Genomic DNA, 72,089 nt, shown 5'->3' on the forward strand with positions numbered 1-72,089 from the left:
AATGACAAAACTTTCAGACCCACCTCAGACGTATTGTGAGTTCTGTTCCATACCACCACAATAAAGTCAATATTAACTGAGTCACCTGAATTTTTGTTTTCTCACTGCACATAAAAGTTGTGTTTATAATGTGCTTTTGTATATTATATGTGCAGTACTATTATGTCCAAAAGAAAAGTACGTAACTTAAACATATTTTATTGCTAAAAAATGGTAACTATTTGCCAAACCTCCAGTGAATCTTAATGTTCTTGCTAGCAGAGGCTTTGGCCCAATGTTGATGGCTGCTGACTGCTCAGGGGGGTGGTTGGTCAAGGTTGGCAGCTACCTTGCAATAATGAAGAATATATTTTCACCTTTTTTCCCCCAATTTATTTATTTATTATTTATTTTGAGTTTCAAATTTTCTCCCCTTCTCTCTCCTCCCTCCCCCAAAACACCATGCATTCTGATTACCCCTTCCTGCAATCTACCTTCCTTTCTGTCACACCCCTCCCTTCCCTTATCCCCATCTTCTCTCTTTTCTTGTAGGGCAAAATAGATTTCTACACCCCATTACCTATACTTTTTATTTCCCAGTTACTTGCACAAACAATTCTCAACATTCTTTCCTAAAATTTTGAGTTGCAACTTCTCTCCCTTCCTCCGTCCCCACTCATCCCCACTAAGAAGGCAAGCAGTTCAATACAGGCTATATATGTGTAGTTTTGCAAAAGACTTCCGTAATAATCTTGTTGTGAAAGACCAACTATATTTCGCTCCAACTTATCCTGGCCCCCATTAATTCTATTCTCTCTTTTGACCTTATCCCTCCCTAAAAATGTTGACTTCTCATTACATGCCTCCCCTCATTTGTCCTCCCTTCTATCATTCCCACTCATTCCACTCATTCCCTTCTCCCCTACTTTCCTGTAGTGTAAGATAGATTTTCATACCAAACTGAGTGTGCATGTTATTCCCTCCTTAAGCCAAATATGATGGCAGGAAGCTTCACTTTTTCCCTCTCACCTCCTCCTTTTCCCCTCCATTGAAAATGCCTTTTCTTACCCCTTTCATGAGAGATAACCTGCCGCATTCCATTTCTCCCTTTCTCTTCCCAACATATTCCTCTCTCATACCTTAACTTTATTTTTTTATGTATCATTCCTTCCTATTCAACTCACCCTGTGCTCTGTGTCTATATATAATGTGTGTGCATAATCCCTCCAACTAAACAAATACTGAGAAAAGTTTCAAGAGTTACAAATATTATCTTTCCATGTAGGAATGTAAACAGTTCAGCTTTAGCAAGTCCCTTATTATTTCTCTTTCCTGTTTACCTTTTCATGCTACTCTTATTCTTGTGTTTGAAAGTCAAATTTTCTATTTAGCTCTGTTCTTTTCATCAAGAATGCTTGAAAGTCCTCTCTTTCATTGAATGACTATTTTTTCCCTTGAAGTATTATACTCAGTTTTGCTGGGTAGGTGATTCTTAGTTTTAATCCTAGTTCCTTTGACTTCTGGAATATCATATTCCAAGCCCTTCGGCTATAGGTGGAAGGATGCATTATAAGAATAAGGAAACTGAAGACAAGGGGAAGAGACCAAACACTTTTATAATTGAAAAAAACAATCCTTTTAGACAAAACTTCAAGGCATCGTATCTGAGTACAGAAAGTAACTGTTACAAGAATAAGACCAACCACTTAACCATATTCTTGCATAGGTTTGGGAGAATTTATAATACTAAGACATCACGTTGTTGGAAAATTTCTGTATTTTTAGTCCATTAAGATACAATGAAATGATTGTGGTTTCTTTTTCACCCCACACTACTGGGTAAGAAAATGATTATGGAAAAGTTTAGGTGTACAGCACACAGACACCAATGTATCTAATATCCTCATATTTCACAAAAGCAAATACCCCATTACTGTAATAAAGACTCACTATGTGACAAAAGAAAACAAATAAAATTGTTGAAAAATTGGATAGCAGTCAGGAACAAATTTGTGGTTATTTTTCAATTGTTTCTGACTCTTTGTGACTTGACTTCATGAACTTGTCCGTGGAATTTTCTTGGCAGAGTTACTGGGTCAGTTTGTCACTTTCTTCTCTAGTGTGTCCCTATTTTACAGATGAGAGACTGAGGCAAATAAGGATTATGTGACTGCCCAGGGTCACACAGCTAGTAAGTGTCTGAGGTCGGATTTGAGCTCAGATCTTCCTGGACCATTATCACATCCACTGCACCATCTAGCTGCCCCTAGAAAAATTGAGGTAAAACAACTCACCCCTCATAAGAAATAAGTTTCAAACTGATCAAGATAGGAGTTTGCATTATAACCAAATCGATAAATAAGGGGAAAATATTCATTGGAATAATGAATAGAAGAGAAATTCATCATCAAAGAAGAAATAGAGAGGATAATAAAAGATGGGCTAGAAAGTTTCAGCTGCATAAAATTTTAAGAGATTTTGCACAACCCAATCTACTAAAGCTAAGATTATATGGTAACAATTACCTGGGGATAAAAGTCTTTGTAGTAAGTCTCTATGAAAAAGGTGTCATTTCCAAGGTAAATGAACTGATTCAAATTTATAAGAAAAAGAACATTCCCTCTATTGATAAATCATGTAATTATATGAATAAACAGTTCTCAAGGAAAAGAATAGGATAATTTTAGCCATTAAAAGTATTCCAAATTACTGCAATTAGATAAATGCTTAAAACTGCTATATTCTCCTTTACACAGGCCAAGATGACCAAAAACAAAACAAAAGCAACAATAGCAGAAAAAGAAACAATTGAAATGGAAAATAATGTGTTGGAGGGACTGTAGGAAAATAGAAACATTCATCTACTATTGGGAGACCTGTGACTGGATATGACCATTCTGGAAACCAATTTGGAGTTACACACAAGATATTACTAAACATTGAATGTTCTTTGACTCTAATATAACACTGCCAGACCTACACTCAAAAGGCAGCAAAAAAAGAGGAAAAGATCCTTTACAAAATATTCATAGCCACTCTTTTTGGGATGGCTAAAAGAAATCCTCTGTAAAGTAGGAGGATGTACATCAACTGGGGAATGCCTGTGTAGTATGTATGTACATATACATATACATATATATGTGTGTATGTACATATACATACATATATGTATGTATATATAAACACACACATACATACAGACATACATACACATATATACATACATATATATGCATGTATGTATGTATATATACAAAAACATACGTCTATGTTTAGATATAGTGGAATAGTATTGTACTGCAAAAAAAGTGGAAATAGATCATTTCAAAAAGACATAGAAAGATTTATATGAACTGATGCAGAGTGAATTGAGCAGGAAGAGAAGAAGAATTTACTCTATAGACTCAATACTATAAAAATAAACAATTTAGGGAACTATTCTTAGTTGATAAAGAGTAAAAGGAGGAGAACCAGGAGAATAATTTATGTGAGAACCCTGTACAGAAAAACAACTTTGAACCACAATCAATTTAATAACCAACAATGATTTCAGTGGATGAATGTTCGTTGAATGTTAGCCTCCATCTCCCAACTTTGGCCAATGTCCAGAGTGTCCCTTTCTCATCTCTGCCTCTTGACTTCCCTGTCTTCCTTCAAGTCTCAGCTTTAAAAGTCCAGCTTCTATAGGAAGCTTTTCCTGATCCCCCTACCTTAATTCTAATATCTGTCTTTGTTTATTATTTCCAAAAGAATCTACATAAAGTTTGTTAGAATATTTTCTTCCCATTAGATTGTGAATACCTTGAGAGCAGCAACTATCTTTTCCTCTTGCATCCACAGTCCTCAGCACAGTACATGGAACATAGTAGGTACTTTAAAAATGTTTAACTGAGAGAAGGATAGATTTAGAGTATGGAATGAGTCATACATATGTATATGTATGTATGTGTGTGTGAATAATTGTGTGTGTGTATTTCTGTGTACTACCATTGAGGGAATTTGTTTTTCTTGGCCATGCATATATGATGCATTTTTTTCCTAATGGAGTAAGAGAGGAAGGTAGAGAAAACAGATTTGTTATTTTTTTAAAATAGAGGTGTAGAGGGGGAAATGGACTATTTAGATATGAAATGTTGCATTCACTTTCTTTTGTTAAGAAAACAACTGCAAGTTTAATAAATGGAACAACAATCTGTCATTTCAGAAACAATTCTAAGGGAAAAGTATTTTCTCTATAAAAATAAAATTAAACTTGTCAAAATTATTAATACTATAAATTTCAAAAAATACTTTGTTTACTTTTATAATTCAAAATGCCTCCTTGTGTTACCACCTCTTCATTTCAACCTCCCTTTTGTAACATCACACACTGAATCTCAACAAAACTACAGTAAAGCTTAGGTCATTTAATATAGCAATTTGTAAAAATAAATAAACAAAGAAATAGATAGGCAGGCAGATAAATAAATGAATAATCTCAAAACATTTCTTTGACTAGAACTGACCTTTTTAAAAAATTCTCTTTTTTGTAACATTTAAAATTTTCTCCAGTAATTACTTTTGGGGGATGGGGTGAGGAATACAATAAAATCAATTATTCTAGACCTGCAAATTTCAATACAATCAGTTTTCCAAATCATGTTGCATGTGCTTTCAATTGACGTTACTGTAATGTTAGTTTCACTTAACTCTTACTTTCTTCCAAGATACGTCTAATAAAGAGTGAGTAATTGTTTAGTGTCTTCTTCATTTTTCTTTAGGCAAGGCAATCTTGGTTAAGTGACTTGTCCAGTAACACACAACTAGTAAGTGTCAAGAGCTGTCTGAGGCTAGATTTGAGCTCAGGTCCTCCTAACTTGAGGGCTATTGCTGTCTCTGCTGTGCCACCTAGCTGCCCCTTGATTCACATATTAATAAAGTTGAAATTATAAAATATATGTATAATATATAAAACATATATATATATATATATATATAACACACATACACACACACATACACACATACACACATACATACATACATACATACATACATATATATATATATATATATATATATATATATATATATATATATATATATATATATATATATATATATATATATATATATATATATATATACACACATATTGTTCTTTGCACTCTTAGCTGTAAAACAAGGGTCCAGTGTATTCTGAGAATGTGGTTTGGGTCTGGGGAGAAATGGAACATTAGATATGATAGATCATTATTGAGTCAAAAGGCTAGTTGAACCATGAAGGAAAGTGTATAAGCATGTATATAGCAGTACTATGTACTGTGTTAAGCACTTTTCCCCCTTTTTGATAAAAATTATTTCATTTGATCCTGACAACAATTCTGCAAAGTCGGTGCTATTATTATTCACATTTTGCAGATGCAAACACAGGTTAAATGCATGACTTGCCAAGGGTCACACAGCAAGAAAGTGTCTAAGGCTGGATTTAAACTAAGATCTGCTCTACCAGTTGCCTTGAATTACACAGATAAACAAGTAACATAATGCCAGGCCTAGAGGCCTGTGTGGGCTACCCGAGTCTTCTTACCTCACCTCCGAGGTCTTCGGCTGGCCACGCCGGATGCACATATGAGAGAAAGGATGTTCCAGAGTCGAGCAAGGGTTGAGCTTTATTACAGGGTCTAGTTACAAGTGCAGGGGAGTCTTCCTTAGGAGGAAGAGGGGGAGATTTCCTAAGGAGGCTAAGCTTAAGGGATTGGAAGTAGAAGTACAAGCGGGGAGAGAGGGGGAGGGGAGAGAGAAGAGAAGAGAAGCGGAGCCTACTGTCCTCTTGGCTCCTCACGTGCTAAGAGAGCTTTCAGGCTTCCTCAATCCTACTTAACCTTCAGCCGCACAGTTTGCATCTAAATACCGTGCTGTTAGATAACAATAGTGTGCCCAGATCCGGGACGACCTCGAGGGCAGGGAGACTCCACCCATCACGTATCTCCCGGGGAGAGGCGGAAATACCCGAGCTAGCCGAGCTAGCTCAGTCTGTCCTTCTCGAATCCCCGCTGTTCATGGAGGGCCTCGTAAGATTCTAAGATTTAGAAGTCCCACTTTTACCCGCCCGAGACCGTCCACACGGAATTGAGCTTCCAATCCTCACAACATAAGAAATGTTAGAAGACTTGGTTTTATTTTGCATGTTTTGAACTTTTTGCTTTATAGTAATAGAAAATAAATTGATGCATGAAGTCCAGAGGTAGGAGACTGTTTCTAAGTTGGAGACTCAAGGAAGGCTTACTGGAAAAGGAGATATTTTAATTGTCCTTTAAATAATATGTAGGAAATAAAAAAAATTAAAATAAGATGTATGGGTCTTCAGGGAAGACTACTACCTCTGAGCTACTAAGTACTTTTTTTAGGATTGCTTTATAGCTCTGGTGTCTGCCTGCCACCTAACTTTCACCTGTGGATCCAAGAAACTGTAGCATGTGCAGAAGCCACATTCCAGTGAAAGCATATCAGCAGATCAGCTAAACCAAGTAGAGGGTAAGTGAATCTCAAACCCATTGGCAAGTTAGGAAGGTGCCTACTCCAAGCATCTAAATACATACCCCAATGTAATGGGAAGATGTCAACAATCTGTTCCAATGTGCCATGCAGGATGATGTAAGCAGGCTCTATGGAGCACGTAGAGCTTGGTTAGACTTTGACGATGTCAAGGTCCTTGCCTGCATTTTGAGCCATCAACAATCCTCTGGAGGAATGGAGTCAGAAACAGCAACAACAGCAGTCACTTATTCTTGAAGACTTAGGCATCTTATGACCTCATCACCAACACTGTCTTCCGTTTACCAAAACACAAGAAATTTTGTGGATCCACCCTTGGAGAAAGCATTGGCTTTTAATAGACTGTGTCATTGTAAGGAGAAGAGAAAGACAATACATTAGAGTGATAAAAACGATGTGTGGTGATCAGTGCTGAACTGATCATAGACTTGTGCTCTCCAAGCTAAACATTTACATTCAAAAATATCAACAGCTCCAGGCCAATTAGAGTGCTTCAAAGGTTGTTGCTAACTAGAAGGAGAAGCAAAGTCAAGGTACAGTAGGCAACAGTGAAACTGAAAAGCAGTGGGCATCTTTCAGAGATTTAGTGTATAACACTCATGTACTCATCAGGGCCCGAAAACTCACAAATTTCAAGAATGCTTTGATGAAAACAATGGGAAAATTCAGAAGCTGCTAAATGAAAAATGAGAAATCTGCAAGGTTTACCAGTAGGAGAGTTCATCCACCTCTAAGAAAGCAGAATTTAACTCCATCCAAAGTAAGGTGCAAGCAAAGTTTAGAAAGATGCAGGATTCTAAAAAAAAAGCAGATAATTCAGTTTTACATAGTCCAAAGCATCTCGAGTGTGCCTTGAAAGGAACTGATGGGGCAGAGATCTATGGTGAGCAGTAATGGAGCCACATCGATTAGTGATAAAGACGTGATCCTGGAGAGATGGGATGAACACTTCCATAGCATTCTCAACGAACTGTTATCAACTAATGCTAAAGCCATTGACTGTATACTTCATGTTGAAGTCAATCCCTCTCTAGACAAACTTCCAATGGAAGAAGAGGATTTGAATGTCATTAGGCTCCTTTCATTTGAAAAATTGAATGGTTCTGACTCTATTCCAGCAAATCTCTACAAGGAAGGGGATCCACTGCTCATATAAAAGCTGATTGAAACCTTCTTAGCTGTATGGCAAGAGGAGCTTGCTCCCAGGAGTTCAAGGATGCCTCCATTGTCCATCTCTATAAAGAAAAAGGAAATAGATTGTCCTGTGACAATTGCAAGGGTAAGAGGGGAGGGGAGAGAGTCTCTCTCTTTGTCATTGCTGGCAAGATTTTTGCCAGTCTTTCTAGAGCAGCTGATTCTTCACTTGGAAGATGGTCATCTACCAAAAGCCATTGAAGCTTCAGAAATAGCTGAGGATTGATTGATATAATGTCATAGTTTTCTACCCAACCACCCCAAAAGAAATGTCAGGAGCAGAACAGACATGTATACTCTTGATCTGGCCAAGGACTTTGATATTGTCAGTCGTGAGAGCTTGTGGAAGATGATAGCAAAACTTGATTACTCAATATTGTACACCATTTTCATAATGGCATGCTTGTGTGGGTTCTGGATAATGGACAATGCTCTCATACTTTCCCAGTCACCAGTGGAGTGAATCAGTGCTGAGTGCTTGCTTCCATGATTTTTAGCATGATGTGTGTTTTCTGTGATGGTGGAAAATAAAAATGGCATCAAGGTCAGCTACCTTCCTTATGGTAAATTACTTAACTTAAAAAGGCTACAAGCCAAGACGAAAGTGGAGAGAGAGTTGGTATGTGTCTTTTTGTTCCCAGATGATTGTGCAGTCAAGGCAGTCTCTGAGGCTGAGTTGCAATAAAGTATGGATTGATTCTCTGCCACTTGTGCTAATTTTGGACTGACATTTAACACCAAGAAAACAGAGGGTGTACATCATCAATCATTGTGCCATCCTTACATGGAACCATCAGTTACAGTGAATAGAGAAATTATGAACACTGTGGATGAATCCAAGCACCATGACAGCATACTTTCCAGAGATGTGCACATAGATGAGTATATTGACACATAACTAGGTCAGTGTTGGAGGTTCCAAAGGAAAGAATGGGAGAGAAGAGACATTAGGCCACTTACCAGATTGAAAGTGTACAGATCCATTGTGCTGCCCTTGTTGTGTGCCTGTGAAACTTCACAATATACCAGATCCAAATCAGGAAACTGAATCACTTCCATTTCAATAGTTTTAGGAAGAGTCTGAAGATCACACAGCAAGATAATGTATTAGACACTGAGGTCTTTTCTCAAGCTAAACTGCTAAACATTCACTCTATTGCAGAGAGCACAACTCAGATGGGATGACCAAATGGTTCAAATGCCAAGTATATGTCTGCTAGAAGATTATTTTATGGAGAACTCACACAGGGCAAGGGCTCACATGGAGGTCAGAAGAAGTGAAACAAGCATACTCTTGGAAAAGAGGAGCCAAGAGGAGTGAGAGCATGTACTTACTTGAGCTCCACCACAAACTCCTTCAGATACCTCTAAAAAGAGAATCTGAACAAATTCTAAAGTGGCAGAATCCACTAGGAGAGAGAGAGTGTGAGAGATTTCCAGCCCAGGAAAGCCCAGTCTATTACATGGGGCTAGGGGAGGTCAGAGTACACAGGCTGTACCAGCACAGACTTCACCATAGTAAAGCCCAGCAGGAACCGCCAGGCAGACTGAATCAGCAGGAATGTGAATTCTCAAACATATCAGCACGGGATGGGAGTCCAGCTGAACTCAGTGAGAGAAACTCAGGACCCTTGTAACAGCAGTAACTGCTCCTGAGACTATCAGACCACAGATTAAATGTTTGTAAGTCACTTACTTGAACTTCTGGGAGCCAAGATAGCAGAGTGATCTACAAGCACTTTCCTCCTCCCCTTGGTGACCTTGAAAATCCCAGAGAATACTTCCCCAGGAAAAATCCTGAAATAGTGGGATCAGCCAAAGGAGTAAACAGTCTGTCAGCTTGAGAGGCTAGGAAAATTGTCAAGGGAAGACCCTCTTGCTGTGGTTGAAGGGGAAGAGTGAAGGACCAGAGCTGTCCCAGCCAGCCCCACCGCAGCGAACAAAGAGGAGATCCTGAGCCCCAGGGTGATGGAGCCTGTAAACACCAACACCAGGATGCCAGACATGCCTTAGCAAAGCCAGGGGAATCAGGAAGATGCCCTTTCAGAGGGGAATTCACCAACAACTGAGTCTACCTGTGTTCTAGCTCAGGGGAGGAGACTTCCTGTGGCCAGACCACCCCTCTCCCACACCTTATGCAGTAAGTTTCAGGGTAACTCCATGAAAACTCAGAAAAATTTCACCTGGTCTCTGCCTTGGAACACCAGTCAGCTCAGCACCAGGTAACCTGCAGCATTCTAGTTTTTAGATGAAAGAACCAGAGGTCACATCTGGGTCAGAGTCCCTGTGCCTCAGAAGCAGAGATACAGTTTAAAAGACAGGAAAAAGGCAATCATCACGAGCAAAAACCAAACCAGAAAAAAGATCATAGAATCTTACTATGGGGACAAAGACCAAAATACAAATACAGCATTGAGACTGCACTCACATATGAAACCTCAGAAGGGAATATGAACTGGTCTCAAGGCCAAAGAGCATTTTTGGAATCACTCAAGAAAGATTTTAAAAGTCAAATTAGAGAGGTAGGAGAAAAATTGGCCAATGATTTTAAAAATATGAGAAAAGAATACACTGAAGAGAATAGCTCCTTAAAAAGGAAAATTGGGCAAATGAAAAAGGCAGCACAAAACCTAACTGGAGAAAATAACTCCTTAAAAGGAACAATTGGACAAATGGGAAAGGAGATGCAAAAGTTAGCTGAAGAAAACAATCCATTAAAAATTAGAATTGGACAAGTAGAATCTAATAACTCTAAGAGATATCAAGAATCATCCAAGCAGAATCTAAGAATGAAAAACTAGAAGAAAATGCAAAATATATCATCAGAAAAAAACAACTGACCTAGAAAATAGATCCAGGAGAGCAAATCTAAGAATCACTGGTCTACGAGAAAGCCACGATGAAAAAAAAGAGCCTGCACAATATCTTCCAAGAAATCATCAAGGGAAACTTCCCTGATGTCCTAGATCCAGAGGGCAAAATAGTCATTGCAAGAATCCACCAGTCACCTCCTGGAAAAGATCCCAAATTGAAAACAATAAGGAATATTGTTGTCAAATTCCAGACCAACCAAGTTAAGGAGAAAATAATACAATCAGCCAGAAAGAAACAATTCAAATACTGAGAACTACATTCAGGATCATATAGGACCTTACAGTTTCTACATTAAAAGTTTGGAGGGACTGGAATGTGATATTCCATAGGGAAAAGGAACTTGGATTACAATCAAGTATCAATAACCCAGAAAAATAGAGCATAATATATCAGGCAAGGAGATGGACATTCAATGAAACAAAAGATTTCCAGATCTTCCTGATGAAAAAGCCAGAGCTCAATAGAAAATTTGAGCTTCAACTATAAGTCTGAAGAGGGACATAAAAAGGTAAATGAGGAAAAACAAACAAACTTGTTATTCCATATGGGCAAACTGCTGACATCCCTATACAGGAGGATGACACTTGTTAATCTTGAGAATTATATATTTATTATGGTATTTAAAAGGGATATAAATAGATAGAGGGAGTGGGTATAAATTAGCTGATGTGATGATAAAAATGTGATTTAAGTGTGCGAAAGAATTGTAACAGGAGATGTGAAAAGGAGGAGGCAGAGAATGATAAGTTATATCACAGGAAGAGACACAAAAATATATGATAGTAGAGGGAAAGAGGGGGTGGAAATGAGCACTGTTTGAGTTTTACTATCATCTGATTTGCTTCAAGTAGGGAACAACAAATTCAGTTAAGTATAAAAATCTAACTTGCCCTATAGATAGTAGGAGGTGAAAGGAGAAAGAAAAGGGAGGGGAGGTTAAAAGGGAAGGAAGACTTAATAAGGGAAAAAGGGAAGAAATGGGAGGGAGGTGATAGAAGCGAGGTAAGACTGAAGAAGGCAGTGGTCAAAAATTAACACTCTATTGTGGAGGGAAAGGGAGAAGGGAGAACTAAAAGCATAATTTGGGGTAAACAGGATGGAGAGAAAGACACAGCAATCAGAACTGCAAATGTGAATGGGATGAATTCTCTCATAAAACAGAGCCAGATAGAAGAATGGATTAAAAAACATAATCCAACAATATGTTGTATACAAGAAACACATTTGAAACAGGGGATGCACACAAGGTAAAGGTAAAAGTTGGAGGAGAATATATTATCCTTCAGCTGATGTAAAAGAAGCAGAGGTAGCAATCCTAATGTCAGATGAAGCAAAAATAGAAATAGATCTAATCAAAAGAGATAAGGAAGAAAACTAAATCCTGCTAAAAGGCAACATAGATAATGAAGCAATATCATTAGTAAACATACATGCACCAAGTGGTATAGCATCCAAATATTTATAGGAAAAGTTAAAGGAGTTACAGGAAAAAATAGACAACAAAACTATATTAGTGGAGGACTTCAACCTCCCCCTCTCTGAACTTGATAAATATAACCTGAAAATAAATAAGAAGGAGGTTAAGGAGTTGAATAGAACACTGGATGAGGTAGATATGATAGATCTCTGGAGAAAATTAAAAGGGGATAGAAAGGAATATACTTTTTCTCAGTGGTACCCAGGACATGTACAAAAACCGACCATGTACTAGGACATAAAAACCTCACAATCCAGTGAAGAAAGGCAGAGATAGTCAATGCATCTTTCTCAGATCATAATGCAATAAAACTTATATGTAATCAAAGGCCATGGAAACATAAACCAAAAACTAATTGGAAACTAAACAATCTAATCTAAAGAAGGAGTGGGTTGCACACACACCAAAAAATCACAGAAACAATAAATAACTTCACCCTAGAGAATGACAATAATGAGACAACCTACCCAAACTTATGGGATGCTGAAAAAGTAGTTCTTAGGGGAAGTTTTATATCATTAAATGTCTGCATGAATAAAATAGAGACAGAGGAGATCAATGAATTGGGCATACAGATGAAAAAGCTAGAAAAAGAACAAATTGAAAATCCCCAAATAAATACCAAATTAGAAAAACTGAAAACCAAGAGAGAGATTAATAAAATTGAAATTAAGAAAACTATTGAACTAATAAATAAAAGTAATGGTTTTGTGAAAAAACAATAAAATGGATAAACTTTTGCCAATTTGATCAAAAAGAGAAAGAAAAAAATACCAGTATCAAAAAAGAAAAGGGTGAATTCATCTTCAATGAGGAAGAAATTAAAACAATAATTAGAAATTACTTTGCCCAACCATATGCCCATAAATTTGGCAATCCAAGTGAAATGAGTGAATATTTTTTTAAAAAAAATTATAAATTGCCCAGATTAATAGAAGAGGAATTTAAATTCTTAAATAACCCCATCTCAGAAAACAAAAAGTAATTGAACAAGTCATCAGTGAACTCCGTGGGAAAAAATCTCCAGGACCAGATGGATTTACAAGTGAATTCTATCAAACCTTTAAAAAGCAATTAAGTTCAGTACTACATAGACTACTGGGAAAACTGGCAAAGAAGGAGTCCTACTAAATTCTTTTTATGATAGAAATATGTTTCTGATGGCTAAACCAGGAAAAACCAAAACAGAGAAAGAAAATGATAGATCAATTTCTCTAATGAATACAGATGCAAACATTTTAAATAAGATATTAGCAAAAAGAATACAGCAATTTACCATGAGAATAGCACATTCTGATAAGGTAGCATTTATGCTAGGAATGTAGGGCTGTTTCAGTATTAGAACTCTCAACATTATTGATCAGATAAGCAGCAAAACTAACAGAAACCATGTGATTAAATCAATAGATGCAGAAAAAAACTTGACAAAATGCAACACTCATTTCTATTGAAAACATTGGAGAACATAGGAATAAATGAAATCTTCCTTAAAATAATAAGCAGTATCTACCCAAAACCATCAGCAAGCAATATATGCAATGGGCATAAGCTAGACAGATTTCCAATAAGATCAGGGGTAAAAAAAGGATGTCCATTATCACCACTGTTATTCAATACAGTACTAGAAATGGTACAAATAGAAGAAAAAGAAATTAAAGGAAATAGAACAGGCAAACAAGTAACTAAGTTATCACTCTTTGCAGATGATATGATGATAGACAATCCAAGAAAATCAAGTAAAAACCTTGAAACAATAAATAGCTTTGGCAAATTTGCAGGTTACCAAATAAACCCACATAAATCATTTGTATTTCTATATATTACTAACAAAGTCCACAACAAGAGACAGAAAGAGAAATCCCATTTAAAGATACAGTAGACACTATAAAATCTCTGGGAGTCTACCTGCCAAAACAAACCCAAGGACTATATGAACACAATCACACAATACTTTTCGCACAAATATAGTCAAATCTAAGAAACTGGAAAAACATCATTTACTCATGGGTGGGCCATGCTAATATAATAAAAATGACAATTCTTCCTAAATTAATTCACTTATTCAGTGCCATACCAATCAAACTATCAGAAAATTATTTTCTAGAGCTAGAAAAAATATTATCACAATTCATTTGGGAGAACCAAAGGTCCAGAATATCAAGGGAATTGATGAAAAGAAATGCTAAGGAAGGTGGCCTAGCCCTACCAGATCCCAAATTGTATTATAAAGCAGTAATCATCAACATCACGTGTTACTGGCTAAGAAATAGAGGTGTAGATCAGTGGAATAGATTAGGTGCTCAAGACACAGTAGTCAATGAATGTAAGCAGTCTACCATTTGATAAGCCCAAGAACCCCACCTTCTGGCATAAGAATTCACTGTTTGACCAAAACTACTGCTAAAACTGGATAACATTGTAGTTGAAACTAGGTATAGACTAATGCCTGACATCGTACACAAGAATAAAGTCCAAATGGATGCATGACCTAGGTATAAAGGCTGATACTATAAACAAATTAGGGGAGCTAAGAACAGCATATTTGTCAGATTTATGGAGAATGGAGAAAATTATGACCAAACAAGAGATAGAGAACATTATAAAGTGCAAAATGGATAATTCTGATTACATTAAATTGAAAAGTTTTTGCACAAACACACCCAATGCAACCGAGATTACGAGGGAAGCAGAAAACTGGGAAAGAATTTTTGTAACTAGTGTCTGTGATAAAGGCCTCATTTCTAAAATATATAGAGAAATGAGTCAAATTTACGGGAATACAAGTCATTCCCCAGTTGTTAAACTGTCAAAAGATATGGACAGGCAGTTTTCAGAGGAAGAAATTAAAGGTATCTACAGTCATATGAAAAATGCTCTAAATAATTATTGATTAGAGAGAGGAAAATCAAGACAACTCAGAGTTACCACATTACACCTATCTGATGAAATAAAAGGAAGACGATAAATATTGGAGGAGAAGTGAGAGAGTTGAAACATTAATTCATTGTAGAGCTGTGAGTTGATCCAACCGTTCTGGAGAGCAATTTGGAAGTATGCTCAAAGGGTTACAAAAACATGCATACCTTTTGACACAGCAACCCAAAGAGATTGTAAAAATGGGAAAAGTTCCCACATGTACAAAAATATTTATAGCAGCTCTCTTTGTGATGGCCAAGAACTAGAAATTGAAGGGATGCCCATCAACTGGAAAAGAGCTGAACAAGTTGTGGTGTATAAGTGTAATGGAATACTCTTGTGCTATAAGAAATGATGAACAAGAGGACTTCAGAGAGGCCTGGAAGGACTTCTATGAATGAATATTGAGTGAAATGAGCAGAACAAACAGCTACAGTGTGCAAGGACTTTTTCTGATAGACTTAGCACTTAACAACAATACAAAGACCTAAAACATTCCCAAAAGACTCTTGAGGCAAAGTGGCATCCACATACAGAGAAAAAAACTATGAAACTGGAAGGAAAAATGAAGCAGACCATTTTCTCTTTTGTTATGTATGTTTTGGTTTGGTTTTTTTTCTCATAGTTTCTCACATTCATTTTAAATCTTCTATGCAACTTGACTAATGTGAAAATGTGTTTAATAGGAATGTATGTGTAGAACCCATATAAAATTGCATACCGTCTCAGGGAGGGAAGTGGGAGAGAGAAGGAGAAAATCTAGGACTTATCAAAGTGATTGTAGAAAACTGAAAACAAACAAATTAATTTTAAAAAGAATAAAAGAAAACTGAAAACAAATAATGTAAAAAAAAAAAAGAAGAGAAACAAGGACTCTCTCAAGCCCTCCTTGGGGAGACAAGGGCACAGGTGTACCCACCATAGAACTCAAAGAGGGTTCTATGTTGTATGAGCAAAACTGAATTACAGTAGCTCACGTTGTGTTCGTCCTCCATTTTTGAAGAGAACCATAACATCAGAGAAATGATGACATGCCTTGCATTTGACTTTGTTTTAAGTGATAGAGGGCAATGCAAATCACCAGCATCACTTTCTCCTCCTGAGTCATACAGATCTAGTGACCAGATATTCATCTGGATGACTGGAGACTGCCCAGGATGCAATGGGAGACCTTGGCCTTTTAAGCTAAGACCTTTTCAGGTACTCATTTAAAGTGAGGTAAAGCCCATTCGGTGAATAACCTTTAAAAGTAGTCAGGGGGTTGGCCCCTTTAATAGAAAAGGAAAAAATAGCTCAAAAGTAATGTAAGATGAACAAATTTACAGACATTTCCTTCCCAAATGTTCAAATGAACCATTTCTGCCCAGCCTGTAATGGTGATATCATTTTGGTCCTCTTCAAATACAAAGGACATCAATCAAGTACTTGGTCCAAGTACAAAGGATATCAATCAGAACAATCAGGAAATAAATGGACAAGGAAGGGGAGGAAGGACATGCCAGGCAGGCATAGAGAATGGCAAGAAACAAGGAGGGCAAAGGAAACATTTTGGAGGAATCCAAGGTCACTGGACCTTGGAGAAAAGAAGTACCATCAAATGATCATACAAATTGAAGTATACCAAATCTCAGAGGTCATCTGCTCTAGCTCCCTTATTTGATAGAGGAGAGCATTGAGGCCCAGAGAGTTAAAGTGGTATTCAATGTTACTCATGTAGGAGAGTCAGACTGTGAAGCCATTGAGGCACAAGGAAGTTAAGTGATTTGTACAGGGTCCCATAGCTAGTAAGTTTCTTAGACTATCAATCAGTCAATCAATAAATATATATTTAGCATTTACTGTGTGCCAGGGACTGGGGATACAATGAAAGTCAGAAGACAGTTCCTGCCCTTGATAATCTTAAAAATCCAATCAGAAAGACAAGTAAATAACCATTTAAAAACCACATACAGGACAAATATGAAATAACTAAAATAGGGAAGGCATTAGAATTAAGAGGGAGTGGGATAGACTTTCTATAGTAGGTGAGATTTTAGTTGCAACCTAAGGAAGTCAGAGAATCCAAGTGGTGGAGATAAGGGAGGATGTCCCAGGAATGGAGACATCAAGAAAAAAATACCCAAAACAAAGACATTTAGTATGTTGTCCCCAGAACAGCCAGGAAACCAGTATCATTGGATGGCAGAGTATGTGGGGAAGTAGGTGTAAGAACACTGAAGAAGTAAGGGAAGGAGAGGTAGGTTATGAATGGTTTAGAATGTCAAACAGTTTGTGTGTGTGTGTGTGTGTGTGTGTGTGTGTGTGTGTGTGTGCATGTGTATTTAATCCTAGAGTTGATAGAGAATTACTGAATTAGGGTAAGATGGTTAGACTGATGCTTTAGTATTCAGTTTGATACTAAATACTAAATGATACTAAATAAAATACTAAATACTGAATAGAGGATGAAATGGATGAGAGGAAGACTTGAAGTAGGCACACTCATGAACAAGCCATTGTAATAGTCCAGGAATGAGGGAACGACAACTTGTACCCCAATAGTAGCAGAATAATATTTGCAGATATTGCAAAGGTGCCATTAGTAGGCTTTGGCAACAGATTGGATATGAAGAGTGACAGCTACTGAAAAGTCAAGGATGGCACCTAGTTAGGAAGCCTTGGGAAATGGGAGAAAGTAGTATCCTCAATGGTGACAGGGAAGTGAGGAAGGGGAGAGGGTTTAGTGTGAAAGACACTGAGTTCAAATTTGCACATGTTGAGTTGAAGATGTTTGTCTGAGGTGCACTCTCTGAAGCATAGTTTGAATACATGACAGTTCAGCTCGAGCAAGGACTTCAGTGTCTGGTACCTTATCCTGGTACCTGGTGATCCTCAGAATCTTCCTAAGACAGATCAAATGGAAGCGATTCAGGTTCTTGGCATGGCGTGGTAGACTTATCCATGTTTCACAAGCATATAACAATGAAGTCAGCACAATGGCTGTGTAGATCTTCAGTTTGGTAGTCAGTCTAATACCCCTTCTCTCCCAAACTTTTCTTCAGAGCCTCCCAAACACTGAGCTGGTGACGTTGCAGGAAATGATACTACTCGTCTATGTTTAGTACTTATGAATCTAGTTGTAACTGGACCATTGAAATAACAAAGAAAAAGGATAAAGGCAGGAAGAATCATTCCTAATATTTTAAAATAAGCAACAAATGACCTCAACCATAAGAGCATAGCATTTGAACTGAGGAGGAAAGGGGAATAAATGACTCATATCTACATACTACACCTACCATAATTTTGCCTAAGTGGAAACTTTAAATCTGCTCATCTCTCATCTCTGTCTTGGCATTGGTCATCTGCACCTCGGTGTGATTAAACCCATCTCTTCTTTTAAGATGCAAATCAAGCATCTCCTTGAATCACATGGACCTCTCCTGGCCCCTCTAACTGTGAGGAGCATCTCACTCAAACTACGTGGTATTTAAGCACTTTGCACTTATGTGCAGTTATTATCTTTGCTGGCTTTTTTATTCATTTTATTTTTAATCTCCAGGGTAAAACAAGCATTTCCATAACATACTATAATAAAGAAATGGTGATTACACATCAAACTGCCAATCTAGTATGTACAACTTGTTATTCCTTTTAAATCTATAACAAAGTAATTTTCTTCATTCCCCTAGAGAGCTACCATAAGACATATATGTGAATATATGTATGTATATGTGTGAAAAAATAGACACACACATATACATACATACATATATGTAAAACTATTCTATACACACTTCTATTTATCATTTCATTCTCTGGATACAGATAGTATCTTTCTTTGTATCACCTTAGTAGTTAATTTAGGTATTTCCCATCATCAAAATGGCTGTTACTCAGTTATTCTTACAAAAATATTGTTCTTACAACATTCTATTAGTTCTCCTCATTTCACACCTCATAATTTCATGCACATTTTTCTATTTTTCGTGGGGGCTTCCAAAAGCCACCAGGTGGTTTTTACATTTGAAGGTCATTGGAACCTATTGAATAAAGGTCAGACTAGAACAATCATTTTGATAGCTGAGTGGAGGGCTTAGCACAGTGCCTGAAACATGCTAGGCACTTAATAAATATTTATTCAATTTTAATGAACTAGGATAGGGAAAAACCTGAGAGAAGAAGAAAACTGAAGAATTTCACCAGAGTCGTGGCAGTCACAGAAGAGAAGGGAGTTAACATAAGAAATGTTGCCTTGGCAACTAGATATTGGTAAGAGAGAAATGACTGGGAGGATGGTGGTTCCCTCTACAATCAGAGTAAAGTTTAGAAGACGAGAGGGTTTGGGGAGAAAGACAATGACTTCAGTATTGGACATGTTGCATTTGAGATGTTTATGGGATATGCAGTTCCATCTGTGCAATAAGTATTTGGAAATACAAGAATGGAGGTCAAGAAAAGTTAAGGCTAGGTAAATTGACCTGAGAATTATTCATTTGGATAATTGGAACCATTGGAGGTGAGGAATCTTGGAAGATACCTATGATTAGCAGATGCAACACTGACTAAAAGCCAGTAAGGTAGACTGAGAAGAAGTAGTTATATATGTTGCAGGAAAACCATGGGAGAATAGTGCCATGGAAAACCAAAGGAAAGAAAGTATCGAGGAGAAAGAGATTAACAGTGTCAGAGACCACACAGAGGTCAAGAAGGATGAACATTCAGAAATAGTCATCAGTTCTTGATAGTTGTGTGATTATAGATATATAGCATTTGAACTATCACCTAGTCACCCTTTCCTTTCAGGCTTCAGCTGTAGCTTTTCTTTCTTTAATTCCTGTAAGTAGCCCATGATTATTCCTACTTAAAATCCCATTTTTCATGTATATTTTTCTTTCTCAATCATGTGCAAACAAAAATTATTAACATTCCACATTTAAAATTTAGAGTTTCAAATTCTCTCTCAAATCCTTAACCTCCCCCTCCTTAAGAAGACAAGCATTTTTATAGAGATGATATATGTGCAGTTATACCAAATATTTACATGATAACCATGTTGCAATAGAGGATGCAAACCAAAGAAAAACCCCACCAAGAATGATTAAAAAAGTTGTTGTAGTTTTTGAAATATGCTTCATTCTGCATTCAGACTCCATCAGTTCTTTCTTTGTGGATACTGGATAGCATTTTTCATCATAAGTCATTTGAAACTGCCTTGGGTTATTGTATTGCTAAGAATGCCTAATCATTCACAGTTGAAAAAAATGCCATATTTAAGTCACAGAAACACATAAAGATTGTCAACTTATAGCAAGGAGAAGTGATCATCTGCACCCACTGAAATACATAGCTGTGTTTAGAAAATAATGTATTCCTTAGGTTTTGAAGTCTTATACTTGCAATATTCCCATAAGCTCAAGAGCAAGGGATTTTTTGGTCAATGAAGAAATTGAGGCCCAGTGAGAAGAAATGTCTTGATGAAGATCACAAATCAATATTAATGCCAATTCTCAGAATACAATTTTGGCCATTCCATGGGTAGAGTTATGAGAGTACGTTATTGGAGACCTAGTTTTTCTTTCTTCCCAAGACTGAGCATCATCATGGTCCACAAATGTAAAGCTTCCTTAGGGCAGCCTTCATATCTTTGTTCCTCATACTATAGATAATGGGGTTTAGGGTTGGGGTGAGGATGGAATAAAATATAGCAGCTAGGCGCCCTTGAAGTGGGGAGTAGCCATTAGCAGGCCTCATGTATGTTGAACTACCAGTTCCATAAAAGAGGATTACTGTGATGAGGTGGGAGGAACAGGTGGAGAAGGCCTTGTGGCGACCTTGTGTTGACTGGATACGCAACACAGTGGCTACAATCAGGATGTAGGAGAGGACAGTAAGTACCAAGCAACTCATGATCACACAGCCACCAACAATAAAGCCAACTGTCTCATGCTTATGAGGATCAGTGCATGACAATCTGACGAGTGGTGGGAGATCACAGAAGAAATGTTCCAGCAATGGGTCACAGAAAGAGAGTGTGAAGATGTTGGCTGTGTGGAAGGAGGAGTAGAGGAGCCCACTCACCCAGGCCACACCTACCAGGGCATAGCATAGCTGTTGGGTCATGGTGGACCCATAGGTCAAGGGCTGGTATATGGCCAGACAGCGGTCATAGGCCATGGAGGTGATGAGAAAGCACTCAGTAGCTCCACAGAAGACAAAAACAAAAAGTTGAGCTGCACATGCTGGGAGAGAGATGACTTCTGAACCAGCCATGGCAGCAAAGAGGGCCCGGGGCAGTGTGGTGGAGGTGGAACACAAGTCAATGAATGATAGATACTTGAGGAAAAAGTACATGGGTGTGTGCAGATGAGAATCCAGAGTCACTGCTGTGATAACAGAGATATTTCCAAGCAGAGAGAATATGTAGATTAAAAGGAAGATAGCAGCACTAATAGTCTGCATTTCAGGAATGACTGAGAAGCCCTGGAGAATGAATGCAGAAACACTGGTGCAATTGCTCGTTTTCTGTCCTCTGAAAGGTCCATCAGCCATAGACTATCCACTGCAGCAGGTGCATTGGAAGAATTCTGGGAAAAAAAATGAAGGCCCAGGAACAACATCAGAAAGTGATATCAGCTGGAAATTTTTCCCCCCTTCTTTAAACAGCTTCCTCCCTACAATGTAGACTGTCACTGCTTGTCATGAGATTAGGATTACATCATATCACCTACCCTGCTACACATGATAGGCTTCTCCAGTAAGTAGTCATCTGGTTAGATTCCATAAGTGACAAAAGATAGCACATTTCACTTTTTAGAATTGTATCGTTTCATAATTCTTCCTTAAATCTAGCCAGAAATCTCCCTCCTATAAATGTGTGTCCAACTATTTTTCTGGGACCATACAAAAGAAATATGAAGTAGCATGGGACAGTACAAAAAATATTAATGATATTTGAAATTGGAAGATCTTAGTTTGCCTCTTGTCTTGGTCACTCATGTTAAGTTGGGCCAGTCACTTCATCTCTTGTGGGATCACTTTCCTTACTCGTAAAAGAAAGTGATATGACTAGAGAATCTAATTAACAATGATAATAATAATCCCTTCCCAGGTCTATATCCTGTAATCTTTGTTCTGCATGACAGCTCTTTGAGTACTTGAAGACAACTATTTCTTCCCCTTGACATTTGTTTGATAAGGTAAAAAAAAAGGTTCCCTCAACCAATTTTCAACAGGAAGATTTCCAGACCTCTCACTCACACTGTCAGTTTACTCTGAATTCACAGCAGCTTAACAATGTATCTCCCAGATTGCTGTGCTCAAGACAGAACATGATACATTCCTGGTGTGGTTTGACCACGACACTAAAATTAAAGAAAAAGTGAAAAAAAGTGTGCTTATTTAGAAGAGAAAAAGAGGTGGATTTCTGACCATAGTTCATTCTTTAGGCAAGTATATCTACTGTCACCTCCATATGTCATTTCCTTCAGAACCTCTATGTCTTTGTTGACCCTGTTACCTGTGTCTAGAGTATTTTCTTTCCCCTTCTTTACAGGTTGAATTCATAATCACCTTTCAAAGTCCACCTCAAACATTACAATTTCAATGATCCCCCTGCTTAGTAATGTTTAGATTTTATTTCATATTTTGTCCTTCACCTCTCTGATGAAATCATTCTCCTCTCCCATATTTGCTTTGCATTCTGTACTTCACTACATGCTTTCAACTGCCTCCTCAGTCTAGAAGTTCCCTCCTTCTCTGTGGTCTTGTCATCCTAAAACATCTCTTCCCATCTGCACCTCTTTTGCCTGTTGCTGAGTTCTTCCTGGAACAGCCATTTTGAGGAAGGGCCCAGGCTGGCTATTGCTCAATCCTCTTCTGACCTCACTTGTGACCCACCAAACATTGATACTATACCTTGTGTTGGTACCTTCCCCCACTTCTCACTTGTCAGCTACCTCCCCCTTTCTCACCATGAATAGAGTGTATGATCTTTGAGGGCAGGCACTGTATTTTCTTATATTTGTTCTCTAGCATTTGCCATAGTGCCTGGTACACAGTAAGTGCTTAATAAATGTTTCTTGGCTTGTCCAGAAACAGCAGCATGCTGTGAGTTAAAGTTCATAAAGCACATTACACCTTACATCACTTCATTATGAATACATGTACCTAGCTGTGATTATGTCTTATCTCTTCTTCTTCATCTACTCCTTCGTTGTTTTTACAAATATGTTCAGTTAGTAATAGTAGCAGAAGCAACAGTAGCAGTAGTAGTAGAGATGATGATGATGATGATGATGATGATAACTAATATTTATAGAGATTTATGGTTTACAGATTTTTTGCATATATGATTGCCATTGATACAAACACCATGTGAGGTGCATACGACTATTCTCCCAATTTTAGAGATGACTAAACTGGGGTTGTAAGAGGTTAAATGACTTTCCATGAATTACACATTGAAAACATGATCAGAACTCAGAATTCTGTCAATTACAGTGCAACACTGAAGTCATTAAATCACCTAGATTACCTATTTCCACTCTATCAAAAGAAACGAAATCTGTCATTTGGCATTGCCACCTATTTAAGCTACTTTCCTATATCTCTTTTCCCCTTTACTGCCAAACCTTAGAACGAGTTATCTTTGCTAAGCCTGGCACCTGCGTCCATAATTCTTAATTGTCCTAACTTTTTCCTTGAATCCTACCAGCCTGCAGTGCATGTTCCCCCAAATACATATGGGAGGAGTGGTCTTAAACTTATTATATGTTGGTGGTGAAGTAATATGTAGGAGATTTATGACAAAAGGGAAAATTCACATCTCTTTGTACCACATGATCTAGAAGTTCCTTCTTTCTTTGTAATGTCCTTGTACAGCACCCCTAAAGTAACAACAATAACAGTGTTGATAATGGTGGTGATAACTAACATTTCTATAGTGCTTATTATGCACAGGGGAAGCTGAGGCAAGTCTAGGTTAATTGATTTGCCCAGCATCATATAGCTAGTGTTAGAGGCCAGATTTGAACTCAAATCTACTTCATGAGAAGTTCAGTGCTCTATCAATTGTGCCCCCCAGTTGCCACCAGTTCCCCATATGTGCAGTGTTTTTGCTGGGCAGTCCACTCATTTGGACTGCTGAAATCTACTCATCTGTTAAGTGCATGTCTGGTAGTCTTTTCTGCTGCAAAGATTCATACCTCTTTAGATTTCTTATTTCCTCATATGACTATTGTTTCCACATCTGTCCTGTGATGTATGTATCCTCTCACAGCTAATGCATTGTCTCATAAGGGTCTAGTAGAATTGTTTATATGGTCAATGTTTGTATTGGGCAGGGGGCTTCGGGGTGGGATTGTAGGGGATGGAGGAGAAAGTCCTTAACAAAACACTCCATATTGAATTCAAGCCCTTCTAGATGAAATGTGTCCAGTCATTTAAAGTCTCTAGATGCCTATTTGCCAAGTCAATTACCTCTTCTCCTATTGATTTCAAATGGATTCATGCTTCATAAAAGAGTCATAGAATGTAGACACATCTTCTTTACACATTCATATCTCTTCGTAGTCAACTATATATTTTTTATTGCATTGGCTGAGCTTGGGTCAAGATGTGGCTGGGGAGGAGTCCATGTCCTGCTTTTTCACCCCATGAAGCTTTCCTTGATCCTCCTTGTTATTAATGTCCTTTCTCCTCAAATTACCTTGTACCAAACAATTAACCCTCATTTAATACTATACGCCAGGCAGTAAGTCAAGCACTGAGTCTACAAAGAAAAAAGAACAACAGTCTTTGCCTTTAAGTTACTTACATTCTAATGTATCTTTGTACATGTTGTATCCCTCTCTTGAGGTCATAGATTTTATTTTTCCTTTCTATCAATAGTGCACAATTCAGTGTCCAGCATATATTTAATATATCTGCATATATGTGTGCAATCAAAGCTGTTAATTTTTTTTTCAGTAGCCATGTGTGGCTGTGAGAATTAGATTATAAGGAAAGCTGAATCTAGATTCGAATTGTGCTCCTGGAGAAGACTAATGAGTTTCCCTTGGACAGCAAAGAAATCAAATCAGTCACTACTTAAAGAGATTACTTCAGACTATTCATTGTAAGGACAAATACTGAAGCTTAACTAAACTGAAATACTTTGGCCACATAATGAGAAGATAGGACTCAAAGGAAAAGACCCTGAGGATGGGAAAGTTTAAAAGTAAAAAGAAAAGGGAATGGCAGAGGATGGATGAGATGAACAAACAATATCTTAGTAACAAGAGCTTTAGCAGACTTTAAGAGATAGTGAAGGAATAGAAGGATCTGGTGTGCAATGCAACTGCAATATCTGTGTAGTGCATATATTTGTATATGTATATGCACACACATATATGTGTATAAATATATGTATAAATAAGTAGGTTTATTTGTGTGTTCATATATGTATATCTACATATATGGAGACTTATGCGTGTCTTTTATTAGGTGTATATGCATGTTTGTATTTATGTGTTATGCATTATGTATGCATGTATGCAGTTGAACTGAATTCATTATAATTTAAATTACTTGAGGATGTGGAATGTCTCTTTTCTAAATTTTTAATCTTCCCTAATATCTAGCTCAGACCTGTATATAATAGATTTTTAATAGAAATTGTTAGTTTTTTTGGAAAATCCCTCACTTCTGAGACAATACATTTTATTTTTAGATTTCTTGAATGTATTTTTTCTTATATTAGGTAAAATGCTATCTTAAAACGTCTACCATGGGGCTTGATACCAAGATGGCTGAGTAACAGCATGGAATTTCTACAACACTCTCCCCATGCCCAGCCAAATACCTGTAAAATATAGCTCTAAACAAATTCTAGAGTTGCAGAACTCACAGAATGATAGAGTGAACCAAATCACTAGCACAAAACAACTTGGAAGGTCACCAGGAAGTGTCTATTGCACTATACTGGGAGCAGACTGCAGTGCAGCATGGGCTGAGACAGCACAGATGGGACCTGAGCAGGCCTTGGGGGGATTGAATCTCTCACACCTGTGGCTATTTCCAGATTATCCAACCCCAAAACGCTGAGGACAAATTGGAAGGACAGTGAAAAAATCCTGTGGGACCAGCGTGAGAGAGTGGAGTGATCTGCCCCCACCCCAGGATGGCAGAGGGGGGAGGGGTGGAGGAATCCTTCACAGGCACAGCAGCAACTGTTTCTGGCACTCCAGGCCCACAGATTGTAGGGGGATCAAGCAGCTGACAGTACACTCCCCACCTGCACTGGAAGCAGAGATCTACCTTGACAAAGAGCAAAAAAGTCAACTAAATGGATAGGGAAATGAGCAAAAACAGAAAAAAGAATCAGACTATAAAGTTACTTTGGTGAGACAGAAGACCAAAACATGCATACAAAAGTCAACAAAAGTCCTCCATCCAAAATCTCCTAGAAAATTATGAACTGGTCTCAGGCCATGGAAGAACTCAAAAAGGATTTTGAAAATCAAGTAAGAGAAGTAGAGCAAAAATCAGGAAGAGAAATGAGAGCGACGCAAGAAAAATCATGAAAAATGAGTCAACTGCTTGCTAAAGGAGACTCAAAAAATGCTGAAGGAAACAACACTTTTAAAAATAGACTAATCCAAATGGGAAAAGAGATCCAAAAAGCCAATGAAAAGAAGAATGCCCTAAACAGCAGAACTGACCAGATGGGAAAGGAAGTCCAAAAGCTCAATGAAGAAAATAATTCCTTAAAGATTAGAATGGAGCAGATGGAAGCTAATGACTTTATGAAAATGCAAGAAATTATAGAACAAAAACAAGGGAATGAAAAAATAGCCAACTATGTGAAGTATTTCATTGGCAAAACAACTGACCTGTAAAATAGATGCAGGAGGGATAATTTATAAATTGTGGGACTGCCTGAAAATCATGATCAAAAATAGATCCTAGATGTCATCTTTCAAGAAATTATCAAGGAAAACTGCCGTGATATTCTAGATTCAAAGAATAAAATAAATATTGAAAGAATCCACCGATTGCCTCCTGAAAGGAATCCCAAGGGGAAAACTCCTAAGAATACTGTAGCCAAATTCCAGAGTTTCCAGGTCAAGGAGAAAATATTGCAAGCAGCCAGAAAGAAACAATTTGAATATTGTGAAAATGCAATCAGGATAACACAAGATATCAGAGGGCCTTGAATATGATATTCCAGAGGCAAAGGACCTGGGATTAAAACCAAGAATCACCTACCCAGCAACACTGAGTGCAATACTTCAGTGGAAAAAAATGACTATTCAATGAAATAGAGAGCTTTCAAGAAGTCTTGATGAAAAGACCAGAGCCGAATTGAAAATTTGACTTTCATACATAAGAATCAAGAGAAGCATGAACAGGCAAACAGGAAAGAGAAATCATAAGGGGCTTACTAAAGTTAAACGATTTACATTCCTACATGGATAGATAATATTTGCAACTCTTGAGACTTCTCTCAGTATTTGGGTAGTTGGAGGGATTATATACATATAGAGGGCACAGGAGAGTTGAATAGGAAGGGAGGATTTCTAAATAATAAAATTAAGAGATGAGAGAGCAATATGTTGGAAGGAGAAAGGGAGAAATAAAATGGGGCAAATTATCTCTTACATAGAAGAGGCAAGAAAAAACTTTTTCAATGGAAGATAAGGGAGAGGGGAAAGGGAAAAAGTGAACCTTACCCTCAACACATTTGGCTTAAGGAGGTAATAACATGCATGCTTAATTTGATAGGAAAATCTATCTTATACTATAGGAAAGTAGGGAAGAAGGAGATAAGTGGGGTCTGGGGAATGATAGAAGGAAGAGCAAATGGGAGGAGGGAGTAATTAGAAGTAAATGCTTTTGAGAAGGGAAAGAGTAAAAAAAAGAGAATAGAATAAATGGGGGGCAGGATAGGATTGGAGGGAAATATAGTTATTCTTTCCCAACATGACTTTTATGGAAGTCTTTTGCATAACTACATATGTATAACATACATTGACTTGCCTTCTCAGAGGAGATGGGTAGGGAGGGAGTAAGGGAGAGAAGTTGAAACTCAAAGTTTTAAAAACAGATACTAAAAATTGTTTTTACATGGAACTGGGAAATAAGATATACAAGTGGTGGGGTATAGAAATCGATCTTTCCCTACACGAAAATAGAGGAGATGGGGATAAAGGAAGGGAGGTCGTGATAGAAGGTAAGGCAGATGGGGGAAGGGGTAATCAGAATGTAAACTGTCTTGGGGTGGGCAGAGAGGAGAGATGGGAAGAAAATTTGGAACTCAAAATCTTGTAGAAATGAATGTTGAAAACTAAAAATAAGTAAATTATAAACACTTCTACATATTATGTCTTCCAATCAGTCTATCATTCTGTCAGCCACAAATCTGATAAAATCCCAGTCATCATCACCACCATCAATACCATCATCATCAACCACCACAACAAAGAGAAAGAGATAGAGGTCTGAGGCACACTATTAGAGAATTACATCTAAGCTGAAGTCGGTCCATTGATCACTGTTCTTCTCCTTCTGAATCCAATGAATGTATTATCATGTAACCTAACATCTCCAAATATTCTCAATGAGGATCTCTCTTGTGAAATTCTCTGTTAATCGTCTCACTGAAGCCCAAGTATTCAGTGTCCCTGGTTTTATTCCAAGGACTACAGTAAAAGCTGGAATTTACCTTGGAGTTAGTCTCCTCCTGGATTCTTAATCCTTTTTTGTCATTGACCTCTTTTCCAGTCTTGTGAAACCAATATAGACCTCAAAAAAATTTTTAAATAAATTAAATAAAATATTTGGTATAATAGAGAAAACTAGGTATAATTGGGTGTCTACGTAATTATATAAATACATGCATATGCATATATATATTTATACAATTCTATTAAATAAACATAGAATTGTGTATATAAATGTATATATGTCTACTGTATGTAGACATGCATATGGAGAGGATTCGACACAGTATATCAATATCATAGAGAAAACCAACTTTGAAAGACTTTAGAACTGATCCATGCAATTGAAAACCATGAAGATGAAGCACAACATTCACATTCCAGCAAAGAGGTGATGAACTTAATATGCAGAACAGGACATATCATTAGCTATTACAAATATGGGATTTGTTATTGTTGGATCTTTTTGATTTGTGTCGAGGCATTTTTGGTTCACTTTGATTTGGTTTTAAGTTGTTCAATGCAGGGGTAAAGGGAGGGACAGATTAATAAAAATGCTTATTTTTAATGAAAGAGAAAGGAAAGACCTTTAAGAGGCAGAGGTGAAGGAGTTTCTTCCATGTCGGGGATTGCCAATGTAAAGGTAGAAAACCTGGAAGGGGAAATCTTGAGTTTGAGGAAACAACAAGTTGGCCAGTTTGAATAGAATATAGAGTGCATGAAGTGGAAGAGACACAAGTCAAAAGTAGTTAATGTAGTCAGTCCAGCTGTCAGTACTATACTCCACCATGCCTTATGTGTATTGTAGTGGACAGTGATCAGAGGGAATGCAGGTGAAGAAGAGGAGTGGTAAGGGAAACTGAGGAAAAAGAAGAGGAATAATGAGGAGTAGAGTTAAGGGGAGAGAACATATGGGAAATGGAGAGGAGAGAAAGGGACAGAAGATATGAAAGAAAAAGTGAAGAGAAGAAGTGAGAGAAGGGAGGAGGCAGAAGGGCAGAGGAAAGGAATATAGTGGAAGGATGATGAAAGTAAGATGGGAAGGGCAAGGGAGACAGAAAGGAGGGAAAGGTTGCAAATGATGTCAAAAAGACAACTCCTAGATTATGTTTTGAACTGAACAAATTATGTGACTCAAGGAAGGGGGATTTTTGAGGGGGGATGCTGTGTTCAATTTATTGATAATGTACCCCAAAATTACTGTCTGTGGATCTTCCTTCTCTGTGAGGTTAGTGGTAATGAAAGCAACTAGGTTACCCCTTAACAAATGATTTGAGACAGAAACTGGAGCTGTTTGGAATATAAAATCAATGTAACATGATTTTTCTGCTGTTTACATCCATCCACCCAGGAAGTCACACCATGACTGATTTACCTTCTTGAATTGTAGAAAGTTAGATAGTACACTGAATAGAGTGCTGGACCTGAATCCAGAAGACCTGAGTTCAATTCCAGTCTCAGATATACACTGATCCTAGAAAATTCACTTTACATTCTGTCTGCCTCAGTTCCTTCATTTGTAAAACTGGAATAAAACCAGTGTTTTCCGTACAGGTTGTTGTGAGAATAAAATCAGGCAATATTTATAAAATACTTTGCAAACTTCAAAGTTCTATACACATAATAGTTATATGATAGTTAATTATTTATATAAATCATTATGGGACACTTTTAAGTTTGCAAAGTATTTTATAGACAGCACATTTTATGAATAATTGTGCTCAGAGTTATTATTAGTGTTAATTTTATTATCATCATCACTATAGAATGTTCTGGATAGTTATCATAATACAGCTGACATTTACAAAGAACTTCGTGGTATGCAGAATGCTTTATATACACGATATTACTTAGTCCTTATAATATTCCTCACACCCCCCCTCCCCCAAGGAGCAACGTGAGTTTCTCAAAACTTACAGGATGCTTCATAGTATCACTTCTCATGAATTTTAGATATGAGGTTCAAATTTGGATCTCTCAAAAGTAAGTGCAAGCAATTGTATCGCTGCGTCTTGGTGGCTCTTGTGAATGGGTCACCTAAATGTATAAATGGTGGCAGCATCTCACCTTGTCACCAGAAGGCTGGGTTGTGAGAAGGACCATCTAGAGAATTTGTTGCTAAGAATGGAAATTGGGAGTGAGTGCCTTCAATCAGTTCAGTTGAATTGATGAGAGGTCATAGAAAGAGAAGTCAGTGAGAGTGAGCAGGTCTTTTTTCATTTTTAAATAATAGGTGACTATTATAAGATAAATAGGATTTGGGAATATTATGAGGAATTGAGGAAGAGTGGTTTGGGGATGGTGGTCCCCAGCCATACACAGAAAGTCAGGACTCCAAGGGTCTGATTAGCTGCTGTATCTAAACCCATGAATCCCTGAAGTGATGTTCTTCCAATTGATTCATGGGGAATTTTTCTGAGCACACCTTTGGGAAAAGGTTTTTTTTAACTCTATAGTGGATCCAACCCCTAGGAATTAAGCATTTGTTAATAAGAATATCAGAAATACCTTCAGGGATCCATCCATTTCAAATTATTGGGTATGAGGACTTCAGGTTAATTTAGAGATGGCACCGATCACCCTAGTGATAGCCTCAAGGTCGTTTATATGGCCAGCCTTTAGTTTCAATTCTTAAATGGTCAGCCATTTCAATGGCATAAGAACAACAAAATAGGATATGTGAAGTTGCACTAGATTTAGAATCCCAATCATGCCTTTACCAATAAATACCTGGGAGACCTTGGAAGAATCTCTTCCCTTTTCAGGCCAATTTCCAAATTTGTGGAATAGTAGCTGAAGCACTGAATTTGGAGTGAGGAAGATCTGAGTTTGAAACCTGCCTCTTTGATTCCTAATTGTGTGGTCCTAGGCAATTTACAAATCTCTATCTGGCTCAGTTTCCTCATCTGTAAAACAGGGATAATAATATCATGTACCCCACAGAGTAGGAGTGAGGATCAAATAATATGTAAATTCTTATATGAATATTATTATTATTGCTGGTGTATCATTTCTTTGGACAATTTAATTCAATTTAAGATGCATTTATTATGCACCTACTATGTGTCAGGCACTGTGGTAAGCATTGGGACTGAAGACAAAACATTTTAAAATTTATGTTCTTTCATTTTTATTCTACTGGGGATATAAGATGTAAACAGAAAGGAAATTTGGTCCCTTCCAGTTCTCAAATCCCTTGATGAAATGATCCCATCGAGATGATAGCTCCTCTAGGTCTTAAGAGATGGGTTTTTCTTACTCGCTGTGAAGTGTCTCAACCATCACTCATTGAACAGTCCTCCGAAGAAGACGTTTTCTTCATGAAGTCAGTCAATGGCAAAGCTCCAGTAATTCTTGAATCCTGAACTCAAAGCCTTTCCAACTAGGTCAGACTTTTAAAATGTTGGCAGAACCTTCTGGAGCCCAGTATCGTATCCTCATGAAGAAATATTAGATGACTTTAGTAGGGGCCAAGAATCTTCCATTACCTACTAACAACACAAAATAGAACCACTGTTTGTTGACATCAGTCAGGTTTATAATTCTTTTCCTTGCTTCATGATTTCTCCAGAAAAAATATAGAAGGTGACATTTCTATACAGCACTTCAAGGTTTGTAAAGTAATTTGCATAGGGAATATGCTTTCGGAACTCAACAGTATTATTTTTTCCTGTATATAGCTTTCTGTGCATATTGGTTGGCTTGGTGTCTCCTCCGTTACATCGTGAGCTCTTTAAGCTCTTAGTTTACTAACTGACTGGCTCATAGGAGCGGTCTCCACAGGGATCAGCTACCCTATATTCAAGTTACTCTCTGGGTCCACATTCCTAAAAGTATCACTCGTATTCCCTCTTATGTGTTTACTCATCAATGGTCCACCAGAGGATGCAATGAACTCGTATTACAAGCATTTACTGGACTATCATAGCAGGAAAATTTACAATGGAAAATCCATCCACTCCCTATTCTAAACTCAGAACAGGATCTCCTGTCAAATACTACAAAACCAGTATGTCAGCAAGTAGTGAGATCATGCATGAAAGATCCATGTATAAAACTCATGCCCTTCCCCAGTGCTATTTTTCATTGCAGGAGACATATTAGATGAGCTCTCCTGGGTTCTTTGGAGGTCCTATTGGTTGGTCTTAGTTACTGGTTCAAATAAAAATCTTGACCAGGACCTTGCTTGGCTCTCTTTGAAAGAACAGGAATAAATATTTTCTAGGCAATTAAGTGGTGAAGTGAACAGAGCAATGGGCCTGGAGTCAAGAAGATCTGGATTCAAATTCAGCCTCAGATACTTGTGGTGTGACCCTGTTTGCTTCAGTTTCCTTATCTGTAAAACGGTCTGGAGAGGGAAATAGCAAATTACTCCAATACATGGCCAGTGACCATGTGCTTCTGCTATAAAGTATCATTGTCAGCAGGGGAGAAGAACAGGAGAGATAACTGATCATATCAGCTTATCTCTGCAGGAATCTCAAGCCACATGTCAGAAGCACAGAGCTACCCTAGAACTCAGTCTTAAAAAACCACTGTTTTCTCAATATTCTCAGTTGTGGATCTTCTCCCCCAGTAAAAATTTCAGTTTTATTTGGTACAGATGACTGAATGCATAGAGAGGATGCATAGAGTTTTTCATAGACAGATGTGACATTCCAACACTGAAAGGGGAAATCCACACTACTCACAATTTCAATTGACTCTTTTAACTGCCCCTTACTTAACTGCAAATGGACCCACTGAAGGGACAGGCTTCATCCCCCTTAACCTAAAAAAGAACAATTTCAGTTATTCAAAGTCCAAAACCTTGCAATTTCATCATTTGAACTGAGAAGTCTCTTCATCAACTACTCTACTCACCTACCTTATTTTTTCTACAATAAGTCAGGGAGTTATTATTGCTTTGGTCCTAATTTTACAGAGGAAGGGGAAACTGAGGCTGAGCTGATATACCATGTCCAAGTTGGGTGAAGTCATAAAGTGAATGAATTTAGGTCACCTGGCTCCAATTCCGCTGCTCTTTCATCTTTACCCTTCTATCCTTCAGGTATCAAAGAAACACTCTAGCTGAAAAAGAAGTGGCTTTGATGGATCTATCATCTTATCAATTTGTGTAATTTTGATTGTGCAAATAGAAACCTGTCCACTTCTTATTGTGTATGAATTTTCAACAGTGGTTCTATCCAATATACCAAAAATCATATGATTTTTAATGTCAATTATAAAGACCTTTTGTCTTTGTCTCAAAAATATTTCAACGTGCCCCCTGCCCAGCCAAAATGACCCCTCCCCCAAATATGGTTAAAAAGTACAAGTAAGCAAAGAGAGTCAAAACAATGAATACAGAAGTCAGGGGTCTCTGTTGGTCATAGGCCTGGCCAGCCACTGCTTATGCATGAGGGGATGCCAATCTTGAGGTCAGGTCTGGGACAATAGCTTTATCTCTACTAGTCATTACCAACATATACCCTGTAGCAACAAAATAGCTTGGATGTCAGGTTTTCCATCAATATGAACAAATTGGTGACTAGAGTCAAAAAGGGGGGAAAGCTCAGGGTATGAGTGCAGGGAGTCTCCTGCCCCAAGGAAAGGCAATCATGGTTTGATGAATATCTTCATGGGCAAAACCAAAGTGAATCCAAAATCAAATTCCGATGTGAGAGCCTACAATCTGATCCCTCATTTTCACCCATTCTCAGAAATGATTTGTCAGAGGTTGGATCATCTAATTAGTGGAGGAGCCGGCCTTGAAGTCACATATTGTAAGTTCATTCATGGCAGCCCACCTCAGAACTGTTGCTGTGAAGAATTTTAAGGGTCCAATGGCATACTATAATGATCTCTCTATTCAGAACTAAACATTGTTCAATAAAGTAAAGCATAGCACTCATAGCAAAACATATCATTAAAAATGTATAAATACATATATACATACACACATATACACAACTGAACCTCGGCTTATGAATTTATTTCATTTTGAGCTTCTGCTCCTCATGAGATTTGTTCATATTACAAAGCGAATTTTCCCACAGGAAATAATGTAAAGTAGTATGATTGCTACCACATTCCCAAAAATATTCATATAAAATAATTATTCATGCTTTTAAGCTAGTTTTTGTCCCTATCATGCCTGAAATATAATAACAATGATTAGTATACAACATAAACCCAAAATAAAATAAATTAAACTGCTCTTTGCCTTTTAAAAGAGTCATGACTGGTGTGTGGGAGATGAGTGGGACAAAGAGGAAGAAGGGTCTTTGCTTGGAAAAAGAGTGTTCTTCTATGAGAAAAGCTGAGAGTGTCCTGTCTTATGCTACTTTCAATTAAAGTAAGACTAACACGACAGCCTTCACTTATTTGTTGTTTTTTAGAATCACTTTCATGTTTTGATTCACTGATATTTTTTCTTTACAGTTGCTTCTGACTAGGAATTTATGTAACAACACTTCTTTTTGACTTTTTAAAAATTAATTTGTTTTCAATTTTCAGCAATCCCTTTCATGAGTTTTAAATTTTCTCCATTCCCTCCCCCTGATGTCATGCAATCTTAAATGTGTTGAAAAAAATATCGCCCTACCTGAGCATCATTCCTTCACAAGCTGTTCAAGTCCAAACATGTCGTTTGTACTGCAAATTTTTGTTCATCCTGCATGACAAATTTTGTGAAAAAGTTTTCCTCGTTCAACAAAGCATATGTAAAGCAGTTCACTACACTCATCCAGGAATGAGGGAATGAGGACTTGTGCCCCAGTAACAAGGGAGAATGGGGCATATTTGGAGATACTGCAAAGGTGCAATCTGCAGGCCTTGGCAAAAGATGGAGTATGAAGAGTGAAGACTCAAGTATGATACCTAGGTAGTGAGCTTTTGGGACTGGGAAGGTGGTATCCTCAAGGATGACAGGGAGGTGAGGAAGGGGAGAGGGTTTAAAGTGAAAGATACTGAGTTCAACTTTGGACAAGTTGAACTGAAGATGTCTGTCTACAGGGTGTTCAGACTGAGTTGTTCTATAGGCAGTTAAAAATCCAAGAGTGGAGTTCAGCAGAGAGGTTAAGGGCAGGATTATCAGACTTGAGGATCAACAGCATGTTACTGATAATGAAATCCATTGGAATTATGAGATCACCAAGTATAGCAGCACAGGGAGAAAAGAGAATGGGGCCCAATGCAGAGAGTTCTGTGGGACAGTCAAGGTTAGTGGGCATGACCTGCAGGAGGATCCAGCAAAGAAGCCTGAGAAGGAACTGTAAAGTAAAGATAAGAGAAAATGGTGGCCCACAAACCTAGCAAGAAGATAATATCAAAAAAAGAGAGGTATCAACACTGTGAAAAACTGAAGAGATGTCAAGAAGAATGAGCATTGAGAAAAGGCCATTGGATTTGGCAATTAAGGTATCAGTAGTAACTCTGGAGAGAATTGTTTCAGAATGGAAGCCAAATTTTAGGAAGCTATGAAGATATTGAGAAGAGAGCAAGTGAAGTCATGTATCATGGATAGCCTTCTCACAGAATTTTGCCATGAAGGGTAGAAGAAATACAGGATGGGTGTTACCAGGAATGAACAGCCCAAGTCAGGGTTGTTGTCCTTTCAGATTCAGGGAGACATGGGCATAGTTTTAGATAGTAGGTAAGTTGTTGGGCAGCTAGCTGGAGCAGAGGATAGAGAACTGAGCTTGGAGTCAGGAAGACCTGAGTTCAAGTCTAGCCTCAAACACTTACAAGCTGTGTGACCCTGGGTAAGTCACTTAACCCTGTTTGGCTCAGTTTCCTTATCTGTAAAATGATCTGGAGAAGGAAATGACAAACTTTCCAGTATCTTTGCCAAGAAAATCCCAAATGGGGTCCCAAAGAATCCTATACGAGTGAAATGCCTAAACAACAAGAACACAATGAAAAGCCCAACATCCTGCCTAGGACACAGCAGTCAATAAATATAATTAGCAGGCTGTAAACTTCATTAGTTTTCACTAACTTTCCTGAAGGATGAAGGAAGGTATGCCAGTCATTTCCCCATAGCTTGGATCTGGAGATTTTGACAGCCAGGGGCCAGAGAAATCATAAGGCAGAGATGTGACCTTGAAACCAGTAGTAAAGTATTGATACTCAATGCCCATCTCTTTCTTGTTGCTGTAGGACCTAGTACAAGTCACAATCAATCTCTAAGCCTCCATTCCCTCATTTGAAAATGAAAGTTTGGGTTAGATAGGCTTGGAAATAGAAACCATTTGGGGTGAGGGCGAATTGAAAGGCATCTATGGGGAGTACTGGAGAAAATTTGTCATGTCTCACCTCAGTTCAGGATTTACTACTATTGTAATGTATTATCAATGAGTCTCATCCAACCAAGAACATACAAGAATATGGATGACTTTCATTTCTTTGCTAAAAGGGAGTGGGGCACTGTTTTTAGTGAAACATAAAATTTAGAGGTGGGGGGAAAATCACCTTGTTCACCTTGGCGGAAGCCAAGCATGGCACCTGTGTCAAACAGAGTTATAATTACTCTTGCCAACCAAATACATCCTAGTTTACTCTTCACCTGGTACTGTTATGTGGGCAGGTGTATATCACATAGGTTAGGGCAATGAACCTAGATTCAAGAAGACCTGAGTTCAAATCTAGCTGCATCCACTAGCTGTGTGACCCCGGAGAAATCATTTCACGTCTGTCTGCTTCATTTCTTCATCTCTAGAATGGGGGTTATAACACCTATCTCCCAGGTTTTTAATAAAAATCAAAAGATTTGTAAAGTACTTCACTAACCTTAAATGGCTATGTGTATTCTAACTATGATTTTTAATCATTATCTTTCTAGAAGTAAATTTAATCGTGCTGTCTCCACATCAACTACACTCAACAATTCTCACCATTGGAACTACTTGAATTGCGACCCTGGGTCCCTGGATTCTGTTAAGATGAATCACTGATTTAAAGAAATATACCTTCAATTCACTTCCAGGTTATTTGCAATACTCAGCAATACCTCTCTCCCCTCTTTGTTTCCGTGATTTTCCCTTGTCTTTCTACATTATAAGTTCATTAAATGCAAGTATTGTCATGTTGTTGTTTGTATTCTAAGGGCTCAGCACAGTGCCTAACTGCTTAAATAACGAATTGGTTAATGAATTATTAACTTGTTTAATGTAATGTTTAATTGTGATTCCTTATTGAATTTTTGTGGTAAAGAATTTGAACCCAGAGATCTGATCTCATAAATGTTGCCCACCATGAAAATTATGTAAAGTTCAGAGAAGGAAAGTCCAAAGTACCTCATCACTAAAGGGAAACTGACTTCTCTTTCCTCTTCAGCATGGGAATGGTGATGTTGCAGGAAATAATAATGTTGGTCTGTGTTTAGTACTCACGAGTCTAGTTGTAACTGGACCATTGCGATAAAGAAGGAAAAGGTAAGAAGAAGGTAAGAAGAATCATACCTAATATTGGAAAATAATCAGAAAATGGACTCACTCATAAGAGCATAGCATGTGAACTGGTGGAGAAAGGAGAGAAAATGTCTCGTGTTCACATACTACAGTTACCATAATTTTGCCTAAGTGGAAACTTTAAACCTGATCATCTCCCATCTGTTTCTTTGCACTAGTCATCCACACTTCTGCCTGATTCAACCCATCTCTTAAGATGTAACTGAAGCACCATGTTGAACCACATGGACCTTTCCTGGCCCCTCCATCTGGGAGGATCATCTCTCTCAAACTACCTTGTATTTATGTAGTTGGTATTTTCATGCAGTTATTCTCTTTGCTGGCTTTCATTTTATTTTTAACTTCCAGAGTAAAAGAACATTTCCATGACATAGTATAATAAAAAATGTTGATTATACATCAAATTACAAATCTATTATGTACAACTTGCTATTCCTTTTAAATGTAATAAAGTAATTGTGTGATTTCTTTTTCATTCCCCTTAGATAGCTATCATAAGATACATGTGTATGCATATATGTACGTATGTATGTGTATATGCATGTGTAAAATCACTTCTATTTATCATTTTTGTCTCTGGATACAGACAGTTTCTTTCTTCATATGCTCTTAGTAGTTAATTTTGGTCTTTATAATAGCCATGATGACTCAGTTCCTCAAAGTTATTCTTACACCAATATTGTTATTACTGTATACGATGTTCTCTTGGTTCTGCTCTTTTCATTCTTCATTATTGCATGAACGCCTTGCTGTTTTATGTTTTTATGTTCTAAAGACCACCAGATGGTTTTTACATTTGAATGTCATTGGCTCCTATTGAGTAGAGGTCAGATGTTCCGGCGATCATTTTGATAGCAGAATGGAGGGCTTAGCACAGTGCCTGGAACGTGTTAGGCACTTAATACATATTTACTGAATTTAAATGAACTGGGATAGGGAGAAATCTGAGAGAAGAAGAGAAATGAAGAACTTCTCAGGGAAGGTCGCAGTCAGAGGATAAAAGGGAGTGAATATGAGTAATGTTGCCTTAGCAATTAGGTATTGGTAAGAGAGAATGCCAAGTAAAGGATGATGCCTAGATTACAAGTCTAGATAACTGGGAGGATGATGGTTCCCTCTACAATCAGAGTAAAGCTAGGAAGATAAGAGGGTTTGCAGGGAAAGGCAATGAGTTCAGTTCTGGACATGTTCAATTTCAGGTATTTAAGGGATAAGCAGTTCCACATATCCTATAGGCAGTGGGAAATACAAGATTGAAGGTGAAGAGAAGTTAGGGCTAAGTAAATTGACTTGAGAATCATCCATTTGGATAACTGGAACCATTGGAGCTGATGAATTTTGGATGATAGCTACGATAAGCAGGCATAACCTTGACTAAAAGCCAGTAAGGTAGACTGAGAAGGAGCAGTCAGACAGGTAGAAAGAAAACCATGGGAGGACAGTATTATGGAAACCTAATGGAAATAATTAAGGAGAAGATGGTGATTAATAGTGTCAGTGGCTGCAGAGAGGCCAGGAAGGATTAATACTCATAAATATTCAACAGTTTTTGATAGTTTTGGGGTTATAGACATATGGTATTTTAACTGAGACCTTGTCATCCATTCTTTACAGGCTTCAAGTGTATGTTTTCTTTCTTTAGTTCATGTAACTAGCCCATGATTATTCCTACTAAAAATCACTTTTGTGTTTTTTATTTCATTTATGCTTTTCTTAGTCATGTGTAAACCAAAATTTTTAACAACCCATGCCTAAAATTTAGAGTTTCAAATTCTCTCTCCCTCCATCATCTCCTCCTCCTGGATAAGGCAAAAAATTTTATAAAGATACATATGTGCAGTTATACAAAACATTTCCATATTAGCCTTGTACCAATAGAAAATACAAACCAAAAAAAGTACACAAAGAATGATAAAGTTGCTGTTGTTGCTTTTTAAGTATGCTTCAATCTGCATTCAGACTTCATCAGTTATTTAGTACTTTTCATCATCAGTCATTTGAAATTGTCTCGGCTCATTGCATTGCTGAGAAAACCTAATGATTCACAGTTGAAAAAATCCATTTTTAAGCCAAAGAAGCTTATAAAGATTGTCAACTTATAGCAAAGAGAAGTGGTCATCTGCACAGACTGAAATACATAGGTGTGCTTAGGAAATAATGTGTTCCTTAAGTTTTAAAGTCTTATCCTTACAATATTCCAATGAACTAGAGGCTGAGGGTTCTTATTTCTGTTTGAAAATGAAGAAACTGAGGCTTAGTTAAAAATCTTAATGAAGATCACAATCTATGTTAGTGACAATTCTCAGATACAACATTGGCCATTGCATGGGGAGAACTGTGAGAGCATGTTATTGGAGACCTAGTTTCTCTCTCCTCCCAAGACTGAGCATCATCATGGTCAACGAAGGTAAAGCTTCCTTAGGGCTGCCTTCATATCTTTATTCCTCATACTATAGATAATGGGGTTCAGGGTTGGGGTGAGGATAGAGTAAAATATAGCAGCTAGGCGCCCTTGAAATGGGGAGTAGCCATTAGCAGCCCTCATATACGTTGAACTACCAGTTCCATAAAAGAGGATTACTGTGATGAGGTGGGAGGAACAGGTGGAGAAGGCCTTCTGACGACCTTGTGTTGACTGGATACGCAACACAGTGGCTACAATCTGGATGTAGGAGAGGACAGTAAGTGCAAAACAGCTCATGATCACACAGCCACTAACAGCAAAGCCAATTGCCTCATGCTTGTGAGGATCAGTGCATGACAATCTGAAGAGGGGTGGGAGATCACAGAAGAAATGTTCCAGCAATGGGTCACAGAAAGATAGGGTGAAGGTATTGACTGTGTGGAAGGAGGAGAATAGGAGCCCACTAGCCCAGGCCACACCCACCAGGGCACAACAGAACTGTTGGGTCATGGTGGACCCATAGGTCAAGGGATGGTAGATGGCCAGACAACGGTCATAGGCCATAGAAGTGATGAGAAAGCACTCAGTAGCTGCACAGAAGACAAAAACATATAGTTGAGCTGCACATTCTGGGAGAGAGATGAATTCTGAGCCAGCCATGGCAGCAAAGAGGGCCCGGGGCAGTGTGGTGGAGGTGGAACACAAGTCAATGAGTGACAGATGTTTGAGGAAAAAATACATGGGTGTGTGCAGATGAGAATCCAGAGTAACTGCTGTGATTATGGAGATATTTCCAAAGAAAGAGAATATGTAGACAAAAAGAAAGAAAGCAACACTAATAGTCTGCAGTTCAGGAATGCCTGAGAAGCCCTGGAGAATGAATCCAGGAACCCTGCTGCAATTGGTCATTTTCTGTCTTCAGAATCGTCCATCAGCCCTAGGGGATTCAATGGAACAGGTGCATTAGAAGAATTCTGAGAAGACATTGAAGGCCCAGGAACAACGTCAGAAAATCTGATGATCTGGAAGGGTTTTTCCCTCCTCTTTGAACAGAGTCCTCCCTACAATATAGACCATCAGAGCTTATGAAGACCTTAGGGTTACATCATAAGACCTACCGTCCTACACATGGTAAGTTTTTGCAATAAGCAGCAATTTGGTTGGATTCTGTAAGTGATGAAAGGTAGCACGTTTCCCTTTTTAGAATTGTATGATATTTCAGAATTTTTCCTTATATGTAGCCCAAAATCTTCCTCCTATAAATGTGTATACAACTATGTTTCTGGGACTATACAATAGAAATGTGAAATAGCATGGGAGAGTACAAAGAACATTTTATTTGAAATTGCAAATCTTAGTTTGGATTTTGTCCTGACCACTCATGTTAACTTGGGACAGTCACTTCATCTCTTGTGGGATCAATTTCCTTACTTGTCAAAGAAAGTGATCTGAGTAGAGAATCTGCATAATAATAATAATCCCTTCTCAGATCTATATCCTATAATCTTGCTTCTAAATGACAGCTCTTCAAATCCTTAAAGACAGTTATTTCTTCCCCAGTGCATCCTTTGGTAAGAAAAAAAAAAACAAAAAACAAAAAACAAAAATCAAAAAACAAAACAAAACAAAACAAAAAAAACAACACGATTCATTCAACCAGTTTTCAATAGGAAGATTTCCAGATCTCTCACTCACATTGTCACCCTACTCCGAATATATTTCAGCTTGACAACGTATCTCCCAGATTGCTGTGCTCAAGATGGAAGATGATACATTCCCATTGTTCTTTGACAACGACACTCAAACTAAAGGAAAAGGAAGAGTGTACTTATGCAGAAGAGAAAAAGAGGGGAATTGCTAGCTATAGTTGGTTCATTAAGCAAGTAAATCTACTGTCACCTCCATGAGTCACTTCCAACAGAACCTCCATGTCTTTGTTTACCCTGTTACCTGTGTCTGGAATATTTTCTTTCCCTTTCTTCACGTGTTCAATTTATAATCACCCTTTAAAGTCCAACTCCAAATATCACAGTATCTATGCTCTTACTGATTCATAATATTTGCCTTTCATTTCATATTTTGTCCTTTACTTCTCTGATGAAATCATTCTCTCCCATATTTGCTTTGGATTCTGAACTTCACTACATGTTTCAGCTGCCTCCTTAGCCTAGAAGTTCCCTCATTCTCTGGGGTCTTGTCATTCAGGAACATCCCTCCACTCCTGTGACTCTTTTGCCCATTGCTGAGTTCTTCTTGGAACAGTCATTTCAAGGCAGGGAATTGCTCAATCCTCTTTTGATCCTATGTCTGGCCCTCTGAACGCTGATATTATCTCCTGTGTTGGTATCTTCCCCCCACTTCCCACTTGCCAGCAGTCTCCCCCTCTCCTGACTAGAGTGCATGATCTTTGAGGGCAGGCACTGTCTATTTCTTGTATTTGTTCTCTATCATTTACTGTAGTGACTGATACTTAGCAAGTGCTTAATAAATGTTTCTTGTTTTGTCCAGCAGCTGCAGCATGGCTCATACTCATACTGTGAGCTAAAGTTCACAAAGCACCTTACATCTTATGTAACTTTATTATGAATTCATATATTTTCTTGGAATTATGTCTCATCAATTCCTCTCCATCTATTCCTTCCCTGCTTCTTACAAATATGTTCAGGTAGCAGTAATACTAATGGTGGTAGTAGTAGTAGTAGTAGTAGTAGTAGTAGTAGTAGTAGTAGTAGTAGTAGTAGTAATAGTACTACTAACGATGATGATGATGATGATAACTCATATTTATAGAGATTTTTCTTACAGGTTTTTACATATATGATTGCCATTAATACATGCATCCTATGAGGTACATACTATTATCTCCCCCCATTTTACAGATGAGAAAACGAGTTATAATAAGTTAAATGATTTTCCATGAGTTATACAGTAAATAAATGATTAGAACTCAGACTTTTGTCAATTGAATGTACCACTCTAGCCATTTAATCACCTAGACTACCTATTTCCATTCTATTAAAAGAAAAACAAATCTGTCACTTGACTTTGCTCTCTCTTCAAGCTGCTTTCCTATATCTTTTCTCCCCTTTACTGCCAAATCCTTAGAAGGACTTGCCTTGTTAACCCTTGTACCTTTTTCCATAATTCTGAATCATCCTAACTTTTCTCTTGAATTCAAACAGCCTGGGCTGCATGCTCCCACCAATGCAGATAGGAGAAGTGGTCTTAAATTAATTGAATATTGGTAATGAAGTAGTATGTAGGAGATTTATGAGAAAAGAGGCAATTCACACCTCTTTGCATTACGTGACCTAGAAGTTCATTTTTTTCTTTGTAGAGTCCTTGTACAGCACCCCTAACATAGCAACAACAATAATGATGATGGTTGTGGTGGTAACTAATATTTATCTTGGGCTTACTATGCACTGGTGAAACTGAGGTAAATAGAGGTTAATTGATCTGCCCAGGATCAGACAGCTAGTGTCAGAGGCCATATTTGGACTCAGATCTCCTTCACTCAAAGGTCAGTGCTCTAACTACTGTGCTCCCCAGTTTCCCCCATTTCCCCATAGGTGCAGTATTTTTGCTGGATGGCCAGTCATGTTTGTACTGCCAAGATCTACTCCCCTCATAAGTGCATGCCTGGTAGTCTTTTCTGCTGTAAAGTTTCACTCTTCTTGATATTTCTTATTTTCTCATATGACCATTGAATCCACATCTATCTTCCAATGTAGGTATCTGCTCATGGCTGGATGCAGTACCTCACCAGTAGTATTGTTAATACTGTACGTGTGTTGGCCAGGGAGTTTGGGGATGTGGTTGTCAGGGATGGAGGAGAAAGTCCCTAACAAAGAAGTCAATATTTAACTCAAACTTGTCTTGCTGAAATGAGTCCAGTCATTTAAAGTCTCTAGACGCCTGTTTGCCAAGTCAATTATCTGTTCTCCTTTGGAATCAAATCGGTTCACATTTCATAAAAGGACTGCAGCATGTAGACACATGTTGTTTACACGTTCAGATCTCATCATGCACAACTACATATTTTTTATTACATTTGCTGAGCTAGGGTGGAGGTGGGGCTGGGGAGGAGACCATGTCCGGCTTTTACATCTCATGAAGCTTTCCTTGATCCTGCTTGTTATTAATCTTCTTTCTTCTCAAATTACCTTGTACCAAGCAATTAACATTCATTTAATACTATATGTCAGGCATTAACTTAAGCATAGATCTTAAAAAGAAAAAGGAAAAACAGTCTTTGTCTTTAAGTACTTACATTCTAATGAATCTTTGTACATGTTGTATCCCTCTCTTCAGATCACAGATTTTATTTTTCATTTCCATCTGCAGTGCACAGCTCAGTGTCTGGTATGTATTTAATAATCTGTATATAAGTGTATAATCAAAGTTGTGGGGGTTTTTTCAGTCACAATATATGGCTGTGAGAATTAACTATAAGAAAAGCCAAATCTACAGTTTCCAGCTGTGGTCCTGGAGAAGACGACTGAGTGTCCCTTGGCAGCAAGTAAATCAAGTCAGTCAATACATAAAGAGATTAATTCAGACTATTCAATGGAAGGACAAATACTGCTGCTTAAATACTTTGGTCACATAATCAGAAGATAAGAGTCATTGGAAAAGACCCTGATGTTGGGAAAGGTTGAAGGCTAAAGGAAAAGGGGATGGCAGAGGATGGATGAATAGTATCTTGGAAGTAACAAATATGAGTTTAGACTTCAAATGATAATGAATGGCAGAAGGATCTGTTGTGCAAGAGTTGAACATAAATGAATGACTAAAGAACAAACAACAATATCTGTGTAGCACACACACACACATATACATATGTAAGTATGCACACACATATATAACTATATGCAAATATAAAAAAAAGGTTTATTTGTGTGTGCATATATATGTGTATATACATACGTGCAGAGTTATGTATGTATGTCTTTTATTATGTGTATATACCATCCGTATGTGGAAACATTGGTTACAACAGATGGAGAAGTTTTGGATGCTGTAGATAAGTTCACTTATCGTGGTAGCGTACTTCCCAGGGATGTACACATTGACAATGAGGCTGATGCATTCATTGGCGGAGCTAGCTCAGTGTTTGGGAGGCTCTGAAGAAAGGTTTGGGAGAGAAGAGACTGACTACCAAATTGAAGATCTACAGAGCCGTTGTGCTGACCTCACTGTTATACGCTTGTGAAACATGTACAGTCTACCAGCGCCATGCCAGGAAACTAAATCACTTCCATTTAAACTGTCTTAGGAAGATTCTGAGGATCACCTGGCAGGATAAGGTACCAGACACTGAAGTCCTTGCTCGAGCTGAACTGCCAAGTATTCAAACTATGCTTCAAAGAGCGCAACTCTGATGGACTGGCCACAGCTCTTTGAATGGAAAACGTACGCTTGCCATAAAGACTATTTTATGGAGAACTTGCATGGGGCAGGCGATCACATGGGGTCCAGAAGAAACGATACAAGGACACTCTCAAGGTCTCTCTGAAGAACTTTGGATTTGACTGTGCAACATGGGAGACAATGGCACAGGACCGCTCAGCATGGCGCGCCTACATAAGGAAAGGTGCTGTGCTCTTAGAGGAAAGCAGAATTGAGACAGCACAAAGTAAATGCAGGATTCGCAAATTTGGGATATCCACCCCAAATATTCAAACGGACTATCTATGCCCAACCTGTGATAGAGCATTCTGCGCTCGTATTGTTGTGATCAGCCACAGTCGGACACACTGAAATTTCACTTTACAATGGGGATGTCATTTTGGTCCTCTGAGAAGAGGTATGTTTGTATTTATGTGCTATGAATTAGGTATGCATGTGTGCAGTTGAACTGAATTCACTATAAGTTACTTGAGGGCCTGGAGTATCTCATCTAAATTTTTAATCTTCTTAGTATCTAGCTCAGGCCTGCATATAATAGACATTTAATAAAAATTGCTAGTTTCATTGGAAAATCCCTCTCTTGTGAGATAAGACATTTTATTTTTAGACTGCTTGAAAGCATTCCTTTTTATATTGTGTTAAAAAAATCTTAAAGCTTCCACCACATTCTATCCCCTAATCAATCTAGCATTCTGCAACTCACAAATCTGATAAAATTCTAGTCATCATCATCACCATTGTCATCACCAACATCATCAACAAAAACCACACAGAACTTATGATAGATATCTGAGACACACTACTAGAGAATCATATCTAAGTTGAAGTCAGTCACTATTCTACTCTGAATCCAATGAATTCATTATCATGCAACCTAACATCTCCAAATCTTCTCAATGAGGGTATGTCTTCTGAAATTTTCTGTCCAATGCCTTATTGAAACCCAGGTATTCAGTGGGCCTGGTTTTATTCAAAGGACTACAGTAAGATCTGGAACTAACCTTGGAGATGGTCTCCTCCTGGATTCTTAATCCTTTTGTGTCATTGACCTCTTCTCCAATCTGATGATTTCGATAGATACCTCAAAAGAAATTTTTAAAACGAACATAATACAATACTACATATGACAAAAGAAACTAAGTATCAATATGTATATGTAATTTTATAAATGTTTACATATACACACATACACAATTCTAATAGTTAAATGTAAGCTGCAAGGATTTGTATATATTTCTACTACATATATACATATGTATGGAGAAGATTCTGTACAGTATATCAATATCATTAAAAAAATCAGTTCTGAAAGACTTTAGAACTGATCCATTCAACTGAAAACTGTGAAGATGAGGCAAAACATTCACATTGTGACAGAGGCTTTGAACATTAGATGCACGACAGGACATCATCAGGTATTGCTAATATGGGAATTTATTATTGCTGGACTTTGTGTGTGTGTGTGTGTGTGTGTGTGTGTGTGTTTTGGTTTCATTTGTTTTGGTTTTTAATTTGTTCAGTGCAGGAGGTAAAGGGAAGGAAAGATTAATAATTGTTTTTTAGTGAAAGAGAAAGCAAAGACCTTTAATAGATAGAGGTGAAGGAGTTTCTTCCATTTGGGGGATTGCCAATGCAAAGGTAGAAAACCTGGAAGGGGAAATCCTGAGTTTGAGAAAACAAGAAGTTGGCCAATTTGAATAGAATATAGAGTACACAAAGTGGAAGAGACACAAGTCAAAAGTTGTTAATGTAGTTAGTCCAGCTATCAATACTACAGTCCACCATGTGTGTACACAGGGTGGTAGACAGTGACTAGGCAGAATATGAGTGAAGAAGAAGTAAGAGAAAAAAGAGGGGAAAGGAGAGGAAAGATGAGGAGTGGAGATAGGGGAGTGAAGACATGGGAAATGGAGAGGAGAGAAAGGGAAAGGCAATATGAAAGGAAAGAGGGAGGGGACAAGAGGCAAGAATAAAGGAGTATGGTGGAAGGATGATGAGAGAAAATGGGAAGAGCAAGGGAGACAGAAAGGAGGGAAAGGTGACAAGTGCTGTCAAAAAGACAACTCTTAGAACATGTGTTGGAAGAAACAAATTATGTGACTCAAGAAGTGGGGCTTTGGGGAGGAGGAGAGGATACTGTGTTTAGTTTGTTGCTATGTACCAAAAATTGTTGTCTGGGGATCATCCTGCTCTGTTAGGCTAGTGGCAATGAAAGCAATTAGGATACCCCCAAACAAATTATTTGAGACAGAAACTGGAGTTAATTGGAATATAAAATCAATTTAACATGATTTTTCTGCTGTTTACATTCCTCCACACAGGAAGTCACAGCATGACTGATCTACTTTCTTGAACTGTAGACAATATCTAGCTCTATTCAGCACATGGAATAGAGTGCTGGACCTGGAGTAAGGAAGACTTGAGTTCAATTCCAGTCTCAGACACACACTGACCCTAGGCAATTCACTTTACTTCTGTCGGTTTCAGCCTCTACATCTGTAAAACTCGGATAATAATAGTATTTTCCCTACAGTGTTGGCGTGAGGATAAAATCAGACAATATTTATAAAACACTTTGCAAGCTTCAAAATATTATATAGAAAATAATTATTTGATAGTTAATTATTTATGTAAATCACTATGTAACACTTTGAATTTTTCAAAGTATTTGACAAATACTAGCTCATTTTGTGAATAATTGTGCTCAGAGCATTTATTAGTATTGTTATCATCATCATTATAGAATATTCTGGATAGCTTATAGTAATAAAGCTGACATTTACAAAGAGCTTCATGGTATACAGAGTGCCTTATATACATGATATTACTTAGTCCTTAGTCCTTATAATATTCTCTCACCCTCCAAAGAGCAAGCTGAGTCTCTCAAAACTTACGTAATGTTTCCATAGTCTCACAGCTCATGAATGTTAGATACGAAGTTCAAATTTGAATCTCTGAACTGTAAGTACAAGCAATTGTATCACTACCTCTTGGTGGCTCTTGTGAATGGGTCACCTAAATACATACCTGGTGGCAACATCCCGCCTCATCACCAGAAGACTGATTTGTGAGAAGGACAGTCTGGGGAATTCACTGCCAAGAATGGAAATTGTGATTAAGTGTCTCCAATCACTTCAGTTGAATTGATGAAGGATCATACAAAAAGAAGTCAGTGAGAGTGAACAGGTCTTTTGTTAATTTTTAATAATGTCACTATTGTAAGATAATAAGAATTGGGAATAACATGAGGAATTGGGAATGAATGAGTTAGAGGGGGTGGTCCCCAGCCATACACAGAGAGTCAAGACTCCAAGGGTCTGATTAACTCCTGGATCTAAGCCCATGAATCTCTGCAGTGATGTTCTTCCAACTGATTCATGGGAAATTTTTCTGAGCATGCCTATGGGAAATGGTTCTTTCAAGTCTGCAGTGGACCTAACTGCTGGGAATTAAACATTTGATAATTAGAATATCAGAAAATGCCTTCAGGGGTCCAATCCTTTCTGATGTGTATTGCGCATGGGGACTTCAGGTTAGTTTAGAGATGGCTCTGATCACACTAGTGATATTCTCAAGGTCATGGACATGACCAACCCTTAGTTTCCATTTTTAAAGAGTGAGCCATTTCAGTGGCACAAGAATAACAAAGAAGAATATGTGACATTGCCTAGATTTAGAATCCAAATCCTGCCTTTCCCAATTAATACTTGAGAGACCTTGGACAAATTTCTTCCCTTTTCTGGCCAATTTCTAAATTTGGGGAACAGTAACTGGAGCACTAGACTTGGAGGGAGGAAGACATGAGTTTGAATACTGCCTCATACAGTACTATGTGGTCCTAGGCAAGTTACAAATCTCTATCTGCCTCAGTTTCCTCATCTGTTAAATAGGGATAATATCTCCTACCCCACAGAGTGGTAGTGAAGGTCAAATAAGATGATATATGTAAATTCCTATATAAATATCATTGCTTTTACTGCTTTATCTTCTCTTTGGACAATTTGATTCAATTTAAGATGTATTTAGTAAGCAAAGCACCTACCATATGTCAGGCACTGGGGTAAGTACTGGGACTGAAGAGAAAACGTTTTAAAAATATTCTTTCATTTATATTCTACTCAGTTTATAAGATGTCAACAGAAAGGAAACTTGGTCCCTTCCAATTCTAAAATCCCTTGATGCAATGATCTCATCGAGATGATAGCTCTTCTGCATCTGAAGAGATGGCTTTTCTTACTTGCTGTGAAATATCTTAAACATCACTCAGTGAACAATCATCTGATGAAGACCTTTCCTGCATTAAGTCAGCCAATAGCAAAGCTCCAGTAACTCCTGAACTCTGAACTCAGAGTCCTTCCAGCTAGGTTGGATTTTTCAAAATGTGGGCTCTGTTGGCAGAAACTTTTGGAGCCTAGTGTCATATCCTCATGAGGAAATACTAGATGAGTTTAGTAGGAGCCCAAATCTTTCTTAACCTCCTAACAACACAGAATAGAAGCACTGTATAGTGACATCATTCAAACTTTCTTGAACATATTTATAATTCTTTTCATTGTTTCATGGTTTCTCCATAAAACAAATAAAAAACATAGTTAAGTGACATTTATATACAGCACTTCAACCTTTGTAAAGCAACTTGCATATGTAATGTGCCTTTGGAATACCTTTAACTCAAATTCAGCAGCTAGATTGCACAATGGTTCAAATACTGGACATAGAATTAGGGAGACCTGAGTTCATATCTGTCCTTAGACTTTAGCTGTGTGATCCTAAACAAATTACTTAACACTGTTTACCTCATCTGTAAAATTATCTGGAGAAGGAAATGGTAAACCACTCCACTATCTCTACCAAGAAAACCCCAAGTGGGTCCTAAAGAATAGGACTGAACAATCACTAAACAGTAATAAACTCAGAACTCATTATTGTTACCCCAAGTCCCTCCCCCACCTTCTCTAAATCAACACCATTCTCCAACACCAACACTGTCAAGCTGAAAACATAAAGACTATCTTGATGTCCTCACTCTCCATTATCCCCTCACCACACCCCATATCTAACCAGTTGTCAAGTATTGCAAATCTCACTTTTGCAATCTCTCTCAAATACACCATGTTCTCTCCTCTGATATGGTTCCCACCCTTCATCACCCTACAATTTGACTATTGAAATAGTTCGTGAGGTGGGGGCTCTGCCTACCACAAGTCTCTCCTCACTTCAATTCATCTTCCATTCAGCCCCCAAAGTGATTTTCCTAAAGCAGAATTCTGGTCACATCACCCCCTACTCAATAAACTTCAGTGGCTCCCTATTGGCCCCAGGATCAAATGTAAAATATTCTAGTGTTCAAAGCCTGAGAGGACATTGGTATCCCCAATGGTGACAGGAAGGTGAGGAAAGGGACAGGGTTTAATGTGAAAGTTATTGAGTTCAGCTTTGGACATGTTGAGTTGAAGATGCCTGTCTACAGGGTGTCCAGTCTGAGTTGTTTGAAAGACAATTAAATATCCAAGACTGGAGTTCAGCAGAGAGGTTAAGGGCTGGATTGTCAGATTGGAGGATCATCAAGATGTTGTTTATAATGAAATCCATTGGACTGATGACATCAACAAATGAAGCAGCACAGAGAGAAAAGGAAGAGGGCCCAAGGCAGAGAATTCTGTGGCACAGCCAAGATTAGGAGTATGACCTGGAGAAGAATTCATCAAAGAAGCCTAAGAAGTAGCTGTAAGGTAGAAAGGATAGTAGCCAGGAGAAAATGGTGGCCCAGCAATCTGGAGAGAAGAGAACATCAAAAAGAAGGGTTATCAATATTGTGAAAAACTGCAAAGAGGTCAATATGAATGAGCACTGAGAAAAGGCCATTGGATTTGGCAATTAATGAATGACTAGTAACTTTGGAGAAAGCTGTTTCAGAATAGAAACCAAATATTAAGTAGTTAAGAAGAGACTGAGAAGAGAGGAAGTGAAGTCATCTGTCATAGCTTTCTCACAGAATTTTGCCATTAAGGATAGAAGAAATATAGCATAGGCGTTAACAGGAATGGATGGCTCAAGTCAGGGTTGTTTTTGTTTCAGGATCAGGGAGACATGGACTTGTTTCTAGACATTAGGTAAGGAGTTGTTGGGGAGCAGAGGATAGAGGACTGGACTTGGAGTCAGGAAGACCTGAGTTCAATTCTGGCCTCAAACACTTGCAAGCTGTGTGACCCTGGGTAAGTCACCTAACCCTGTTTGGCTCAGTTTCCCTATCAGTAAAATGAACGGGAGAAGGAAATGATAAACCATTTCAGTATCCTTGTGAAGAAAACCCCAAAAGAGGTCACAAAGGATCCTATGAATGGAATGACTAAAAAGCAACACAACAAAAATCCCAACATCCTGCCTTGGACACAGCAGGACCTCAATAGATATAATTATTTTTATTATTATTTTATTTCTTTTCAGTGTTCTACAATCACTTCCATATAACTTAGATTTTTCCCCCTCCCTACCCTGAGAAGGCATACAATTTTATATAGGTTTTACACATACGTTCCTATTAAATACATTTTCACCTTAGTCATGTTGCATAGAAGAATTAAAATGAATGGGAAGAATCATAAGACAAATCAAAACTAATAGAAAAGAAAATAACGTGCTATATTCTGTGATCAAAATCCATAGCTCTTTCTCTGGATGTGGAAGGCATTTTGCCTTAAGAAACCATTGGGAATTTTTTAAGTCCTTGAATTGTAATGAGGATCTAAGTCTACCAGAGAAAATCCTTGCACACTGTGGTTGTTGCTGTGTATAAAGTTCTACTTGTTCTGCTCCTTTCACTCAGCATCAGTTCATATAAGTCTTTCCAGGCCTCTCTGAAGTCTTCCTGTTCATCATTTCTTACAGCATAATAGTATTCCATTACATTCATATACCACAATTTATTCAGCCATTCCCCAATTGACAGACATCCCCTTGGTTTCCAATTTTTGGTCACCACAAAGAGTGCTACTAAAAATATTTTTGAACATGTGGAATCCTTTCTCATTTTTATGATCTCTTGTGGATACAGTCTTAGAAGTGGTATTGCTGGGTCAAAGAGTATGCACATTTTTTGTAGCCCTTTGAGCATAGTTCCAAATTGCTCTCCAGAATGCCTGGATCAGCTTACAGCTCCACCAACAATGTATTAGTGTTCCAACTCTCCCACATCTTCTCCAACATTTATCATCCTGTTTTGTCATGTTAGCCGATCTGATAGGTGTGATGTGGTATCTCAGAGTTGTTTTGATTTGTATCTCTCTAATCAATAGTGATTTAGGGTGTTTTTTTCATATAACTATAGATAGCTTTAATTTCTTCCTCTAAAAACTGCCTATTTATATTCTTTGACCATTTATCAATTGGGGAATGACATATTCTTGTATATTTGACATAGTTCTCCATATATTTTAGAAATGAGGCCTTTTTCACAGACACTAGTTGCAAGAATTCTTTCCCAGTTTTCTGCTTCCCTTCTAATCTTGATTGCATTGGGTTTATTTATGCAAATACTTCTCAATTTAATGTAATTAAAATTATCCATTTAGCATTTCATAATGTTTTCTATCTTTTGTTTAGTCGAAAATTCTTCCCTTCTCCATAAATCTGATAAATACACTATTTCTTGCTCCACTAATTTGCTTAAAGTATCAGTCTTTATACCTAGATCAGGTACCCGTTTGGACTTTATTCTTGTGTCTGGTATCAGACACTGGTCTATGCCTAGTTTCTGCCCTACTGTTATCCAGTTTTCCCAGCAATTTTTGTTGGACAGTGAGTTCTTATCCCCGAAGCTGGGGTACTTGAGTTTATCAAACAGTAGATTGCTATATTCATTGACTACTGTGTCTTTGGTACCTAACCTATTCCACTCGTCTTCTTTTCTGTTTCTTAGCCAGTATCAAGTGGTTTTGACAATTGCTGCTTTATAATACAATTTGAGATCTGGTAGAGCTAGGCCACCTTCCCCCACATTTCTTTTAATTAGTTCCCTTGATATTCTGGACATTTTGTTTATCCAGATGAATTTTGATATTATTTTTTCTAATTTTACAAAATAATTATCTGATAGTTTGCTTGGCATGGCAGTGAATAAGTAAATTAATTTAGTTAGAATTGTCATTTTTATTATATTGACTCTGCCCATCCATGAGCGACTGATATTTTTCCACTTACTTAGATCTTACTTTGTGTGAAAAGTGTTTTGTAATTGTGTTCCTATAGTCTCTGTGTTTGTTTTGGAAGGTAGACTCCAAAATATTTTATAGTGTCTACAGTAGTTTTAAATGGGACTTCTCTTCCTATCTCTTGCTGTTGGATTTTGTCAGTAATATATAGATATGCAGAAGATTTCTGTGGGTTTATTTTGTAACCTGTAACGTTGCCAAAGTTGTTTATTATTATAAATAGTTTTTTACGTGTTTCTCTGGAATTCTCTAAGTATATCATCATATCACCTGTAAAAAGCGATAACTTAGTTTCTTCTTTGTCTATTCTAATTCCTTCAATTTCTTTTTCTTCTCTTATTGCTACAGCTAACATTTCTAGTACTATACTGAATAATAGTGGTGATAATGGACATCTTTATTTCACCCCTGATCTTACTGGAAATGCATCTAGCTTATCCCTACTGCATGTAATGCTTGCTGAAGGTTTTAGGTAGATACTGTTTATTATTTTATGGAAAGTTACATTTATTCCTATGCTCTCCAGTGTTTGCAATAGGTGCAGGTGTTGTATTTTGTCAAAAGCTTTTTCTGCATCTATTGAGATAATTATGTGGTTTCTGGTAGTTTTGTTGTTGATATGATCAATAATGTTAATAGTTTATCTAATATTAAACCAGCCCTGCATCCCTGGTATAAATCCTACTTGATCATTATGTGCTATTTTCGTTATTAGTTGCTGCATTCTTTTTGCTAGAATCTTATTTAAAACTTTTACATCTATATTCTTTAGAGAAATTGGTCTATAATTTTCTTTCTCTGTTTTGGTTCTCCCTGGTTTAGTTACCAAAATCATATTTACATCATAAAAAAGAATTTGGGAGGACTCTTTCTTCCCCAGTTTTCCCAAATAATCTATATAGTATTGAAATTAACTGTTTTTTAAATGTTTGATAGAATTCACTTGTGAATCCATCTGGCCCAGGAGAATTTTTCCTAGGAGTTCATTGATGGCTTTTTCAATTTCTTCTTCTGAGATGCGGTCATTTAAGTATTCAACTTTCTCATCTGGTAGTCTGGACAATTTGTATCTTTTAAAACAATCATACAACTCATTTAGATTGTCGAATTTATGGGCATACAATTGGGCAAAGTAATTTCTTGTTATTGTTTTTATTTCCTGCTCATTAGAAGTGAGTTCACCATTTTCATTTTTGATATTGTTAACTTGGTTTTCCTCCTTTTTTTAGATCAAATTGACCAAAGGTTTATCAATTTTATTGTTTTTTTCATAAAACCAACTCCTATTTTTATTTATTTGTTCAATAGCTTTCTTAATTTCAGTTTTATTAATCTCTCCTTTGGTTTTCAGTATTTCTAATTAGGTATTTATTTGGAGATTTTCAATTTATTCTTTTTTCTAGCTTTTTTCAGCTGCATGCCCAATTCATTGATCTCCTCTTTCTCTATTTTATTTATGTAGGCACTCAACGATATAAAACTTCCCCTAAGAACTGCTTTTGCAGTATCCTAAAAAATTTGGTAGGTTGTTTCATTCTGTCATGCAATACAGACTTCTATTTCTCATTTTATTCTCTGTATACAGATAATATCTTTCTTCATATGCTCTTAGTAGTTAATTTGGGTGTTTATGATAGTCAAAAGGACTGAATTCCTCAAAATTATTCTTACAACAATATTGTTATTACTGTACATAACATTCTCTTTGTTCTGCTCATTTCACTCTTCATTATTTCATGCACGTCTTTCTGTTTTATATGGTGGGCTTCCAAAGGCCACCAAATGGTTTTGACATTTGAAAGTCATTGGAGCCTATTAAATAGAGGTTAGATTTTAATCCGATCATTTTCATAGCTGAAAGGAGTGCTTAGCACAGTGCCTGGAACATGTTAGGCATTTAATAAATGTTTATTGAATTTAAATGAACTGGTATAGGAAGAAACCTGAGAGAAGAAGAGAAGTGAAGAACTTCACCAGGGTGGTGGCAGTCAAAGGAGAGAAGGGAGTGAATACAAGAAATGTTGTCTTGGCAAGTAGATAATGGGAAGTTAGAATGCCAAGTCGAGGATGATGCCTAGATTGCAAGTCTAGATGACTGGGAGTATGATGGTTCTCTCTAAAATCAGAGTAAAGTTCAGAAGATGAGAACGTTTGGGGGGAAAGACAATGAGTTCAGTTCTGGACATGTTCAATTTGCGATGTTTATGGAATATGCAGTTCCATCTGTGCAATAGGCAATTGACTGAAGGTGAAGAGAAATTAGTGCTAGGTAAATTGATGTGAGAATCATCCATTTGAATATTTGGATCCATTGGAACTGATGCATCTTGGATGATACGTATGATTAGCAGGCATAACCTTGACTGAAAGTCAGTAAGATAGACTGAGAAGGAGCAGTCAGACAGGTAGCAGGAAAACCATGGGAGGATACTGTCATGGAAACCCGAAGTGAAGAAAGTTCGAGGAGAAAGTAAAGAGGTGATTAGCAGTTTCAATTTCAGTTAGCAATTTCAGAGGCTGCAGATAAGTTGAGAATGATGAAGATTCAGAAATAGTTATTAATTAGTTCATGGGAGTTCTGGGGTTATAAATGTACAGGCCTTGAACTGTCACCTTGTCCTCCTTTCCACTACAGGCTGCAGATGTAGATTTTTTTTCCTTTAGTTCTTATAACTACCCATGATTATTTCTGCTAAAAATCCCATTTTTTCATTTATTCTTTTTTCTCAATCATGTGTAAATAAAAATGTGTTAGCATTACCTATTTAAAATTTAGAGTTTCAAATTCTTTCTCCCCCTCCATCACCTCCCACTCCTTGAGAAGGCAAACAGCTTTATATAGTATATGCCCAGTTATACAAAACATTTTTACATTAGCCATTTTGCAACAGAAAATGCAAACCCCCCCAAAAAAAACCCTCCAAGAATGATGAAGAAAGTTTATGATTTTTAAGTGTGCTTCAATTTGCATTCAGATTTCATCAGTTCCTTCTTTGTAGATACTGGATAATATTTTTCAGCATAAGTCATTGGAAATTGTCTCAGGTTTTTGTATTGTTGAGAATAGCTAGTTAATCATTCACGGCTGAGAAAAATCCCATTTTTTAAGTCACAAAAACTCAAAAAGATTGTCAGCTTATAGCTAGGAGAAGTGGACATCTGCATAGCCTGAAATACATAACTGTGCTTAGGAAACAATGTGTTCCTTACATTTAGAAGTCTTATGCTTACAATATTCCCATGAGTTAGAGAGTGAGGGTTCTTATTTCCATTTGACAAATTAAGAAACTGAGGCCCAGGGAGAAGAAACATCTTGATGAAGATCACAAAGCTATATTGGTGGCAATTCTCAGATACAACACTGGCCATTCCAAGGGGAGAACTACTAGAGCATATTATTGGAGACCTAGTTTCTCTCTACTTCCAAGACTCTGAGCATCATCATGGTCCACGAATGCAAAGCTTCCTTAGGGCTGCCTTCATATCTTTGTTCCTCATACTATAGATAATGGGGTTCAGGGTTGGTGTGAGGATGGAGTAAAATACAGCAGCTAGGCGCCCTTGAAGTGGAGAGTAGCCATTAGCAGGCCTCATGTAGGCTGAACTACCTGTTCCATAAAAGAGGATTACTGTGATGAGGTGGGAGGAACAGGTGGAGAAGGCCTTCTGGCGACCTTGTGCTGACTTGATATGGAACACGGTGATGACAATCAGGACATAGGAGAGGACAGTAAGTACAAAGCAGCTCATGATCACACAGCCACTAACAATAAAGCCAGCTGCCTCATGTTTGTGAGGATCAGTGCAAGACAATCTGAAGAGTGGTGGGATATCACAGAAGAAATGCTCTACCATGGGGCCACAAAAAGACAGGGTGAAGGTATTGGCTGTGTGGAAGGAGGAGTAGAGGAGCCCACTCACCCAGGCCACACCCGCCAGGGCACAGCAGAACTGCTGCGTCATGGTGGACCCATAGGTTAAGGGCTGGTAGATTGCCAGACAGCGGTCATAGGCCATGGAGGTGATGAGGAAGCACTCAGTAGCTGTACAGAAAACAAAAACAAAAAGTTGAGCTGCACATGCTGGGAAAGAGATGAATTCTGAGCGTTCCAGGGCAGCAAAGAGGGCCTGGGGCAGTGTGGTAGACGTGGAACACAAATCCGTGAATGATAGATGCTTGAGGAAAAAGTACATGGGTGTGTGCAGATGAGAATCCAGAGTCACTGCTGTGATGATAGAGATATTTCCAAGAAGAGAGAATATGTAGATGAAAAGGAAGATAGCAGCACTAATAGTCTGCAGTTCAGGAATGACTGAGAAGCCCTGGAGAATGAATCCAGGAATCGTAGTGCAATTGGTCATTTTCTGTTCCTGAAAAGTCCATCAACCATAGGGGATCTGCTAGAACAGGTTCATTGGAAGAATTCTGGGGAGGAAATAAAGACCCAGGAACAACCTCAGAAAATCATATAGCTGGAAGGTTTTTCCCCTCCCCTTTAAATAGAGTCCTCCCTTCAAAGTAGACTGTCAGAGCTTCTGAAGAGCTTATGGCTACATCATATTATCTACTGTCCTATACATGGTAGGCTTCTGCAACAAGTAGTCATCTGGTTGGATTCCATAAGTGATGAAGGGTAGCACATTTCACTTTTTAGAATTGTATTATATTTCGTAATTCTTCCTTATATCTAGCCAAAAATCTTCCTCCTATAAATGTGTGTGCAACTATGTTTTTGAGATCATGCAAAATAAATATGAAGTAGCATGGGACAGTAAAAAGAATATTATATTTGGAATCTGAAGATCTTAGTTTGCATCTTGTTCTGGCCACTCATGTTAGCTTGGGCCAGTCACTCTACTTCTTGTGGGGTCATTTTCTTTACTTGTAAAAAACCTGACTAGAGACTCTAATTAATAATAATAATAATAATAATAATAATAAAAGGAATTAATAGTAATAATAATTCGTTCCTAGATCTATATCCCATAATCTTTCTTCTATATGACAGCTCTTCAAGTGCTTGAACACATTCTTCCCAATGACATCTTTTTGATAGGCTAAAAAAACCATGGTTCCCCCTACCAATTTTGAATAAGATTTCCAGACCTGTCATTCACACTGTCATCTTACTCTGAATGCACTCCAACTTAACAATGTACTTCCTAGAATTCTGTGCTCAGGTAGAAGATGACACATTCCTGCTGTGGTTTGACCATGATGCTCAAACTGAACCTAAAGGAAAAAAGGAGTGTGATTATTTAGAAGAGAAAAAGAGGGCGATTTACCCACCACAGTTCATTCATTAGTCAAGTAAATCTACTGTCACCTCCATGTGTCACCTCCAGCAGAACCTGCAAGTCTTTCTCGACCCTGTTACCTGTGTCTGGAATGTTTTCCTTCCTCTTATTTATGTGTTGGATTTATTATCACCCTTTAAAGTTCAACTCAAACATCATAATCTCTAGGATCCCCCTGATTCCTAATGTTTGCCTTTCCTTTCATATTTTGTCCTTCACCTCTCTGATGAAATCATTGTCGTTCCCATATTTGCTTTGGCTTCTGGATTTCACTACATGCTTCAGCTGCCTCCTCAGCCTAGAATTTCTCTCTTTCTCTTTGGTCTTGTCATCCAGGAACATCTCTGCACTCCTGGGCCTCTTTTGCCTGTTGCTGCATTCTTCCTGGAACAGCTAGCCATTTTGAGGCTAGCCATTATTAAATCCTCTTCTGACTCCTGACACTCCAAATACTGATACTATCCTCTGTGTTGGTACCTTCCCCCACTTCCCATTTACCTCTGTCCCATGACTAAAATGTAGGATCTTTGAGGGCAGGAGCTGTCTTTTCTTATACTTGTTCTCTGGCATTTACCATAGTGCCTGGCACACAAGAAGTGCTTTATAAATGTTTCTTGGTTTGTCTGGCAGCAGCAGCATAGCTCATATTCATACAATGACTTAAAGTTCACGAAACACCTTACCTCTTATGTCACTTTATTATGAATACATATACCTAGCTGCGATTATGTCTTATTCTCTTCTTCTCCATATACTCTTTCCCTGCTTCTTACAAATATGTTCAGGTAGTAGCAGTAGCAGCAGCAGCAGCAGCAGCAGCAGCAGCAGCAGCAGCAGCAGCAGTAGTAGTAGTAGTAGTAGTAGTAGTAGTAGTGGTAGAAGTAGTAGTAGTGGTGGTAGTAGTAGTAGTAGTAGTAGTAGTAGTAGTAGTAGTAGTAGTAGTAGTAAAGATGATGATGATAACTAATATTTATAGAGATTTCTGGCTTATAGATTATACATACATATATAACACATATATATGTTTTAAACATACATATATATGTTTAACATTGATGCAGACACATTTTGAGGTACGTGCTATGATTCTCCCCTTTTTCCAGATGAGGAAATTGGGGTGCAAGGGATTCAATGACTTCCCATGAGTTACAGAGTCAATGTATGATTAGCACTCAGACTTTTATCAATTGAAATACAGCACTGTAGTCAGTGAATCACCTAGATTAACTATTACCATTCTATTAAAAGAAAAAATAAATCTCACTTGACATTGTCACTTATTCAAGCTACTCTCCTACATCTCTTTTCCCCTTTAATGCTAAACCCCAAGAAAGAGTTGCCATTGCTAAACCTGTTACCTGTGTCTGTAATGCTTAATCATCCTAGCTTTTCTCTTGAATTCTAACAGCCTGGGGTACACGCTCCCCCAAATACATATGGGAGGAGTGATTTTAAACTTCTTATATATTGGTAGTGAAGTAATATGTAGAAGATTTGTGACAAAAAGGAAAATGCGCCACTCCTTGTACTACATGACCTAGAAGTTCATTTTTTCTTCGTAGAGTCCTTGGAGAGTGCCTCTAAAATAACAACAGCAATGAAGATGATGGTAATGATAACTAACATTTCTATAGTGCTTACTATGCACCAGGGAAACTGAGGCAAATAGAGATTAATTGATGAGCCCAGGGTCATACAGTTACTGTCAAAGGACAGATTTGAACTCAGATCCCCTTGGATTCAAGATCAGTGCTTTATGTGTTTGTTGGGCAGTTCTCTCATTTGGACTGCCGAGATCTATTCCTCTTATAAGTGCATGTCTGATAGTCTTTTCTGCTGCAAAGTTTCACTCTTCTTGATATTTCTTATTTTCTCATATGACTACTGAATCCACATCTGTCCTCTGATGTATGTATCCACTCATGGCTGGATGTATTGTCTCATAAGAGTGCAGTAGTATTGTTAATATGGCCAATGTATGTGTTGGGCAGGAGGTTGAGGGTGGAGTTGTCAGGGATGGAGGAGAAAGTCCTTAACAAAGGACTCCATATTGAACTCAAACTCATCTTGTTGAAATGTGTCCAGTCATTTAAAGTCCCTAGACGCCTGTTTGCCAAGTCAATTATCTGTTCTCCTTTGGACTCCAATAGGTTCACATTTCATAAAAGAACCACAGGATGTAGACACATCTTGTTTTCGCATTCAGATCTCATCACACACAACTATAAATTTTTATTACATTGGCTGAGCTTGGGTGGAGGTGGGGCGGAGGAGGGGACAATGTCCTCCTTTGACAGCCCATGAAACTTTCCTTGATCCTGCTTGTTGTTAATGTTTTCTCCTCAAATTACCTTGTACCAAGCAATTAACACTCATTTAATACTATATGCCAGGCATTAAGTCAAGCACTGAACATACAAAGAAAAAGGAACAGCAGCCTCTACCTTTAAGTACTTACATTCTAATGAATCTTTGTACATGTTGTATCCCTCTCTTGAGGGCACAGATTTTATTTTTCATTTCTATCCTTAGTGTACAGCTCACTGTCCAACATGTATTTAATGTATCTGTATATGTGTGTATAATCAAAGTTGTGTTTTTTTTCAGTAGCAATTTTTGATTATGAGAATTAGACTATAAGGAAAGCCAAACCTAAAGTTTCCAGTTGTGGTCCTGGAGAAAATTATTGAGTGCTCTTTGGAAAACAGTGAAATCAAATCAGTCAATACATAAAGAGATTTATTCAGATTATTCATTGAAAAGACAAATACTGAAGCTTAAATCCTTTGGGCACATAATGAGAAGATAGAACTCACTGGAAAGGACTCAGATGTTGGGAAAGGTTGAAGGCAAAAGGAAAAGGGAACGGCAAAAGTTGGACAAGATGGATGCACAGTATCTTGGAAACAAGAGCTGGGACAGTCTTCGAGAGAGTGATCGATAGAAGGTTCTGCTGTACAATGGTCCATGGGGTCATAAACTGTTGAATAATGACTGAATGAGTGAATAACAACTATATCTGTGTAACACACATGTATGCATATGTATATACGTAGGCACACACATATATGTATAAAACTATATACAAATATAAGTAGGCTTATTTGTGTGTCCATATATATGTACATATACCTCCATGTGGACTTATGTTTATACATCTTTTATTATATGTAAATATATGTTTGTATTTATGTTTTATGAATTGTGTATGCATGTATGCAATTGAATGAATTTACTGTAATTTAAGTTACTTGAGGACCTAGAGTATCTCTTATCTAAATTTTTAATCTTCCCTAGTATCTAGCTCAGTCCTGCATCTAATAGACATTCAATAGAAATTGTTAGTTTCATTGGAAAATCCCTCTCTTATGAGATAAGGCATTTTATTTGTAGACTGCTTGAATGCATTATTTCTTATATTGAGTTAAAAGCTATTTTAAAACTTCTACCACATCCTATCCTCTAATCAATCTTGCATTCTGTCACCCACAAATCTGAGGAAATCCCAGTCATCATCATCATCACCATTACCATCATCATCATCTTCATCACCATCATCAACAACAATTAGACAGAACTCAGGATAGATATCTGAGCCACAGTACTAGCGAACTGCATCTATTTTGAAGTCAGTTCATTAATCACTATTCTGCTCACAGTGAATCCAATGAATGTATTATCATGCAGCCTAGCATCTCCAAGTCTCAATGAGGATCTTCTTGTGAAGTTCTCTGCCAAATGACTTACCGAAGCCCAGGTATTCAGTGTCGCTGATTTTATTCCGAGGACCACAGTAAGATCTGGAGCTAACCGTGGATATGGTATCCTATTGGATTCTTAATCCTTTTGTGTCCTTGAGCTTTTTTCCAGTCTGGTGAAACCAATAGAAGTCTCAAAATGAATTTTAAATTTATAAAATAAAATATTTGGTATGATAGAGGAAATCAAATATAAATGTGTGTCTATATAATTATATAAATACATATGCATGAATACACAATTTTGTTAAATAAATTTAGTATGTGTGGACATGTATATATTTCTACTGTATAGAGACATATATACAGAGAAGATTCTATACAAGATATCAATATCATAAAGAAAACCAATTTTGAAAGATTTTAGAACTGATCCATGCAATTGAAAATCATGAAGATGAGGCACAACATTCATATTCTGACAGAGAAGTGCTGAGTTTAAGATGTAGAACAAGAAATATCATCAGCTATTGCTAATATGGGAATTGGAATTTGTGAGTTTGTGCTGAGGCATTTTTGGTTTGATTTGGTTTGGTTTTTAATTTGTTCAATGCAGGGGGTAAAGGGAGGAAAAGATTGTTAAAAATGTTTTTTTCTAATGAAAGAGAAAGCAAAGAGCTTTTAAGAGACAGAGGTGAAGGAGTTTCTTCCATTTAGGGGATTGCCAATGCAAAGGTAGAGGACTTGGAAGGGGAAATCTTTAACATGAGGAAACAGCAAGTTGGCCAGTTTGAATAAAATATCGAGTGTACAAAGTGGAAGAAAAACAAGGTAAAAGTAGTTAATGTAATTAGCCCAGTTGTCAATACTACACTCCATCATATCTAATGTGTAGTGTAGTAGACGGTGACCAGGGGAATGCAGGTGAAGAAGAGGAGAGGTAAAGAAAAATGAGGGGAAGGAAGAGGAAAAATGAGGAATAGTGATAAGGGGGGAGAAGATATGGGAAATGGAAAGGAAATAAATGGAAAGGTAATATGAAGGAAAATGTGAAGAGAAGAGAAGAGAAGAGAGGAGGGATGGGGACAAAAGGGTAGAGAAAAAGAGAATGGTAGAAGGATGATGAGAGCAAGATGGTAAAGGGAAGGGAGACAGAAAAGAGGGAACGGTGACAAATGCTGTCAAAAAGACAATTTCCAGATCATGTTTTCGACTGAACAAATTATGTGCCTCAAGAAGGGGGGATTTTTGGGTGGGAGAGGAGGATGCTGTGTTTAGTTCAATGATAATGTACCCCAAAATTGCTGTTTGGGGATCTGCCTCCTCTGTGAGGCTAGTGGCAATGAAAGCAACTGGGCTACCCCTCAAAAGCTATTTGACAGAAACTGGACCTGATTGGAATATAACACCAATGTAACATGATTTTTCTGCTGTTTGCATCCATTCACCCAGGAAGAGTCATACCATGACTGAATTACCTTCTTGAATTGTAAACAGCATCTAGTTCTATTCAGTACATTAAATAGAGTGCTGGACCTGGCGTCAGGAAGACCTCAGTTCACTTGCATTCTCAGACATACCACGACCTTAGGCAATCCACTTTACTTCTGTTGGCCTCAGTTTCTTCATCTGTAAAACTGGGATAATAATAGTATTTACCCTCCAGGGTTGTTGTGAGGGTAAAATCAGACAGTATTTATAAAACACTTTGCCAACTTCAAATTCCTATATAGATAATAATTATTTAATCATTAATTGTTTATATAAATCATTATGTGACACTGAAGTTTGCAAAGTTATTTTACAAACATTAGCTCATTTTGTGAATAGTTGTGCTAAGAGTGATTATTAGTATGAGTATTATTATTATCATCACTATAGAATGTTCTGGAAAGTTTGTAAAAATAAAGTTTTATTTACAAAGAGCTTCATAGTACACAGAATGCCTTATATACATGATATTACTTAGTCCCTACAGTAACCTCATTATAAAGATACTCTAGATAATATTCCCCTATCTGCCCACCCAAGGAATGAGCAGAGTCTCTCAAAACTTACGTGGTTTTTCATAGTCACACTTCTCATGAAAGTTAGATACGAAATTCAAATATGGGTCTCTGAACAAGTGCAAGCAACTGTATTCACTGCCTCTTGGGAACCCTTGTGAATGGGTCACCTAAATACATACCTGGTGGCAGCATCCCACCTCATCATCAGAAGGCTGGTTTGTGAGAAAGACAGTCTGGGGAATTCGCTGCCAAGAAAGGAAATTGTAATTGAGTGTCTCCAATTAGTTCAGCTGAATTGATGAGATGTCATAGAAACAGAGGTCAGTGAGAGTGAGCAGATTTTCTGTTAATTTTTAATAATGTCACTATTACAAGATATAGGAAATTGGAAATATTATGAGGAATTGGGAATGAGTGGGTTGGGGGATTGGTCCCCAACCATACACAGAGAGTCAGGACTCCAAGGGTCTGGTTAGCTACTGGATCTAAGCCCACAGAATCCCTGCAGTGATGTTCTTTCAACTGATTCATAGGGAATTTTCCTGAGCACACCTGTGGGAAATGATTCTTTTAACTCTATAGTGGATCCAGCTCCTAGGAGTTAAACATTTGAAAATTAGAATATCAGAAATGCCTTCAGGGATCCATCCATTTCAGATGTCTACTGAGTATGAGGACTTCAGCTTAGGTTAGAAATAGCTGTGATCACCGTAGTGATAGCCTCAAGGTCATGGATATTATTTTTATTTTAATTTGCCTCATTAAAGGGGCCATCCCATGACCACTATTTAAATAGGTCTGTTGACCAAATGGGCATTACTTCACCCTAAGTGAGTACCTGAATAGAACTTGGTCTAAAGGAGCCATTGCATTCTGGGCCATCTCCAGTCATCCTGATGAATATCTGGTCACTGGATTCAGATGGCTCTGGAGAAGAAGTGAGGCTGGTGACCTGCACAGCCCTCCCTCACTCAAAACAAAGTCAAGTGCAAGTGATGTCATCATTTGTCTGATGGCATAGTCTTCTTCAGCAACGAAGAATGAACACACATCAAAGAAATAGTCGAGTTGAAAGAGAAGTTACTTTGATGGAGCTTTGTGTACTTTTCATTGTGCAAATAGAAAACTGTCCGCTTCTGATCATGTATGATTCTTCTGCTGTGAATCTATCCAGTGTACCAAAGATCCTATGATATTAAAACCATTTATAAATAACTTTTGTCTGTATCTTGAAAACATTTCAATGTGCCCCCTTCCCAGTCAAAATGTGTTTACAAAAAGCACAACTAAGCAAAGAGAGTCAAAACAATGAATGCAGAATCCAGAGGTCTCTCTGGAGGTCAGAGAGCCCGGGCTGCTATTGCTTAAGAGTGATGGGTTGCCATCCTTGAGGTCAGGCCTGGGACAATAGCTTTATCTTTACCAGCCTGTACCAGCATATACCCTGTACCAAGCTGTAAGCTCTCCATATCGCCTGCTTCAGCTGCCATCATGGCCATTGGAACAAATTGTTCTCGTTTGCCCATTCCACCAGGGAAAGTCTTCATATGCTTGGGGTGGACACGCTCTTAACTCACCAATGGGTTTGAGACTCCTTGGTTATCCTCAACCTAGTTTGACCTCTCTGTAGAAATGGTTTACCTTGTGTGGCCGATGAACATGCTGCAGCTTCTTGGGGCCACAGGTGAGAGTTGGGTGGAACTGGTGGTCACCAAAGGTGGAAAATAACCTTTAAAAGATCTCAGCAGACATTACACCAAAGCTGTCACACACTTACTGGTCCTCCCTGAACACACCCTACACCCCAATGGATGCCTCTATTTTCATCTCTGTAAATGTAAAGGGAATACACTGACCTGCATCAATCATGGGGGGGGGGGGGGTCTCTCTCTTAGTCATTGCTGGCAAGACTCTTACTAGAGTCCTCCTTAACAGGCTAATCCTTCACCTGGAATATGATCATATACCTAAGAGCCAGTGTGGCTTCAGAAAGGGCTGAGGAATGGTCGATACGGTGTTTGCTGTCCAACATCTCCAGGAAAAATGCCAGGAGAAGAACAGAGGTCTGTACACAATGTTTGTGGAGCTGATCAAGGCCTTTGACACTGTGACTCAGGAGTGCTAATGGAAAATTATGTCAAAATTTGGTTGCCTAGAGAAGTTCATCAGTATTGTATGTCAATTTCATGATGGCATATTCGCTCAGGTTCTGGATAGTGGACAATGCTCCTGTGCTTTCCCAGTCACCAATGGAGTGAAAGAGGGCTGTGTGCTTGTTCCCATGCTCTTTAGTATGATGTTTTCAGTCATGTTGTCAAATGCTTTCAATGATGATGAACATGGCATCAAGGTCAACTACCATACTGATGGTAAGTTCTTCCATTTGAAAAGCCTACAAGCCAAGACCAATATAGAGGGAGTCTTGGTGCATGATCTTCTGTTTGCAGATAACTGTGCACTCAATGCAACCTGTGAAGCTGAGATGCAACAAAGTATAGATCAATTCTCTGCTTCCTGTGCTAATATTGACCTAACAATCCACACCAAGAAAACACAGGTGCTCCATCAACCACCACTACACCATCCATACGTGGAACCATCGGTCACAACAAGTGTAGAAGTTTTGAATGCTGTGGATAAGTTCACTTACCTTGGTAGTGTACTTTCTAGGGATGTACACATTGACAATGAGGTTGATGTATGCATTGCCAGAGCTAGCTTAGTGTTTGAGGGGCTCTAAAGAAAAGTTTGGGAGAGAAGAAGTATTAGACTGACTACTAAATTGAAGGTCTACAGAGCCCTTGTGCTGACCTCATTGTTGTATGGCCGTGAAACATGGACAGTCTACCAGCACCATGCCAGGAAACTGAATCGTTTCCTGCCTTAAGAAGATTCTGAGGCTCACCTGGCAGGGTAAGGTACCAGACACTGAAGTCCTTGCTCAAGCTGAACTGCCAAATATTCAAACTCTTCTTCAGAGAGTCCAACTCCCCTGAGTTGGTCATGTTGTCCGAATGGAAAATGTATGCTTGCCAAAAAGCCTATTTTATGGAGAGCTCACATGAGGCAGGTGATGACATGTTGGTCAGAAGAAGCAGTACAAGGACACTTGCAAGGTCTCTCTCAAGAACTTTGGATTTGATTGTGCGACATGGGAGACACTGGCACAGGACTGCTCAGCCTGGCATGTCCACATCAGAAAAGGTACTGTGCTCTATGAGCAAAGCAGAATTGAAACAGCACAAAGGAAATGAAGGATGCACAAATTTGGAGTAAACATCCCAAATGTTCACGAAGACTATCTGTTCCGAATCTTTGGTAGAGTATTCTGAGCTTGTATTGATCTGATCAGTCACATTCGTACATATTAAACTTCACTTTATCATGGTGATATCATTTTGGTCCTCGTCGATAATGGAAAACAACCAACCAATATATTATATATATAATATATTATTATACATGTCCGCACGTGCACACACACATGCACACAGTAGAACCTCGGTTTAGGAATTGAATTCGTTCCGAGCTTCTATTCATCATGCAGTTTGTTCATATTGCAAAGTGAATTTTCTGATAGGAAATAATGTAAAGTTGGATGATCTGCACCACATGCCCAAAATATTCATTCAAAAATAATTGTTTATACTTTTGTCCCTAATGTGCCTGAAATATAATAGTAATGATTACTAAACAGAAAGAGAAATAAATTAGAAAATAAAAATAAATTAACTTTCACTTTACCTTTGAGAAGTGTCACGGCTGATGTGAGGGAGATGAGACAGAGGAGGGGGAAGAAGGGTTATTACTTGGAAGGTGAGTCTTCTTTTATGAGAACATTGAGATATCAAAGCTGGGCATGGTCTCTCATGCCAACTTTCACTTAAGCTAAAACCAACATTAATGCCTTCACTTATTTTTGTTTTTGAGAATCATTTTCATATTTTGAATGACTGATATTTTTTTCTTCATGTTCACTTCTTATGAGGAATCTAACACCACTTGTTTTTGACTTTAAAAAAAATTAATTTGTTTTCAGTTTTCAGCAATCACTTCCTGAGTTTTAAATTTTCTCCCTCTCCCTCCCCCCTCTCTCCCTGAGATGGCATGTAATCTTATTCAGGTTAAAAAAAATTACCCTAGTTGAGCATCATCCCTTTGCAAGCTATTCAAGTCCAAACATGATATTCGTATTGCAAATTTTTGTTCATCCTGCAAGACAAATTTTGTGAAAAAATTTTCCTCTTCCAGCAAAGAATACGTGAACCAGGTTAATTGTAAATGGAGGTTCTACTGTACATATACATATATGTGTATGCACTTGCATGTATACATGTGTGTACATATAATTGTATATATACACACATGTGTATATATATGCATATATATAAACATATATGTGTGCATTTGATCCTAGAGGTGATAGAGAATTACTGAACTGGAATGAGATGGTTAGACCAGGGTTGTTTTAGTAAAATTAATTTGGTGACTGAATGGAGAATGGACTGGATGAGAGGAAGACTTGAAGTAGGCAAACCCTCCAACAGGCCACTACAATAGCCCAGGAATGAGGGAATGAGGACTTGTACCTCAATAGTAGCAGTATAAGAAGAGAGAATAGGGTATATTTGGATATACTACAGAGGTGCAATCAGCAGACCTTGGCAACACATTGGATATGAAGAGTGAGAGCTAGCGAAGAGTTAAGGATGGCACCTAGGTAGGGAGTCATGGGGACTTGGAGGATGGTGTCACTTGGAGGAGGATGTCACCCAATGGTGACAAGGAGGTGAGGAAAGGGAGAGGGTTTAGTATGAAAGATACTGAGTTCAGCTTTGGCCATGTTGAGTTGAAGATGTCTGTCTGAGTTGTTTGAAAAGCAATTAAATATGCAAGACTGGAGTTCAGCAGAGAAGTTAAGGGCTGAATTGTCAGATATGAGAACCATCAGGATGTTGTTTATAATGAAATTCATTGAACTGGTGAGAACACCAAATGCAGCAGCACAGAGAGAAAAGAGAAGAAGGCCAAAGACAGAGAGTACTGTGGCACAGCCAAGGTTAGTGGGCATGACCTGGAGGAGGCTCCATCAAAGAAGCCTGAGAAGGAGCTGTAAGATAGAAAGGATAATAGCCTGGAGGAGGCTCCATCAAAGAAGCCTGAGAAGGAGCTGTAAGATAGAAAGGATAATAGCCAGGAGAAAATTGTGGCCCAGAAATCTGAAGAGAAGAGAATATTAAAAAAGAAGAGTTATCAAAGCTGTGAAAAACTGCAGAGAGGTCAAGATGAATGAACATTGTGAATATGCTGTTGAATTTGCCAATTAAGGGACCACTAGTAACTTTGGAGAGAGCTGGTTCAGAGCAAAAGCCAAATTTTAGGCAGTTATGAAGAGATTGAGAAGAGAAGAAGTGAATTAATCTGTCATAGACAGCCTTCTCACAGAATTTTGGCATGAAGTGTAGGAGAAATATAGCATGGGAGTTAGCAGGAATGGATAGCTCAAGTCAGGGTTGTTTTTGTTTTAGCACCAGGGAGACATGGTCATGTTTTTAGATACTTGGTGAGGAGACATTGGGCCGCTAGCTAGAGCAGAGGATAGAGGAATGGATTTGGAATCAGGAATATATGAGTTCAATTCTGGCCTCAAACACTTACAAGCTGTGTGGTACTGGTTAAGTCACTTAACCCTTTTTGGATCAGTTTCCTTATAAGTAAAATGAACTGGAGAAGAAAATGGCAAACCATTCCAGTATCCTTGCCAAGACAACCCCAAATGGAATCACAAAGGATCCCACATGAGTGAAATGACTAAACAACAAGAGCAACACAATAAAATTCCCAGCATCCTGCCTAGAACAGAGCAGGACCACAATAAATACACTGAGCAGGCTGTAAATTTAATTAGTTTTCACTAACTTACCTAGGGGAGGAAGGAAGTTATGACAATTACTTCCCCATAGTTTAGGTCTGGAGATTTTGATAGCCAGGGGCCAGAGAAGCGATAAGGCAGAGAATGTGACCTTGAAACCAATAGCAAAGCATCGATATTCAATGTCCATCTTTGTTGCTTGTTGCTGTGGGACCTAGCATAAGATACAATCCATCTCTGAGCCTCCATCCTCTCCTTTGAAAATAAAGGGTTGGGTTACACAGGTTCAGAAATAGAAACCCCTTTGAGGTGAGGGGTATTGAAAGGCGTTTATAGAGAGTAGTGGACCAAAACTGTCACATCTCACCTCAGTTCAGGACTAACTGCTTTGTAATATATCATCAATAACTCTCTCAAACCAAGAACATGGAACAATATGGAAAACATACATTTCTGAGCTGAAAGGGAATGGGGCATTTTTTTTAGTGAAACACAAAATTCAGAGACTGGAGAAAATCATCTTGTTCACCTTGCCAGAAGCCAAACGTGGCACCTGTAACAAGCAGGACCATAATTACTCTTGCCACTCCAATAGATCCTAGTTCTCTCTTTATCTGGTACTGTTATATAGCAAGTATGGATCACACTGAATTCAAGAATATCTGAGTTCAAATCTAGCGGCAGAAACTTACTAGTTGTGCAACCCTGGAGAAGTCATTTCACCTCTGTCTGCTTCATTTCTTCATCCAAAAAATGGGGGGAATAATAGTAATACCTACCTCCCAGGGGTAGGACCAAATAATTTGTAAAGGGCTACACAAGCTTACAGTGCTTTGTGTATTTTAACTATATTTTTAATCATTATCTTTATAGAAGTGAATTGGACCATGCTGTTTCCACATCAACTGTACTCAATAATGCCTACCACTGGAACTACCTGAATTGTGACCTTGGGTACCTAGACTCTGATGAGACGAACTAGTCATTTACAGAAACAGGCTATTTCCAATACTCAACTACACCTCTTTCACACACACACACACACCCGCTTTTTTCTGTGCTTTTTCCCTTGTCT

At 38.0% G+C, this 72,089-nt stretch overlaps 3 protein-coding genes across 3 annotated transcripts; all 3 read right to left on the reverse strand.

The window, feature by feature from the left end:
* Positions 1-20,557: 20,557 nt before the first annotated feature.
* On the reverse strand, positions 20,558-21,508 carry LOC140507402 (olfactory receptor 9G4-like). The gene has a single exon (XM_072615499.1). The coding sequence runs from the start codon at positions 21,506-21,508 to the stop codon at positions 20,558-20,560; it is 951 nt and encodes a 316-aa protein (XP_072471600.1).
* A 19,001-nt stretch (positions 21,509-40,509) lies between these two features.
* Positions 40,510-41,506, reverse strand: LOC140507403 (olfactory receptor 9G4-like). The gene has a single exon (XM_072615500.1). The coding sequence runs from the start codon at positions 41,422-41,424 to the stop codon at positions 40,510-40,512; it is 915 nt and encodes a 304-aa protein (XP_072471601.1). The 5' UTR covers positions 41,425-41,506.
* A 16,072-nt stretch (positions 41,507-57,578) lies between these two features.
* Positions 57,579-58,499, reverse strand: LOC140507404 (olfactory receptor 9G4-like). The gene has a single exon (XM_072615502.1). It carries the CDS (start codon positions 58,497-58,499, stop codon positions 57,579-57,581), a length of 921 nt encoding a protein of 306 aa, XP_072471603.1.
* Positions 58,500-72,089: the final 13,590 nt, after the last annotated feature.

This window comes from Notamacropus eugenii, chromosome 5 (genome assembly GCF_028372415.1).
Source record: "Notamacropus eugenii isolate mMacEug1 chromosome 5, mMacEug1.pri_v2, whole genome shotgun sequence".
Taxonomy (NCBI): Eukaryota; Metazoa; Chordata; class Mammalia; order Diprotodontia; family Macropodidae; genus Notamacropus; species Notamacropus eugenii.

Excerpts from the sequence above, each read along its gene's own strand:
- LOC140507402 (XM_072615499.1), bottom strand. The coding sequence starts at position 21,508 with ATGGCTGATGGACCTTTCAGAGGACAGAAAACGAGCAATTGCACCAGT.
- LOC140507404 (XM_072615502.1), bottom strand. The coding sequence starts at position 58,499 with ATGACCAATTGCACTACGATTCCTGGATTCATTCTCCAGGGCTTCTCA.
- LOC140507403 (XM_072615500.1), bottom strand. The coding sequence starts at position 41,424 with ATGACCAATTGCAGCAGGGTTCCTGGATTCATTCTCCAGGGCTTCTCA.